General features: G+C 40.6%; 2 protein-coding genes and 1 long non-coding RNA gene across 5 annotated transcripts; 2 read left to right on the top strand and 1 right to left on the bottom strand.

Moving 5' to 3' along the window:
- Positions 1–1090: 1090 nt before the first annotated feature.
- On the top strand, positions 1091–15019 carry LOC131237848 (uncharacterized). Of its 2 annotated transcripts, none has more exons than XM_058235864.1 (9): positions 1091–1255; positions 2069–2423; positions 4033–4066; positions 5040–5267; positions 7756–7845; positions 12644–12709; positions 12803–12894; positions 12993–13040; positions 14607–15019. In XM_058235864.1, the coding sequence occupies exons 2-9, from the start codon at positions 2101–2103 to the stop codon at positions 14722–14724; spliced, it is 999 nt and encodes a 332-aa protein (XP_058091847.1). In that variant the 5' UTR covers positions 1091–1255; positions 2069–2100; the 3' UTR covers positions 14725–15019. The 2 variants fall into 2 exon arrangements, with proteins under 2 accessions (XP_058091847.1, XP_058091846.1); XM_058235863.1 differs by having other exon boundaries at positions 2072–2423.
- A 3554-nt stretch (positions 15020–18573) lies between these two features.
- Positions 18574–19263, top strand: LOC131237850 (uncharacterized). Its single transcript, XR_009167438.1, has 2 exons — positions 18574–18841; positions 18922–19263. It is a non-coding gene; the product is annotated as an uncharacterized LOC131237850 (long non-coding RNA).
- LOC131237849 (uncharacterized) lies at positions 18923–27738 on the bottom strand. 2 transcript variants are annotated; one of them, XM_058235866.1, is made up of 7 exons: positions 27720–27738; positions 27450–27622; positions 25938–26020; positions 21080–21166; positions 20440–20588; positions 20215–20346; positions 18923–19242 (listed from the first exon to the last, which is right to left on the bottom strand). In XM_058235866.1, the coding sequence occupies exons 2-7, from the start codon at positions 27610–27612 to the stop codon at positions 19053–19055; spliced, it is 804 nt and encodes a 267-aa protein (XP_058091849.1). In that variant the 5' UTR covers positions 27613–27622; positions 27720–27738; the 3' UTR covers positions 18923–19052. The 2 variants fall into 2 exon arrangements, with proteins under 2 accessions (XP_058091849.1, XP_058091848.1); XM_058235865.1 differs by lacking the exon at positions 27720–27738 and having other exon boundaries at positions 27450–27719.
- Between the last annotated feature and the right edge of the window lie 29005 nt (positions 27739–56743).

Consider the following 56743-nt stretch of genomic DNA (forward strand, 5'->3'; position numbering starts at 1 on the left):
GGGCACGTGTGGTTGCGTGTAACTGGGGGAATCGTATTGGCTTTCTCCCCCTGCCACCAGCCAATGGCTGATGGTCGGTGATTTTTGGGCTCCACCATGATGTATGTGTTTCATCCATTCCGTCCATCTATTTTTATAGATCAGTTTATGATAATAGACACAAATTTAGATATATACCAATCTCAAGTTGACCACATTACAGGAAATAGTGTTGAATGAGCACCGACCATTAAAAATTTTTGGGGGCCATAAAAGTTTTGGATCAAGATGATATTTATTTCGTCCCTTAATCTAGGTCTGTATGATCTAATCAACAGATTGGATGTCAAATAAACAGTACATTGTGCCTTAGGAGGATTTTAATGGTAGATATCTAATCACTATTATTTCCTGTGGTGTGGTCCACCTGATATTCATATACCTCTAATTCTTCAACCAATTCATTAAATGATCCGTAAAAATAGATGATACATCATGGTGGGGCCCACAGAGCACCGACCAGCAGCCACCGGGCTGGTGGCAGGGGAAGTAGCCAATCCGTTTCCGTAATTGGGGCGCGTGGGGAATTTATCGCAAAAGCTCGCGAAGTTGGACCATCAGTTACGGTCCAATCAGTTGATAACTTCCAACCTATCATATACACGAAAAATCCAACCCATCCAATATATTGGAATGACCATGAAAATCAAATTATAAAAATAATCCATCCATATCAACTCATCAAGTGACTAAAATTGTAATTTCCATTTATCAATGGTTATAATTTTTTGTCTATTGTGTGGCCCACATAAAATGTTTATAGGATTTAGTTTTGGAATATAATATATTAATGGTATTTAAAACCTATTTGAAGGTTTGGAGTTAAATAAAATTAATCATTTGGAAAGTATACACTATTTGGACTTTAGCCTGTGGTCCAACCGGTTCAACTGGCTAGCTTCTCACTCCACAGGACCACAGAGATGTATCTATCATCCTGTCTCAATGTAGAAGACAAAAGCAAAAGAAGAGAAGGCAACAAAATCTCCTTGTTTTTTCACTTTTTTCTTTGTGATGAATAAATGCAGAGAGAGAGAGAGAGGGAGAGAGAGAGAGAGAGAGAGAGAGAGGGAGAATTGAGAAATGAGAATATGGTCTTTGTCTCTCTCTCGTATCTTTCACACACTCTCTCCGTCTATCTAGCTATTTGGTCTTTTTAAAGAGAAGAAGCAAAGCATCTGATTTTTATTATTATTTGGTGCTTTTAACTACTGTTGTAAGTTTTCTCACCTTTCCTGTTCTTATAATAATTGTCTTCTTCTTTTTAAGCTTTATTATTATATTGATGATGATTTTATGTTTTTTTTTTGAGGAAAAAAAGAAGACCCAACATGAAGTATGGGATATTTCATCTCTATTTGGTGAAATTTGATTTTGATTGTTTCAAAGGCTTTGGGAGATGAAATAAACATTTGGGTTTTATTCTTTTTAAGAGTTTTTTATTAAAAAATTTAAATTATAGTGGGATTTTAGTTGGATAGTGATTTATGAATTCTATTTTTAGATATTGTTTTTGGATTGTCTTTGATGTTGGTGGAGTGTCTTTGAATTAGACTCAGATTTTTTATTTTTTAATGATCATCGTGGGGTTTTAGTAGCACATAGATTTCTGAATTTGATTGTTAGATTTTTGTTTTTTGGGTTTTTGTTTGTGGGTCTGTGTGTTTTTTTTAAAAAATTATTGGGTATGTGGTTGGTTTTGGAATTTTAATTTCTGTTGAGAGTTATTGGATTTGGAGATCTTCATCATGGGTTGCTATGAAATGTTGATGATTTGTTTTTAATTGGAATTTATGTATTTTTTTTCTCATTTTTTATTTTTTTCCTATTGAGAATGTTAGTTAAGAAGTTTGTGTAAATTAATTTATATTATTTCAGTCTGTTTCTTTTGAATGCTTTTTTTTAAAGAAATCTATATACTAGGTGGGGGTCCTAGTTCTTTTTTTCCGTTTGGAGATTTCATGAAGCATTTGAGTTGATAGAAAGAAAGAATTTTTTATATTTTAATAATAATCCATGAATTTCATAGCAGGTTCTTCAAAAAGTTCTTGGCAACCAGTCATGACTGCCGATACAACCACCTTGCATTATTGGTTAAATTGGAGAGTTTTGCTCTGTGCTATTTGGGTGTTTTCGCCAATGATTGCTGCGTCAATTTTGATACGTAAATATGAAGGCTCGGATGCTGAACAACACGACCGTGAAGAGACCCAGCAAAAAAGAGCTGGTACCTTATATGCAGATGAGTCTTGGAGGCCTTGTCTGAAAGAAATTCATCCCATTTGGCTGCTTGCCTTCCGCATTGTCGCATTTTTAGTACTCTTGACATTGCTTATTATCAATGTTGTTCTTGATGGAGGTGGCGTATTCTACTTCTATACTCAGTAAGCCGCTTTTTTTCTTGGTTTCATCTTGTGCTAAGTGACTATCTTTGGTTATAGTTCCAAATCATGTGCTTAGATTTCTTGAATTTGACTTTGAAGTGACTAATATGAGTTGGATATAATTACGAAAAATCACATACTTTAGGGCTAGTTGGATGCACAGCTGAATGGAAATTCAAGCATTCAATTCAATTAAGAGGCAATGATATAATTGTAATGGCTTTTCCTAGAATTACAAGTCAGTTTGAAATTAATATGAATACCGAGGCTTGCATTTTGGTTGTTTCACTTCAATTAACTATTAAAATTCAATTCAATTGCAAATCCAAATTCAGTCTTGTTTTTTTTTTTTTTTGAGAAGAAATGTGATGTTTTAGCATTTAGAGATCAGAGAACTCTCACTAGCTTGGGATTCAACTCATGTGATGTTTTCCTGAATCTTGCTTGTCTGAAACCTTCTCGTGCTTTTTCATGTTTTCTTGCCTCAGTATTCTAGAGGCATCCTTGTCTATGTAAGGCTTTTGGTAGTATTTTGAAAGGTTATGAATATTCCATGTAATTAGCTTGATTGGTGAATTAGAACCGCTGAAGGTGCCTCATGAAACTCACAAGTTTTTATTGCTGATTAGCTCTAGCTCCTCTATGTTACACCGCACACAACTGAAAGAGAAAATGAGTAAATGGGCATGATAGCAAGTTGGAGGAACTTATAAGGACGTATACTTCACGCCGATTTCTTGGAAGGTTGTGCATATTTTTTGTTGTGATCAAGATTTCCCATGCCTTTCATTTCTTGTGCGTAAAAATCACACAATTGTTGCAATTCGATTTTTTTGTTATTAGTTTCAACTATTAAAAAGTGAAAAGGAGGAGAAAATGAAATTAGGCTCCCCAAGAACCTAATGATGCATATTTAAATATGTTATATGATTAAAATGGAGTTTCATATCAAAATGTTGTCTTTTTCTATTTTATAAGGGCCCATTTGGATGAACTTCTGCAAAAGGGTGTTCTCCCAAAAGGGGTTTTCTTGCAACTTTGCCAATCAACTCGCCAAAAACCAATTAGATTAGTTTTTGGCAAGTGGCCTTTTTTCCACCTATTTTGTCAAGTGGGTCCAAGATGGGGTTTGCAAAAGTGCATCCAAATGCACAACATGAATTGGGGTTTGCCTCAAAATGGTGTTTAGGCGTCAAACGCCCCCTTTGAGGGCATCCAAATGTTTAGTCAGCCTCTGAATGTTTCTCTTGCATAAAACCACAACATGTTGGAAAATTAGCATAGTTTTTCTTCTGTAGCATGGAAGTAGCTCTAAATATATAATTTCTCTAGACCAGATGTAAGAATTTTCAGTTCTTTCGTCCCTTTTCATCGTTCCCATTTGCGGGTTCCTAAAATTTGCCTTGAACACAGAGATTTGTGGCAGATCATTTTCATCATTCTTTTTAACAGTAGAATGATTTATTTTTGTTTTTCTGTTTTTCTTTCTTTATAGCTGAGCAAGAAAATGCATATAACTTTGTAGAAAGACTACATTCCTGTTTAGCACTAAAATATGACCATATTCTTTCTTTTGACTCGTTTTATGATGTTTCTCGGTGCTTTGCAGGTGGACATTCGCATTGGTTACTATCTACTTTGGGGTATGTGCTGTGACTTCAAGGAGTTCCTTATTCAAATGTCTCCACTTTTATATCTTCACCTGGAAATGGTTATCGCAAAATCCGATCCATGTCTAAACCTTTTATCAAGAATATCAGTACCAGCCACCAGGAGCTTTGCTAAGCACACAAGCTTTTGCAATAATACTAATGTACATGCCACACATGTGCCAGCATGGCACATAGGTGAAAGATTGAATCCATCCATCAGGTTGGTCTGACCTTCTACATGTTTTCCCAAAAATAAATCATCCACTCAGCATGTGGGCCCCAATATTGAAAGCGGATGAGTTAGGAAACATCAGCCAAGTTTTTCATAGCTGCACATTTGTTTTGCAAACTATGGCCCACTCTGACCTATGGATCAACCTGATTCTTGGGCTAGGGCTTCAATATGGTGGTTCCTTTCTGATGAATGGATTGGATCTCGGACTTGTGTGATGCTGGCACATGCGTGGAGTGTACATGAGCTTTTAATTGCACCTGCGTATGCACTTAGCAAAGCTCCAACACCAATCATCTTCTTGAATACATGGAGATTCTTAGGCATGTTTCTAAGTTGCCACTCATGTAGGAAGCAGCCCATGTTCACACCACCACATGTGCAAATATGGCACACGGGCGCAAGATCCAAGTGTCCAACGAGTGGCTCCCTCTTTGGAGAGGCTATAACCTAAAAATAGGCTGTGCACTAATCAAGTGGATGGCAATTATGAAACAGATTGATGACTAGGAAAAGAAGGCCAAGTTTTTCTAAGCAATCTATTTGTTTTTGGTATTGCCATCCATGTGATGAGTGTACCGGTCTTATTTTTGGGCGTGACATCTACATGATGTGGTCCACCTGATGGACGGATTGGAGGTATGGGCGATGCCCATGGGCATAGGAAACCTCCTTGAAATTGTCTAAATTCTACTGATATATGTTGCTTACGGTTTGTACTTTCATTTGTAGCTTGGTTCTTTACTCTCCCTTTATGGATGCTATCAATTTCTCAATAAAGTTGGGGGTGATATGGTTGAGCAATTGAGGTTAGATGAAGAGCGAGGCACTTATGTTGCACCTATACATGAAGGAAACGCAAACGTATTCCGCCCTGCCAAAAGCCCATCTCACCATGAAGAGCGTTATGTTTGTAAAATTAGTGGGATTTGGGGCTACGTGTTCCAAATCATTTACCAGGTGATTCTCTTTCAATAATCAGTAATAGCAATGTTTACGTAGATTCCAGCTATAAATTCTAAAGACTAATTGAGAGAATGAGAAAGTATCTCACTAAGAAACCTGATTGCAATTTGAGCTCTTATATACTAGGGGTGTAAGTGCAACTTTGGTGGTTTGGGTTAGTTGAGGGTCGACCTAAGCCCAGCCTGACCTCAAGAGGACCCAACCCGCAACCTGAACTGACCCAAATTCGAGCCCAATGTGCCCAACCTAAAGTCGTCCATGCTCAACCCAACCCGACCCAGATACTGCAATTATTCCAAACCTAATCTACCAGACCGAAATTTGCTCAACCCAAATTCAAACCGGGTTGACGTTTTCCAACCCAAGGACCTTGACAGCCCATCCCAAACTCGTGTCAGGTCAATTGGGTTCAGTTGACCCAAACCCTACTTGCAGCCCTATTATATACATATAGAAGGATGAATCAGCCCTCGAGAACAGAATGGCCGCAAATACAAAGCGGGGGGGGGGGGGGGTTGTGGGGTTGTGGTTATGAGCCGGTTTGTGTATGCTAGTTTCCAGTGATGGGTATGTTTTGTATGTTTTGTGGTGTGCTTTGCAAGACTGATATCTTTTTCCTTTCAGTTTGGAATAGTAAGGGTGACAATGGGCCGATCGCCCCACCCAGCCCAACGATCTTGTCGCAGCTTCGGACCGGGCTTGGGCCTGGAATGCACGGGCTGATCAGTTTTTGGGCCGGTCTTTGGCTCAAGTCACTTGATCCAAAGTGACTTCATATGTACATGTATTTGTCCTACAAATGTGCCATTCCAATTCTCTATCAGGTAGCCCATGACCGTTGGTTGCATTCCTCTAAGTTTATGTTTCTTTGTGCATGTGTGGCTCATTTGATCGACTTATAAATTAGGAACATTCAAGTGAGTAATAGGGATTTTATCAATTTTTGGGCCAGTTTGGTCAGGCCCAGCCTCCCAACATTTTTTTAGCTCAGGCATGTACCTGCTGTGCCGGGCTCATGGCTCAGATGTTGGGTCCTAAGTGTTGGCCCAGCCCACTACCAACACCAAGGGGCCTGGCTCATTACCACCCTTGAGGAACATGCATTGATTTGGAGTGTAGAAAACGTGAGAAAGCAAAGTCCCATTTAATGTGGTTTCTATTTTATGTGCTGCCTCAAACACCAGGTGAATTATATAGAGGTTGGCATGTCAACCAATCAACCACACTACATGCATAGCCATTGCAAAACACCAAACCAACCCCAGTTTGGGCGTATATCCAAACGGGCCCAATACTAACAATACTGAAGCAAATGGAGTTTGGATGTAGCAAAAAACACCAAAATAACCAAAATTGGCATATGGGGTATGCTTCTGTATTTAAAATGGTAATATGATAAATGAGTGTTAAGGATGTTGTTATGATTGTGAATTGTGTGGAGAGAGTATAGCTTTTGCATTCTGCAGAATTGCATTTGCTTGAGTTTATCTGGGGTTTGTTTTTAAATGCCCCACAAAACAATCAGCCATTGAATGCAATTGAGCTTGTTGCTCAACTAAGCAGTGCTGTTTCTTAATGTTGCCAGGTTAATCCCATCTTGCCTGGGGCTGTTGATGGCTGGTTTTGGGATGGTTCTGGCTCAAGGGCCTGAATGGCCCATGGCAGACACATATGGGTCTTGATTCAGTTCATTCTGGGCCTTGGTAGAAATGTTGTTAAATCTAGGCCAAGATCCAGGCCAGTTATTTCTCGGTCCAGAGGACCCTCCCAGCTTGTGGGCCTGACAGTTAGGCCACAGTCCAGCCATTGGAGGGCCAGGCATGTGAGCCCGGAAGGCCAGCACAGCCCATTGACAGCCCTAATCTTTCCAAACAAAGAAAACAATGGCATTGAGACTCGAGAGGTAACAATATATGTTGCCACTGGTTGGGCCCAACTGCCTGACCGACTATCTCATTGACGGCCCTAGTGTTGCCTGCCAAACAGATAGAAAGAGGGAGAGAACTGATCACATACAGCAAAGCACCACGACTTGTGGTACTTACCATCTTCCTACTAGTGTGCCACTTCTGTAGGGCATCAATACCATGAAAATGGTAGGCCCCGCCATGAAGATCACCTGTGAGGCTGTCACAAAATAAGGCCCTTACACTCATCATGTTAGCCACACTGTTGGAATCAATGGACGAGATAGTCTGGTTCAACATACAGGCATGGCCTACCTATTAAGTGGACATGGATCACCCTGATTTTTGAGCAGGGGGATCTTAATGGTGGGGTGTGCCATTTTAATGGTACTGATGTTTGACACAATTGCCATGTCGGTGGGAGAGATTGTATGGTACCAAGAATTATGGCATCTTTCCTTGTATGTGATCAGTTCTTAAAAAATTGTAAGGGGTAGTTTTTATGTGGTTCACTTCCATTCATCACCATTCAAGGTTTCTGAAATCAAGAATTGTCTTTTATTTTTGTAAAACAGACTAGTGCAGGTGCTGCTACGCTCACCGATGTTGTCTTCTGGCTCATCATTTATCCATTTCTTACTGCCAAAGATTATAGGCTGAATTTTGTAAGTATCACATACTCTGAATAATCTTTCTATTATTTTCTGCTTTTTCTCCCTTTGTCTCAACTTCTGTACATTGTGATTTGTGAGGTAACATAAGGTAAAAACAGATTAATGGTGAGTTTCAATGAATAGTTTATAGGCCTGTCTCTAGTACAAAGGAGTTGCAATTCTCATGCGCCCAACATGTGCATCGAATACAAATTAATACAGTTATTGGTCAAACCTCAATCCAACTGCGTTCTTGGTTTTCTTGGCTGTAGGTGTATAACTTATAGATTGCTATGATTTTTTTTCTCTCTTTTTAAATATATTTTTCTATATCCCATACCATACTCATATGAAGTCATAACATATCCTTGATGGTCCCTTTGTTTGACATGAAGGCACGCGCTTGAGTTTCATGGCCTACTGGAGTTATAGAGACATTGTTGCAACCAGATAGGTCTGCAAACTTTTCAATCAAATATCAGGCCATCCAAGCATCCTGATCAAGGATTGGATTATCCAACCATCCAGATTGAAGATTTGCACCCTGAGGGTCTAGATTTATCTGGAGATTAAGATATCCTAATGGCTATTTTAGACCAGATCAACAGTCATTTAGCTAGCTATGAGAGTTGGGATAAGTTGAACCAGTTCCCATTTAGTATTTTTTGTCACTTTTTTAGTAGGACACTTTTTTTTTTTTTTTTGAAAAGCAACAAGATTTCATTAAAAGAGTGTTGAGATAGTGAACCAAACTACAAGCCAAACCAAAAACAAAAAGCGCCCTAAAAAGCAGAGCACAATATTCCATTTCCCTTGTGCAATCCTCGTTTCGGAAGCATCTTCCATCCCTCCCTCCCATATAGCTCAAAGACCAGCTAGTAAGCCAAGTCTCGAAAGACCCCTAACCTTCTTTTGCAGATTTATCCAATCTGAAGCTTATAAGGATTCCGTTCCACATGGTGAAAGCAAAGGAACAGTGAATAAAGAGATGATTCATCAACTCCTCATTTGCCATACATTGATACACATTATACAAACATTCGGGTTCGCCATAGATCACTTCTGAAGATTATCTATTGTAAGAACTTTTTCCATGCTAACCAACCATCCAAATGCAACGACTTTCTAAGGAGCCCCATAAGACCACACATACCTGGTTTTCCCTACCTCTTTTCATTTCAAGGATTCATATATGACAAAATAGAATCATCAGAAGATCAACTTATCCAAGTTAGAAATCCTCGGCATTCATGCTACTCAAGAAGATCTCCCCTCTTGCTAAAATCTTTGGTTGTTCGCCATGGGCCTTTCCATCTTATCTTGGTCTTCTTTTGTGTCTAGGCAAACCTGCGGGCTATCTTTGGGATAAAGTTGTGGAGAGAATGAAGCATAAGCTTAGCCCTTGGAAGAGTAAACTTCTATCTTTAAGGGGAGACTTACTGTTAGCAAATCTTGTCTTTCTAATATGCCTCTCTATTTTATGTCTCTTTTTAGATGCCCCGAGGTTGTGCTTGAGCGTATAGATAGTCTCAGAAGAGATCTCCTCTAGCAAGGTGGAGCCAAAAATGGTAAATTCCACCTCTTGAGCTAGAAAGATATATGTTGTTCATTTAAGGAAGCGGGTGTTGGTATCAAAAGGCTTACCCTTGTTAATTCTGCCATTTTGGGTAAATGGGCATGGAGATTCGGCACCAAGGAGTTTAGTCTGTGGCATATCATTATCGCTGCTAAATAAGGGTTGTCACCAATGGGATGGTGGATTAAAGATTCCTCTCTCTATTGTGCTTCTTTTGTCTAAAAACAATTTCTCGAATTTCTCCTAACATGTTTAATGGGGTTAGGTATTCAATTGGGGATGGTTCTAAGGTCAGCTTCTAGGAGGACACTGTGTGGGGATTTCCCACTCCGTTCTATTTTCCCAGACTTGATAGCCTTCTCCCACAACAAATATCTCCGTTGCTGATTACTTCTCTTTAGAGAATGGCTCTAGAGTCTGGGCTCCTCCTTGTCGTAGGAATCTCCATGACTCTGAATTCAGTAGCTTGGTAATTCTCCTTTCTCACCTGCAGGGTTTCTTTATCGTCTCTGGTGCTAGGGATTTGCTGGTTTGGACGACCTGGATGTCAAGGAAGTTTTCTTTTTGTTCTCTCTGCCTAGTCCTATCTTCTTCAGACGCGAAGAGTGAAAGTTATTGCTCCTCTCGTCTAGCCCCTTGGTGCTCTGCCAAAAGTTGCAGCCTTCACTTGGTTAGTAGGAAGAAAGAGGATTCTTATGGTTGATCATCTTCAAAAGAAGGGCACGGTGCTTCCTAATGCTTGTATTCTTTGCCTTGAAAAGGAGGAATCAATGGATCATCTTTTTATTTATTGTTCCTTCTCTAGGATTGTTTGGTCAAGCATTCTTCAATCTGTGGGAATCTCCTGAGTTATGCCTGCTTTGATCAACTCCCTTTTTTGGTCTTGGCACAGTGATTTGGGTGGTAGCTTCACTTCTTGGAAATGGAGGTTGGTGCTATTGGCTTATCTTTGGTCTCTATGGTTGGAGAGGCACAACTGTGTTTTTCGGAATCTTTATAGCTCTCTAGGTGGGGCCATCAATAGGGTTTTGGAGTCTTTGGATGAGTGGACTCATTGATTCCCTTGTGTTTGGGTTTGGGGCTTTGTATTTTTCCCTTATCCGTAGTTGTTGTCTTTCCCCTTGTTGTTTAGGTTTTCCTTTGGCCTCGATTTTCTACTATTTGTTGTATAAATTTTTTATTTTGGCCTTTGGCCCTAATAATATGCATCTTTCTCAGGAAAAAAATAAAATAAAAAATGAATGATTGAAAATGGACTGGATTTATCCTTTCGCCACATCAATTTATCCTCCTCTCCCAAAAATAGGTAAAATAATTGAATGCAATTAGTAAAGCCACACACTCCTCCACTTCGTCATCAAGAAGATCCCTTTGCCAAGGAGGAGACCAAACAATATGACCCCAATATTAGAAAAGCAACACTCCACCTTGATATTGGTCCCCCTAAGATAGACGAGCCATATGCGGGAACTCCCTCTTCAAAGAGCAGTCTCCTACCCAAATACATTCTTAAAATCGAATTTTCTCACCATTTCCAAGAGAGTACCTGATATTGTCATCGAACTTTGCCTTAAGAGAAAGCACACCTTTTCAAATAGACGAGGCTTTATACACAGAGGAGTTTCTAGTACACCATCCTCCATCCTAGCACCCGTACTTGTTTACCATAACCTCCCTCCATAATGCTTCCTCTTCTACTCTGAATCTCCATAGCCACTTACCTAAAAGAGCTATGTTCATTACTTTTGGTAGGACTCTTAATGCAAGGGCATTTTCACACAGGGCTCGACTAGGGTGGCCTGTGGGATACAGGGGCACACTCAAGGTGGGCGACCCATGTGAGGCGGGCCCCACCCGTGTGAAGCGGGTGGCTTGTGTGAAGTGGAACCCATGTGAAGTGGGGCCTACGAGGGGGCTTCGGCCGATGTCCTAACCCATGGGATGTGGGGCCTAGGCTATGAGATAAAGGGATTGATTCACCATACTCTATTAGTTCAAACTTTTAAAGCAAGTGGTTAATTGTCCTGCATCAACTCTCTATGGGCAGCTAAAGAAGTCAAAATGACAGGGAATCAATACGGTTTGATTGCCTATTAAGTTAGCTTTCAAATAAGCCCAATATAATATTACTTTTTTTTTTTTTGGGGTTAGCTTGTTAGTACACACCCATGTCAGTACACACACTCCATGTTAGCCACCCCTGCTAGGGATCGATACCAAGACCTCAAGTGTTGAAACGAGGTATCTCCAATATAATATTACTTCAATATGGCTTGAGTTACTGCTACTTTAGAGAAAGCCCGTAGCACTGTGGCGGAATTCATGGGCATTTTGGCCATTTCATGTTATATTGAGATTCTCTTTTAGTTGCCAAAGGTCCATATAGAGGCCTTCTACCTTGTAACAGCTTGTTGTGCCATCTTTGAACAAAACATCAGCTTCCAGAGTTTTCTTGTGTTATAGCATGTTTTGCTTCCCTTTGGACATGCCTGGCCTGTGGTAGAAGAGAGGGTGATGACTGATCACTAGTTTCAACTGGCAGACTCTTGTGAATCATTCTCACAGTCCTGCTTTCATCTATTTGTAGTTATTTTACAGCACTCTCGGACATAAGATCTGTACAAAATTTCTCCAAAATTAAAAAAGAAAAACATGGTGTGCCGTAACGCCCATTATACGACCATAAAGGCCGTTACGTAAAGGTAACAGTGGCAACCGCTACACGTTACATGCTTGTAACGGCCGTAATGGCCATTATGGAAAAAATGACCCGTAACTGTCGTTACGGTGCCCATAACGGCCCATTACACCCCCTGTAAAGGCTGTAACTGTCCGTCATGGGCATATACAGGTTTTTTGGTTTTTTTTTTCAAAAAAAAAAGAAGGAAAGGCCATTATGGGGGCCGTAACGACTGTTATGGCCTGTATCGTAAAGATAACGGCGGTGGCCGTTACTGCCACTGTTGGAATACCTTGAATCTAAGATCTCGCCCAAGAGCACTCTAGTTTAAAAAGGCGGAGGGATTGTTTGGTAGAATCAAAAGTCATGAGGAACTCTGCAGCCTAATAGATTGAAGAAGAAGAAAGGAAAATATTAGAGCTACACTCTGTATGGATAATATTATTCATTCTTCCAGTCATTTTTGGTTTCTATGTAGCAACTCTTTGTACTGTTTACCTGACCTTATTTCCATTTTATTTGAGCAAAGTATGTATATTTACCTTATGTGGCAGTTATTGGCTGGTATGCATTCGCTGAACGCCGTCTTTCTTCTTGGAGATGCTGCTTTGAATAGCTTGGTAAGCTGGCATTTGTCTTTTGTTGGTGAGCACTACCCAACTGCTGATTTGACTGCTCATTGACTTGGCCATTTGGATTTACTTTTGTTTCAGAGGTTCCCATGGTTCCGGATCTCCTACTTTGTTTTGTGGACAGCTATGTTTGTCATTTTCCAATGGGTCATCCATGCTTGTGTCTCACTTTGGTAAATAGACTGACTCTATTCTTCTTCTTTTTCTTTTTGCATTTCGTCACTTGAGGATGTTTGAGCTGAAGATTTTTACAATCCTATCTATGTTACAGGTGGCCATACCCTTTTCTTGACTTGTCATCGCCTTATGCTCCACTATGGTAAGTAATTGCCTTTAGGAAATTTATCTCTAATTTTTATGGATTTTTACAGCATAATTCCATAGGAATTCTGATTGTGCTAAATAATGCCTCCATGAATTGAAATACTCGGAAGGTTCTTTTCAACAGGAAGAATTACCAAAATGCCCTCATTTATTTATTTATTTTTCTTTGAAAAAACAATGAATATGAGAATTGTGCGGTCCACGTGGTATATGTATGACATCTAACCCCTCCAATATATGCACCTGAACATGATTATCGCTAAACCAGATTTATTTTTTTTCATTTGTTCATCATGGTTGGGTGCATTTGTTGGATGGGTAGGATGCCGTACACATACCAATTGGGCCCCACAATTCTCTACTAAGTCAATTTTTAAAGAAAAATATGCGGCATTTTGTGAAGTTCACCCTCCAAAATGCACCACTCAGGAATTCCAAATCGCGGAGGCATTGGTTGGTAAATCATAATTAGTGAGGAATTTTTAGTAAAAATCCCAACTTTTTGTTCATTCTAGTCTTTGCATGGAAACATGTCATAGGCAGCAGAACATAGGTTCTTATAAATGATTGAGGATGGGTTTCATGCATATTGATCAAAGAAGAAAACAGGGTTCAAAAAGCAGTAAACATGTACAGGAATTTCTGAAATATTTTGGGGCCCCTTTGGACCCACTTCTGAAAAATGGGTTTCCGCAAAGGGGGGTTGTAAGCCTGATTTTTCAGTCGACACGGCAAAACCAATATGAGTGGTTTTTGTGGAGTGGGATTTTTTCATGCCTATTTTGTCAAAGCAGGAGAGAACACGGGATTTCCCAAAGTGCATCTAAACGCACACCAGCAACTGCCGTTTGGATCAAAACATCTTTTAGCCCTTGATCACCATTTTCTTGTGCATCCAAATGGGCTCTTGTTGTCTTTTCATTTAGTTTAGTCGTTGGTAATATAAGAATGAACATTTTATTATATGGGTGGCGCCAATTAGATGCTCTTGCCCAAATATCAGGCCAATCCACTCTTTGAACAGGCCACGATGTTAGACAGGTTAGAAAAACCTCACTAGGTTTCTTTAACCTTTCCATAAACTGTCGCTCAACGGGCCTCTTGTTTCCTTTTTCTTTCTTTGGTCAAGGCCATCTGCATGGTGGGGACTCTTATCTGTTGGACGGCTTGGATCTCACAAACATGTGCCACTTTGGCACATGGGGTCTGGGTATGGTTGCTGGTGGGGTAAAGATGAATAGGATTGGGGGTTCTCTACACATGCTTATGTGACAAAGTGTGCGAGATCTGGGCCATTCATCAGGTAGGGCCATCATGAGCATGATCAGGCTGTGGACCACGTGTGCTGTCCATGAATCAATGGTTTTTTTTTTTCCTTCTCACTGCCCATTTCTCTCATACATGTGACAGTAGACCAGCCTGATCTTCTGGACAGGGCTGTTCTGGAGGACCCCACCTGACGAATGGCCCGAATCTTGAATTTGAATTCCTATAATTGTGTGTTTGTATTCCCTAAACCAGAAGAAACCAACCAACATGGCTGCAACACTTGAACTTGCAGGTATTTAATGGTGGCATTGTTGCATGTTCCATGCTATGTGGCCTTTCCTCTCATTATAAAGCTGAAGCACAACTTGCTGTCAAGATGGTTTCCTCACTCACACCAGTTCTTAAAGTAAACACCGACACCATCGAAAGGCACTGGCTGTAGCGGAACCAATCTGGTTCATATACGACTTGATTTATTTTTCCATGTGGCTCCTTGTGGGAACTGGGAAGTCCTTTTGCTGTTTGATCAAGAGTTCCTTCAATGGAGTTGCATGAGAATGGCACAGAAAGGAGGGGCTTTTTGTAGCATGCTTTTCTTTCATTTATCTTCCGCTTATGAAATTTGGGTTTAAGGAAAGATGTTGTTGGTTAATGGGAATGTAGGAATTTTATTTCGAAAATTCTATTTTCTTTGTTTATACTTTATAGGGGGGAATTTTCATGTCACAAATGCATTTGATGTGGGGGATGCATGGCCAAACGCCATATAGCAAGAGGAGGATAATGCCTATGTTTAATTCAGTTGAGATGTCCATCAAAGAAGCAAAACCATAGTTTAAAAGCACAACTTGATATCTAGTCAGGCTGGGTTGACTCAGAGACTCAATCTGACTCGATATTTAATAATTAAGCTAGGAAGTATATTGCCCATTTAAGCCTCATCCAACTACACTTGGAATGGTGCGAATATGAGAGTATGCGGTTTAAAACATGAAACTCAGTTCGTAGTCAGCTGGTAGATGCTGTTTGCTTAGCTTATTTGAGGTTGTGTGAGTTTGAATTAAAGAGTAGGTGAGCTGACTTGGCGAGTCAAGCTGAGTCTGAACTGAGTCAAACTCCTCATAGTGACTAGGCTCGATATCTGGTCGACTTGACTCAGTCATGCCCATCACCGCCATGCGTTGGCCATCTGCTCATTGTACTTGACCAATCACAGTGACTGTTGAGAAGCATGGTCTAGGTAGTTCCCACAAGATGGACAGTCATGATTGAGTTGGCTGGCACGACTCCTAAACTAGTGGGCTGCATGGTAATCAGAATGTCTATCCATGTAATCTGAAAATTGAATTGCATTTCATTTTTATTTTATTTTTTTGAGAATTAATGCAAAGGATTATATTGATAAAAAGAGAAAGAAAATACAAGAAAGGGAGAAAAACACAGCTCTGCTGAGATAGCAGAACTGCTACGCAGCTAGAAAATCAAAATTACAATCTATTGCCTTAATCGATTAAGTAGCCCATTCGACCAGAAATTGGATTGCCCTAGACATATTGGACTCCGTCAAGTTGGCTTTGTCGTTGAAGCACCGATCATTCCTTTCGACCCAAACAGCCCATTTGCCATAGAGGAGTCCGGTGTTTCCCACATTTAACCCCATGCCAGAAAGAAAGGAGACTGTTAGTTGAACCCGGAAAACAGCAGAGCACGTTGAAGTGGTGGAGAAAAACCGACCAAATCTTTTATGTGAAAGGACAGTGAATGAAAAGATGATTGACTGTCTCTTCATTGGCCATGCAACAGACGCAAATATTGGTAATTTTCATTCCCCGCTTCCGCAAATTATCAACAATGAGAACCCTCTGATTTCCCACCAACCAATCAAAGACCGCAATTTTGGGAGGGATTGAATATTTCCAGCCATGATACCGCAATAGACCAGTAGGAGGAGCAATTTTTTCAAGCAAGAATCTGTAGAGGGATTTAACAGAAAATCTGTCCTATTTATCCGGACGCTAGGACAGACTGTCAGGCACATTGCGATTATGTGATAGGCTGTAGATGCGATTGAGGAGGACAACGTATTCTTCTATCTCCCATTTCCTAAGGTTCCTTCTGCATTCGATGTTTCAAACGAGATTTCCTCCAACTGATGATAAGCAGTCAGCAACCTTGCGGTGGGGGAATTTGGCGATGCGAAATATGTTTGGGAAGGCTGTGTCAAGCATGTCATTCCTCGACCAGGGGTCCAACCAAAACTGAGTTCGGGATCCATTACCTGTCACCATGGATATACCGCTGAGAACTTCCGACTTGGTAGAAAGGATATCCCTCCATATAACAGACATCTTGTGGTTACAACTGCTATTAGTCCACCAACCCCTCTCGAACTTGCCGTATTTTCTCTTTATTAGCTCATTCCATAAGGCCCCATCTTCAATCCCGAGTCTCCATAGCCACTTCCCAAGAAGAGCGCTATTCATAAGCTTTAGATCCTTGATACCTGCCCCACTGTCTTCCGTCGAAAAAACGGACAACCTTCCAATTGACGAGATTAAATTTCTCCTTATCTGTCTTACCTTGCCAGAGAAAATCTCTTCTTAGCTTTTCCAAAGCATTAACAACCAACGTCGGATACTTAAACAACGACATATAGTAGATCAGAAGGTTTGACAGCACCGAGTTTATAAGAGTTAACCAACCTCCCAAAGATAAATACCTGTTCTTCCAGTTTGCTAGATAGGACCTGACTCTGTCAATGATCTTATCCCAAGATTTCTTAGGAGGCTTCCCGACACACAAAGGAAGGCCTACGAAAGATGTAGGGAGGGAATCTACCGCGCAGCAAAAGAAATCAGTGTGCTCCTTTAGTTCTGCTTCCTCTATATTCACCCCCAGCATAGTGGACTTGTACATATTTACTCGGAGGCCCGAAACGGCTTCAAAGCAGCGTATAATAGTGCGTAAATTGCTGACTTTCACTTGTTCAGCATCGCTGAAGAAAAGGATATCATCGGCAAACTGAATATGGGATATTGGAGCGGACATCCCCTACACTTTAAAGCCTCTGTTAAGGCCTACTTCCTGGCCCCTACAAAGCATGCGGGACAGGGCCTCACCCACAATCAGGAACAGAAAGGGAGAGAGTGGGTCGCCTTGGTGAAACCCTTTCGGAGATCCATTGACGAAAACGGAGAAGACAGCCGAGCCCACGCATTCTCTGATCCATTTGCACCACCTCCCACCGAAGCTCATTCTGTGAAGCATATACATGAGGAATTCCCATTCGACATGGTCGTACGCCTTCGAATATCTAATTTGCATATGAGGCCCCTACTTTTGGATATGAATCTGGAATGAAGACATTCATTAGCAATGAGGGCGCCTTCGAATATCTAATTTGCATATGAGGCCCCTGCTTTTGGATATGAATCTGGAATGATGACATTCATTAGCAATGAGGGCACAATCAGTGATCTGACGACCGAAAATGAAGGCGCTTTGATGATGAGAGATAACCGATCCAATGACCCCGACCAGACGGGAGGCCAGAACCTTTGCTAGTATCTTGTATGGGCCCCAATCAAACTTATCGGTCTGAACTCAGACAACAAATTGGTTCCCTGGCATTTGGGAATGAGGGCAATGAAAGAGGCCCCCATCCCTCTGGACAGTCTACCTCTAGTGTAGACCTTAGAAACGAAGTCCATTACGTCTCCTTTGATAAGCTCCCAGAAGCATTGGAAGAACGCAATTGGGAAGCCATCGGGACCTAAGGCCTGTCCCCTTCCAGATCATCAATGGCCTTCTTCACCTCAATGCTAGAGAAGAGAGGTTCCAGAAAGCAATTGCATTTCATTAATACACACGCACGCGCGTATAAATTGATAATAGAATCATGATAGAGTTCAACAAATTTCTAATCAGCTCTGGTCCATTTTTGGGGTTTGGGTGGGGCTGGGACTGGGACTGACCCTGTCCAGATCAGGCACAGCCAATGAAGAACTGAATTCAAATGATGGGTGATGAAGCTTCTTAAAAAGTGTCCTGGATCATCAGACTGTTTAAAGGCCTGTAGAAAGCAAGTTGCTATATGGATGGCATTGGATTATTCTGGGAGTGAAACTAGGTCCGCATTGGGTGCAGGCTGGGCGTAGTTGCTTGCTAGCAGACCTAGTTTTAACTCTTGGGCTGTACAGACTACCATTTCCTTTTCAAATATCACAGCACCAGGCAGTGCTTCTTTTTTTTTCCTCCTTTTCCCCTTGCATCTATTGATGTACAAACTAACTGGTTGGTGCAAAGAACAATCGGAATACATCCAGTGGAATTGAAGGTTTGCCTGCAACAAGCCATCAGTAGATACTCATCAACAGAAATGACAGATCACATAATCTGACAACTTCGCCAATGACAAACCATCGCACAATCACATCCCAACCATCCAGTTCAAACGGATTTTACCTTTCATACAAAAATCCAAGAATGAGATATTTGTTACAGGAGATTTGGGTTTTTTTTATAATTGTTAAAATTTATAAATTGAAAAAAAAAAAAAAAAAAAAAAAAAAGAAGAAGAAGAAGAAGAAGAAGAAGAGGAGGAAAAGAAAAAAAGAAATGCAAAACCTGAAATCCTTAGCTGATCAAGTACGGGGAAATGGTTGGGGATCTCTGCAATGGAAAATGCAAAAGCCAATTCTGAAAGGGGCTGCAAATGAGCTGCGTGAGGGTGCAAAGTCTAATATTTAACATGATCCCTAATGAACTGCTCCAACTGAGATATCTCGCCCGTCAAACCTGAGGCTTCTGCGACTGTCACCCTGTTAAGACACTGTGAGAATGCAAAGGGCTCTCCAGTCACACCGAGTGTGAATTCATCTGCTATATCAGCTTCTGACGCACCGGTTCTCGACACCCGAAGCTTGTCTCTACAACAACAACAACAACAAATCAAGATTTTTACAAACCATCTGAAAACATGCTTTTTCGGGCATCAAATGATGACAGGAGGGCTTCCCTTCAATAAGATAAACATCCTGTTTGTAATTCCTACATGCACCCTCTTTGCATGGCAACATCCAAGCCGCTCTTCATGTAGGGCCCACTGTATTGATGACCTAGTCAAAAAATCATTCTGGTCCACTTATCTGGTAATCCAAAGTGTATATTGATCATGGACCTTTAGTCCTTTTTTCTTTGACCATCCTTTTTCCAGCCCAACCCACCTGATGAGTGGAGCAAACTGACTTTTTGGACCAGGTCATCAACACAGTGTCACCTACCTTACATCCAACGAGGAGCTTGGATGTTAGAGGTATATTTGGGTGTACAACCACGAGAACACATAGGATTGAATCCCTCAATCCATCTAATCAAATGGGTAAAAATAGAAAGCATAGTTCTAAAACTCAGTGGGTCAACTCAGAAACTCAACTGAGTCGAATCGACTTGGCTAGAATTTGATCCGAGTCTCATGGAAATCGCTGACTCGAGTGACTCAATCAGAACTTGATAAGAATCATCAAATTGGCTCGAAAACTCACCCAATTTGATACGACTCAGCATACATGACCCAGTCGCTGGCCCGACCAGCCACTTTTGTTTCAAAAGTAAAATATTGTGGGACAAGAATCGAACAAGTGACCTTGTCCACCAAAGCAAGGAGGTGCCACCAGCACACTATACTGCAACTGTACATAGTTTTGGGTGTTTTAATTACTCTACTGTTTTCAATAGTTCTAAATGTACGGAATGGTAAAATTTTAATTATTAAAGTATCGAGTCAAGTTAATTAAAGACTCAGTCAAGTCTTTGAGTTGACCTGACCTGCCTAGACCTCGAGACGAGCGGAGTCGAGTTTCTGAGTTTTTGAATTTTGAATTGAAGAGTTTAAGCCTTACATTTCCTTTTCCAATTGCTTCCTGATGAAGTCCTTGGAGTGAGCACTCACTTTATCAGTCTTGTTGCATACAATGAGCAATGGGATTTTCCGCTTCACGACAGCTGCCTTTGTCAAAATATCATACAGATACCTTCCACATAAAAAACCAACAAGAGGTCACATAAATGAGTCTACTTGTCATATAAAAATGAGAAAAATGAGTACGCGGGGTAATGTTAGTTACTCCGCAACTGCTCGACAGTTTGGCAAGAAGTCTAAGGCATCCACAACAAAAACGAGGCCAGCTGCTTGCGGCAAGAACCCATCAAGCTTAGGTCGAAGCCGAGAGTGCCCAGGAACATCGACAACATGGACCGGCTTTATTTTTCCCTTCTGTGCAAATAGTGTGAAGAAAATTTTCAGCATTGTAACACATACATACACACATATATACATCCATGTTTGTCATTCGTTTTGAAGAGATCTTAAGTCAAGTCCAACCAGTTGGACTATAACTTACAGTCCACCTAGCAGAAAAATCCCAGCCTTTTATATCTGTGTGACATCCAACCCATCCACTAGGTTGGCCCCCTCATAAGGATCACCTTGTGCAAATATCAGCCAAATCCACTCGTCATGTGGACCACACTTGTATTTTTCTAATTATCAATGACCAGGAATTTTCTATGGTGTGGCCCACTGATGAGCAGATGGGGCTGATTTTTTAAACATGCATACACACTTAAATCTGTGTTCGTGATGTTTTTTAAAATATATCATGTCCATTATTTTGTGTAGCAGGACAATAATCCCAACACCATACAGTTGGTTGACTTAAATAGCAAGGATACAAGCTGAATGATTTAGTTATCATCATATTTTACCATTTCGGATTCAGAATGCAGCACAAAACTCCCCTCATTTGGATCCATTGACGTAACAGTACCCTGATGTGAGGAGCCATCTCGAAGCTAGCAAAGAAAGAAAGAAAGAAAAAAGGAAAAAAAGTGCAAAAGATCAGATTGTAGATTGAGCCATCATGTGGCTGAGAAGCAACTTATTAAAATAAAAAATAAAAAAGATATCAGACAAGCAATTCCTGATTAATGGCCTACGTGTACAAACAAATTAAAAGAGAGAGAGGGGGAGATTGAGACCTCCGTCCCTCTGCACGCGTGTCATAAATCATAACCATCAAAGCCTTATCCCAGCAAACTAGTGTCAGCTACACAAATCATGTTCCCCATTCCACACTGTCGAGGACCATATCCTCAGCTAAATCATATGTCATCAAGTATTTCCTTACTACCTCCACCCATATCTTTTTAGGCCTTCTCCTTGCGCTTTTGGAGCCTTCAACTTGAACCAACTCACTCCTTTTAAGGTCTTTGTTGCCCATGACCAAACCATCTAAGGTTTGCTTTCTCTCATCTTATTACCTGCTGGTGCTACTCCTAAGTTCCCTTGGGTACATTCATTTCTAACTCTATCCTCGACTTGCCACTCATCCATCCCAACATCCACATTTTAGCTATGCTCATACTCAATCTCTCTCTAGTCCCTTCTTTTTATTCTCTTTGTGTTCATCTTTTCTTTCTTTTCTTTTTTTTTTATAAAAGGCAAGTGCTTATCTCTATCTTATCCTATTAAAGATCCCCATGATGCTAATATATCTTATTATGGATCTTCTAAGACACAAACCTCTCAAAATTGAAAACCATTATTGACTTAATATCCCTATAAAAATCCCTCAAAGACACAATATCTCCTAAAATGAAAAACTATTAATCACCTAAGGCAATTTTGGCTTTGATAATGTTTTTTTTTCTTTTCTTTTCTTTTCTTTTCTATTTCTCTTACTCTCTCTCTTTTTCTTTTTTTTTGTGATTTCAAAATCAATTTTTTAAAAACTATTTAGTATGCTTGGTTAGCCACCAAATTAGTTGCTTTAAAAAATTATATTAAAAATAAAAAAAAAATTAAAAAAACATTTCTTAAGATTTGTGCTTTTCTCTGAAGCATCTAGCCCCCGTTTCAAAGAGGAATTTCCGTTTCTATGGACTCACAAAAATCACTCTCTATATCACTCGTTATTCGAAAATCACTTTCCTCCTTCAAAGGTTTCCTAATTCCACAAGAGTATAGAGCTGTACACATCCACAGATAGGCACAGGTGCAAATATGAAACACGTATATGAGATCTGAACTTTCCGCAAGGTAGAAAATAATGCTTGGACCTTTTGCCTGAAAATCAGAAAATTTCACTGGTAAGGTGGACCACAACGTACGAAGTAAATTGACGGTTAAAATTTTTCCTAATTGTTCACTTGTTTGATATGGTGTGGCTCACCTGAGAAAATGGCCTGATATTATGCTAAAAATATCTAAACAGTATAGATCACCTGATAGAAAGTTCAAATCACACATGTCAAATTGTGTCACATGCGACTGCATGTGGAGGTATTGCACTCAAGTAGAATTCACAGAACCCAATTCCTTCCTACTAGAAGAATGGCATGAGCATTACATGTTCCTTGGGCCAAGAGTTTGTATTTTGTAATCTTGCAACACTCAAGTCTCACACCTACAAACAAGGCCTATACCTGTAAGATCTATGCCACTCATCAAGTGAATCCTACCAGGAAGATGTTTTCTCTAGAGATCAGGTTGTTCTGATAGCCAGCTGGCACACACATGCCATTGAATTTAGACCATTGATCTCTTCTTATAAATTATGCAATCCTTATTGTTCCCTGTGGTGAGTCCTAACTCATTTGTAGATTGGGCAGTGTTCTATTCCCACCACCTTATATTGAGAGGCACGCCTGTTGTACAGAGTCAATGCCATACTAGTTACTACAACATGGTGGTCCCCATACCCCTCAGTGTTGCACATGCTGCATACAACATGCTCAGGTAGATTTCATCAAACCTAACTCCTTTCCAGCTGAAGAACCATATGAGTTCATTCTGCGTAAGAACTCAGGTTGACTAGATCAGATCTAATTCCATCTCCATGCTATTGTTGAGCAAGTGGAATGAATATAATATAATATATAAATATATATAACCAGTTCATTTGTTAAGCCAGATGGATAGGCCCCAGTCTAAAATCACACTCTTTGATCAATCCTAACACATTAACTGGTTGCACGCAAACATCCAATCATTTTATTTTAGCAAACAAGTGACCACAGATCAGAGACTAGGATTGTTCGATCAAAAGGATTTTGGGTCTGGGGCATAGTGCAGTTGTTCACACAATTTAGTTGGTTTGATCTGATTTAATGTGCACCACATGTAAAATTACAGAGTGGCATGCGTACCAAGATTCTCACGCACAGGAGTATCAAATACCCAACTACACATTGTTTCTTTCTTCGCTATCCTTACCCAGACTCCAACTCTTTCTACCCTCTCACCCTTTATTGCCCACCCATTCTCAAATCACTTTGATAGGATGATATTAACTATTGATCAATGGCTGTGGAAACCAATGATCCATATGAAAAAGATCCATTGACATGGACCATCCATCATGTGGGGCCCATCCCTCTCAAAGGATCCTATACGTCGTCTCTTTCCTCGCTCTCCTTACCCGGACCAGACTCCCAACTCTTTCTACCCTCTCAACCTTCATTGCCCACCCATTCTCAAATCACTTTGATTGGATGATATTAACTATTGATCAATGGCTGTGGAAACCAATGATCCATATGAAAAAGTCCTGATCATTGACATGGACCATCCATCGTGTGGGGCCCATCCCTCTCAAATTTCTTTGATCAAAAGATCCTAACCATCTAATCAGTGGATGAAAGTTGATGATCCATATTTATTATAATAAAAGGTATGATCATTGATATGGATCACCCATCATGTGTGGCGCATCCCTCTCAAATCACTTTGATCAGACAGCATCCACTAATCATGTACATGATGGACACACTTATGACCTTCTTCACACCCACTAATCACACTTATAGAAGCTCACAAGTATTTTGTGGGGACCACAAGTCATATGTGTTACCTAACTAACAAATTGTTTTACTTGTTAACCATACATGTTCTTTTACACCAAAAGCAAAGCAATTTCCTATGAGAAATTGTTTTTCTTATGTTAACCAAATGTGCAGCTTTTCACGTAAGCAATTCTTAATAAAATGTTCCAGAGAACTGTTTATTGAGAATCAATTCTTCACTTTCTAGAAGTGCCAAACAGGGCCTTAATGACACATAAGATTCCTTGAAAACTATTACTGAAAACAACCAAAAAATACCTAATTCGGACTCCTAATAAAACCCCTTAAATCTTTACAATGGAAAGTCCAAAGAATAAAACTACAACCACACAAAGAATCCATATCTCTTAAAAATCTCTAAGCACAACTCGATGAGGGGCCCGCCAGGTGAGCTGTGGGGCCCACAAATTAGGCTTTTGAGGCTCAAATCTTCATCGCATGCTTCTTGGTTAAAAAAGGACCATAATACATTTTTATTCTTACCATCTAAATTGGATGGCATTGAACATCCAATCGTCATGATTTTGAAGCCATGGGCAAGCCAAGGTGAACACTCCTATCCAACACTCACAAGTCACCATAAGTGGGCCCACTTGAACCCCACAAAGAAATTTGCACCAGAATATAAGGTAAGAAAAGTCCGTATTAGATTGTTGCTATTAGAATCAAAACCGGATGAAAGTGGCACTTAGTCATCTTTACTATGTCCTCTCTTTAATCTCTCTAAATATCCATGAAAAGTCACACTTCAAAAGTTTTAGATTCTTTAACTAGAATGTGACGATTGATTTGATAATATCAGTGGATCCTACCAGAGCAGTTATGCCTAAAATGCAATGTCGTATCCAGATTTAGTTGTCCCCAAGTTACGCAAGATTCAATCTCTTTGGAAGGTGGTAGCGTCTAGATCCTTCTCAGTCCAATCGTTTTACAGTGATCTAGCAAAGTTTGGGTCGTCCAATTGCTACTATCCTGCGACTGAAATTTGGAAGTATGGAGCTCCTCCCAAAGTCGCCTTTGCATGGTTGGCGGGCAGAAACAGAGTCCTTACCATTGACCATCTTCGGAAACGGGGGATGATTCTCTTGAATGTGTATCTTATATGCTATGCTCAGGCCGAGTCGATCAACCATTTATTTTTACATTGCTCTTTCTCATCGGGTGTATGGGTTGGGAGTTTAGCTCTTGCATTGGTCCAATGGGTCATGCCATGCTCCATTGAGGACCTTTTTCTTGCTTGGCATGTCATGGATGGTGGAAAGCTGGGGAGAAGGAAATGGAGAATTGCTTTGCTAGCATTGTTGTGGTCAATCTGGGCTAAAAGGAACGATCAATGCTTCCGTCATAAGAGAATCGTGGTGGTTGGGGTGTTCATGGGAGTTCTTTAGTTACTTTGCGATTAGGCTCCCTAGTGGATTTCTATTTGCGGGTTTTCTCAGCCGTGGGGCTGGTTGTTGTTGTATTTTTAGATCCCTAGGTTTTCGCTAGTTTCTTTTAGGGGTTTTTCCTTTTTCTGTTCTGCTTTGGCAGTTGGTTTTGTTTTTTCCTTGTTTTTCTTTTGGCTTTGGCTTGATAAAATTTCAGCTTTCAAAAATAAATAGGCGTGAGGTTTCTGGGACTGTAACCACTTGCAGAGCTTTCGGAAATACTGAAACATAACTAAATAGACTGATACAATCATAGGCACTTCAAGAGAAGAATCTTTAATTTAGAAACCTACCTGGTAGAAAAGAACTGTTTTTCCGCTGCCACTTAAACCAGCTAGCACTATGGTGTTTGACTTTGTGCGCTTGAGAACACGGACTGCAAATAGCAAAGCAACAGATGAAATGTTAGTAATTATTCAAAAGTGGACAAGGCTACAGCGATGGTTCCCCCTTCATGCGGCACATGCATGCCAATCCAGAAAGTTTGTAGGGCCTGAATGCAGGAGCATAGCCCTAATAGTTCACCCTACATGTTGCACACATGCATGTTAATCCAGGATAGAAATACTTGGATACTCTTACAGAGGGCGATGGATGATACGCAGGCAGTTACAAATTACTGAGAAATTGCATACGTACTACGCGAGTAATTCAGAATAAACCATCCAATTTACAGGCACCAGTTCAGATGTTTCATGGAAAAAAAAAATACTCTTATTTTGTTATCTAACCATTAGATTGCTAGAGATTTATTGGATGATTAAAAATGAAAAATATCCAATGGTCTTATTTCAAGAAACAAGTGTTCCATGAACCAATCTGATTTTTAGAGATAGTGTCTTCCAAAATTTAGTCGGTTTCATGCCAAAGTCCCTCGATGATGTGTTGTGGGCATGGCATGGGGGTGGAGTGAGTAAATCTGGAAAATCCAAGTGGAGGCTGACCTTAATGGCAGTGCTTTGGGCTATTTAGTCATGAATGGATGCTGTTTTCGGAACGAAAGGGTAGACGTAGATGTCACTATTAGGAAAATTAAACGGTTTATTTCTAGTTGGAACGTCTGTGCCACAGCCTCCTAGGCTGTCTTAGTTTCTGCTTTTCTTGTTCAGGTTTTTTATATTTTTTCCTCACTTTCGCAAGTTTTTAATAAAATTATTGTTAACTCTCCAACAAAAATAGTCGGTTTAATTTGAGATAATATATGCCACATGTACCATTTGTAAATGCCTGTGTATCAAGCATCATACACAACCGGAGTATCAAATAACTCCCCAATCCAAAATGTCCAAATCATAGGGCCATCGTGGATCGAGCATATGCCTAAAATCAATACCCATCGAATTATCCCAACCATACAATTGGTGGTTATCAATCAAACAGTTAAAAGTAAAATGGTGCAGACAACACCCAACCGATCCAAAAGGTTGGCTCCACCATGGGGAACACACGAAGAATAAAATCTCACTGATACACAGATCATTCGGGTCACAACATAGAAAACATCCAATTACTCACCATCAAACAGACAGTTTAAAAATAAATTGGTCAGTTGTCCAGATTTAGTGAGCAAAATCAGATGGTCATGATCGCCCCCATCAATCTGAATTTCAAGGTATGCTCCATCCACTATGGATCCTGCAATTTGGGCACTTCGGATTGCCATGTATGTATTTATCCCATGTGTATAAACTATGTTACGAAGTTTAGGGCCTCTTTGGAATGTCCGGAAAATGCAGACATGAGAGAATCAATGGCAGTGGCTCAGTCATTTCATCGAGCAGGATGAAGGAGATAAGGCAGCTTACCCAACAAGAAAAGGATGGATGAAAGGAACAAAACAGCAAAAGTAGCGTAGAGTTGCGCTGCTGGTTGCCGCTGAACCCATTCCATCAGTTGATCTGCCCATTGCTTCAACTGATGCACCCATGGCTCCACTCGTATCCATTGCTCTTGTATCAATTGCTCCATGTCTGCACAACTGTAGAGAGAGTGAGAGAGATCTAAGCCGTCAATCAGGTGGGTCCTCTCTCTCTTTTTTCTGAGAATTATCAAATGGGTCCTATGGTTTAGATCACCTGGCACAAAAACTAGGCCATTCCACTCATCAGATGGGACGCGAATTGCTAACTCCAAGCTCTGTGGGGCCCACAGTGATGTTTATGTCATATCCACTCTATCCATCCGCTTCACCGGCTCATTTTGGGACATGATCACAAAGATGAGGGAGATCCAAAACTCAATTGAGGCCACACAACAATGACGTTTGAACGCCCACCATTGAAAACTTCTTGTGGGGGAAGTTTAGGATCAGGCTGATATTCGTGTTTTCCTTATATCCAGGTGGGAATCACCTTATGAAGGTGCTAGATCGCATATAAACATCACGGTGGACCCTAGGAAGGTTCCAACGGTGGTACTTTCATCATCCCCACTGCTTCTTGTGGTGCGGCCCACTTGAGTTTTGGACCTCCCTCATGTTTTGGACCTCCCTCATGTTTTGGACTCATGCCCTAAAATAAGCTGGCGAAACGGATGGACGGAGTGGATCGAACAAAAACATCACGGTGGGCCCCACAGCTTTGGGTGATAGGGGATTCCTGATTAGCCAGAGAGAGAGAGAGAGAGAGAGAGAGAGAGAGAGAGAGATTGAAAATTTTCCACATTCAACAAATCCAAAATGAAATAAAATAAGAGAGAGAGAGAGAGAGAGAGAGAGAGAGAGAGAGAAGGTCGAAATCCTAAATCGAAACCCTAGAAAGAGAGAGAAAATAGGGGGGAACATTTTTAGAGAAATTAATAAGGAGAGAATAAGCGAAATTGAAGAAATTTCGCGATTTCTTACCTGTTTAAGAATCTTAAAAACCCTTTAAAATGGTGGGAAATTCAAGCCAAATTTCTGCAGAAAAAAATAAAAAATGGAGATTGGTGAGGAGACAGAGCTCGAATTGAAGCGCGAGATAGCGAGGATGAGAATCCAAGAAGAAAACTCGGGAATCGATCTTCGCCGTAGAACAGATGGAGGAAGCGAGTCACAGAAAAGTATAGAATTATATGATGCTCTTTCTGTGTATGGTGCTTCATACGCAGGCACTAAGAAATTTCACACGTGGAATATATTAACTAAAATCAAACCGTCTAGATTGTGTGTCCCACTGTATTTCGAGGATTTAGAAGTCTAAAATCAGATTGGTGGAATGATCGTAGCCTCTGTGGAAACTTTTCAATAGGCGACCTGCACAACCGTTCCAATCCAACCAAGAAAAGGGTAGATCTTCAAATATGGAGGGTATTTGGTGCAATTCGAGGCCCATCGTACCAATGGTATGGATCACTGACTAATGGGTCCCACTCTTACAAACTCAGCACGTCCGTGCGATGTCTCCGTCTATCCATCGTGACACGGATTTCCTGCCAAACGCTTTCCAAGGAACGTAGGTGGGGCCCACCGTGATGTTTGAAATGCATTTGGGATTTCCAAGGATTTTGAAATCCACCCACATTGATGCATGCGTTTATCTATGTCGTCCACGGTACTATAGAATTTTCAAACATGTAATTATTGTGCAATAATGATGCTAATCCTATCTAATATAATTCAATATCATTTAATTCCACGGACCAAACACGCTAGTGTCATTCAAAACTTTCATAGATACAAGTGTTAAAATGTGGACATTCAATCTTGACTCTTTCTTGGCGTACAACCCACCATGATACATGTATTTTATCCATGTCCTTTATTCATTTTTTAAGATCATTTTATAGTATGAATAAAGAACATGGATGTGGTAGGAAACAGTGGTGAATGAAAGCCCACGATTAAAAACTTCACATGGCCATAAAAAATTTATATCAAGCTTCTATTTTTGTTTTCCTTTCATACATTCATATCAAGCTTATATTACTTTTGTTTTCCTTTCATACATCTCCGTGTGACATGATCAACAAGCTAGATGATAAATAAACATCACAATGAGCTCTAAGAAGTTTTTTAATAGTGGACATTCAATCATCATTGTTTCTTGTGATGTGGTTTACCTAAGATTTGGATCTACCTCATTTTTTAACTCTGTTCTAAAATGTATTTTAAAAAATTAAATAAATGCATGAATAAGACATACATTAAAGTGGGCCTATAAAGCTTTTCCAGCATAGACAATTATCTAGCTCAATAATAAACGAGTCACTACCTACCACCAACAATTATCTAGCTCAATAATAGAGGAGTCACTACTTAAGCACAATCTGAAATTTGAATGGTTCTAATACTAAGATCTACTACAATGGTCAATGAATAATCCATGGACAATTTTAAGCAATAAAGCATCCAAAGATTTCATCATAGAAGAAAATTTGATGTGTCTGACCCTTCAAATAGAGATACTTTCATCATTTCTATTTTCATATGATTGGCTGGTATTGATGCAACGCCTATCACATCCATGATGCAACGCCTATCACATCCACTGATTGCAACAACTCATTTTAGGATGTGAGACCAAAACAAAGGTGCATTTAAGACTTAGTGGACCAAATCATCTAAGGGTGGTACTTAGGCTCAAGTCAAGTTCGGAGATTCCCACACCTTCCAGTGGGTAATATGCACTCATGCCTGAACTCATATCTACGTCGGCCTTAAAATGGCCACCCATACCCTACCCTTTGGGATGGAGAGTGCTCATTAAAATATCATGTACTATTTACATTTCGATATTTAAAAAAAAATGTTGGATGTCAATCACATCACGCAAACTAACACTACGTATTAATAACCATCCACTGCATATTATCTAGAGCTGAGCATCGGACCGAGTCGGATTGGATTGGGTCCAACTCGACTCTGTCTGGATTCTACATGGCCCAACCTAAACTCGGACTGATCTAGGACCGAGTTCAGGTCATCTGACTCGGACTGACTCGAACCCCTGCTGGCCTGAACCGATCCGAGTCCGACTTAGTCAGGAAAACCGAGTCGGATTGGATTAGGCAAGGTTCGGATCGATCCTTTTTTCTTCTTTTTTTTGAAAAATTTAAGAAGATTGCGAATTCCACACATAATATATTAACCATGTAATTGTAAGTTTAAAGAAGATAGAGAGAGAGAGAGAGAGAGAGAGAGAGAGAGAGGGAGGACATGAATATTGTTCTGCTGTGCTGTTTCTACAGACAGGACCCATGGTTTGGGAATCTTGACTGTTGATTTGGACTAATCAACAAAAGATGACTGTAACCCATATATCAGTGGCCTACTGTTATAAACAGTTGGGAAAAAACATATTAAAAACCCAAAATAACAGTCAGATTTACAATGGATAGAATCACCCAAATCTGGAGATTTTTAACACACGTGAAGAGCGAGAAACATGAGTCCAATAATGTATGACCTCTATAATTAAATGGGCCCACGAGATTATCAGTTTATATCACATTATTAGAACACTATGATTGAGTATACCAGTAGGAGGCCCCACTATGTTGGGGTCTTTAGAGATGGGCCTAGAGTGGGGTGGTATATATTTAACTATGTTTCAGATAGATGTGAAACTCTATCCTGCGTAAAGACTCTGAGGAGAGAAGAAGTTGTGAAGCACTCAACTCATTCAGGCCCTTTTCTGTGGTAATGAAAGGGTTTCTTAACAGCTGTAAAAGATCCAAGCTTTGGGGAAGTTAGCTAATGACACCGGGGAAGGTGGGATAGTGGCAAAACCCTTCAAAAAATAAAAACATTTCACTGCTTGTACCTATATGAAATTTTAAAAAAGAAAAAGAAAAAGAAAAGGAAAAGAAAACACTACTGGAAAATGAAAAGATGAAATGCACACTTCTATATTATAAATACTCTACCTTGGAAAATTTTGACCAGCAAGGTCTTCCATCTTGCAAGTCATGACAATTTTGACCAACATGCACATGCTGACATATAAATTAGGTAAAACTTTCATACATTCAATACCCTTTATATGATGAATGCCTTTGTGGCATGTAACTAGATGAATATTGTCCATAATAGTAACTCCCTCCTCCACCTCCACCTTCGTCTCTAAATTCATCCATCGGTTCTCTTCTTACTGATTCAACTACAAGAGAACTCTTGGCCGACTCCGAGCTGGATGTGTTAAAAAAACGGTCGTTCACCTCTGCTGAATCGGATGGTGGGAATCCCTTCCCATCGTCCTCATTCACAGATGCAAGAAGTTTTTTTAGAACTTTTTTATGATCCAATTTGTACGGGATTCCCAACCGCCTATAAAATGCTGCAAGACTTTTAAGAAACTTTGATGGTTTACTTGTGACTGCTTCAGCATTATGTTGTCTCAGAGGTGGATGTTGTTATCTAGTACTTCTTGATCTGGATGTCATTTGCAAGCTTTCTTTGACGACCTCTTTATAATCTCGTTCTTCTTGTTCCCTTAAAATTCTCTTTTGTTATTCTTCTCTACTAATTGTGGAAGGCCTGGAACCAGAGCCAGAGGCAGTTCCTCTACTTAACTCTTCTTCATTTATAATAGGCCTACTTCTATATATTTTTTAGTTAGTTGTATTGATTGTAGTTGCAGGGTGAGGGGTGTAGGAAGTCTTCGTATTTGAGTCAAGAATGACTCTAAATAAATTTCAGACTTCCTAAGGAGCTTTGCTACACGGTGCGGCGTCTCCTCCCCGACAAGCTAAATGTAATTTGAGCTGATTTGTTTTGTTGACAAACTGTTTTCCACACAACTTACATTTCAACTTTATCTTTCCATCTTAAGAGTAAACTTTGACTCCATAATCCTAAATATCCGCTGATGCATCATCTTCCGATGACATATCTAGTGTATATCCGGTTAGCTTAGGACAAGATTTTAAAAAAAGTTAAAATTATGAATGAATGCAATTACTCAATAATATAATAAGATATTTAAATAACATTATCTAATTGAATAATACTAACGAAAAAAGTGAAATATTCATCCACCCACAAAATTACAAAAACATGATATAATAGAAATATAAGGCATCAAAATCATATTGCAGCTGCAGGTACTGTCTCATCAATCTTGTCACTCTTCTCTTTATCGAACTCCTCATCAATAGAGTTCTCTTTCCCCCACATCGGACGCAGCCAATCCCGAGTACAGAGGAGCGCTTTAACCGATTCAGGTGTAAGTGAGATTCTATACTTGCTTACGACCCTACTCCCCGTAATAAAAGTAGATTCTGAAGCCACAGTTGAAATTAGAATTGATAATACGTTGCGTGCCATTAACGAGAGCACAGGGTGCTGTAAATTACCAGATCTCGTCCTCCATCACTCCAAAATATCAAAATCATCGCCTTTGGATTTTAGAACTAGAAGATCCTCCTTGAGATAGTCTTCAAGTTCTGATCTAGGCGTCTGTAATTGAGTCCTTTTCCGTTGTGCATAGTAAGACATGAAATCATCTATCGTGTCTTCTTGCGATTCATTAACTGCATAACTAGAACCCACATGAGGAGATTGTTCTTTTGCGGCACACACATACAAATTATGCAATTCACTGACTACATCAGAAATCTTTTCGGCTTCAGCAACACTCATCACACCATACAACTTACTACATATGAAGTCAACCATAATTAGAGCTGGGCATCGGACCGAGTCGGATAGGATTCGGTCCAACTCAGTTCGGTCTAAAAGCTACCTGGGCTGATCCGAACCCGATCCGATCCGGGACACCTGACTCGAACCGATTCATTACATGTTTGGCCTGACCCGAACCGAGTCCGACTCGATCAGGGAAACCGAGTCGGATCGGATTGGGTACAAATCGAAATTTTTAACGATGAAAATCATTATCTTCACTGCTATTTTTGATATGGTTCATTTGAACTTTAGATATGATTCATTTTTTTCCAAATGCTTTAAAATGATCACAAAAAATGCATAAACGGTATGGATATAATAAATACATCATTGTGGGGCCCATGTAATGTGGATCTCATTTAAGTCGTTTGTACAACTCGGAGCTCAAGAGTACAGCTATATTGACGTGCACAGCACGCTAGCAACTGTTACCTGCTGTGCACGAAAGTGTCGTGCATGGTGTAATGTTAGCAAGTTCTGTCAGTCTGATTATCGGGTATGTGTTATATCCAAACCGTTCATCCATTTGGCGAGCTCGTTTTAAGGTTTGAGACGAAAAATAAGACAAATCTAACTATCAAGTGGACCACACTAAAAAAAGCAGTGGTGATTGAACGTCTACCATTGAAACCCTTTTTGGATCAATTTGAAATTTGTTTTTCCTCTTAATTCAGATTTCTGTTACCTTATGAATAGATTGGATGGAAAATAAACATTATGGTGGGCCCTACAAATTGTTTAACGGTGAAAACCATTCTCTACTGCTATTTGTGGTGTGGTCCAGATGATCTTTGGATATGATTCATTTTTTGCATAATGCTGTATTATGATCTCTAAAAATATCTGAACGGTGTAGATATAATAAATACATCACCGTGGGGCCATATAACTTTGATCTCACCGTTCGTATAACTTGGAGCTCGAGGAGCGTCAGTGCTCGTCTTCACACGACACGTACCTACAGCTAGCTACTACCTACTGCTATATAGCTTTGTGTGGTACACCAAAAAATCCTCTTATTGTACTGAGTAAACTCTGTTGGGGCCCACCTTGAATGCACGTGATTTATCCACGCCGTCCATTCGTTTTTCCATATCATTTTAGTAGTTGAACTCAAATTGATGCATATCCAAAGCTCAAGTGGACCATACCACTGGAAAAAGTAAAAGTATCGATATGAATCACTCCAAATCGAGCCGGATCGAATCGGTCCGGTTCCATTCAGATCGGGTTTTCGAATCGGATCGGTCCGGATTAACCACGACTCGATCTCGATCCGAAAACGGTCGGATTTGAAAGGCCCCTACTCAATCCTCACCGATCTAGACCGTCGATTCGGTTCGGAACGAATCGGATAGGGTCCGATATGCCCAACTCTAACCATAATCATCTTGTATCGGAGATCAAGAACGACCACAATACCCATTACCAGATTACACTTAGATTAATACTTATCAAACTTTACCTGCATACCCATGGTCATGAAGTGTAAAAAGTCTTATCGACTACTGCTTTTGCGCATGACATCTTTTACCTTCCAAAGTTCAGGCAGAAATATATTTGCTATTGGATACTTGCTGCCCGAAAATTTCTTCGTGCTGTTGTAAAAAACAGAAATGAACTTACGAACTAATTCAGCCATTGACCAATCATCTTCAGAAGGCAGCCAAACATACGCACTATCATACTCCGCATAGTGAGAGAATGTAGGTCTCAAATCTATCTTTAAATCTAACATTTCAAAAGTTGAATTCTAACGTATCGTGACGTCCAACTTCATCATTCTCTGAGTTGACAAATTCAACCGCTTCACGATCTCATTCCATGCATATAATCGTGAAGGTGACCCCCATATGTACTTCACACTCTCTCTTATGTTCTCGATCGTGGGATCAATTGTTTTAAGGCCATCTTGTACAATCAAGTTTAGGATGTAGGCACAACACCTAATATGAAATATCTTTCCACCAAAATACAAGTCACCGATGGCCCTAAATTGGTTACGCAAATTCGTTATCAAGTTATCATTTGCAGAGGCATTGTCTAGACTAATTGTAGAGATTTTCTCAATTTTCCACTCCATAAGACATCTGTGTATGCAGTCTGAAATCATCAAACCACTATAAGGAGGTGCAAGATAACGAAAGTTTATTATTCGCTTACAAAGCCTCCATTTGGCATCAACATAGTGAGCAGTTAGGGATATATACCCCTTTCGTTAATTAGATGTCATCCACAAATCTGATGTCAAGCTAATTCGGAAAATCGTTTCCAACTCTCCTTTAAACTTGACCTTCTCACTTTCATACATCTTCATACACACCCTCTTGATTGTTGTACGAGAGACCTTCTCGTATCTGGGGTCAAGGCATTTGCCTAGTCCAATAAAAGCAGGACTATCTACCATCTGAAATGGTCTTTCATCTATAATAATTAACTTGGCCATCAACTCATTCACCAACTCTTTATCATACTTGTAGATGGACACCGACGGACCCACTGGAGATTAAGAAAATGAAAGTGCTTGTTGCCTTACCGCACTTCTCACTTTTTTATAACACTTTGAAATATGTTTCTTCAACGTTGTGATCGAACTATCCGATTGCTTAACGTACTGACTCTTGCAGTGCTTACATTGTATCTTCACTTGGTCGTTCTTCGGGGTTACTTCTTCAAAATCCTCCCACACTGCCGACCTCTTTTTCATTTTTCCCTTAACACGTGACTATGTGGTACTAGTATCAACGATGTCGACGGGTACCTCTTCAGGTTCAAGACTTAATCCTTCATCTTCAAGGATCATCGGTGATGTAATTGACCGACCACCCAAGGCCGAGGTATTGAAAAGACCCTCACTTTCCATCTAATAGTTGAAATATACTAAATAATATTAGCATTGGTAATCTAATGCTAATAGAGTTATACTAAATCGTAAATTAGTTACTCATCCAAGGTTGAATAGATTATAATACTTTCATATTCCCATTTAAACGTCCGTGTTGAAAATCCAGCAGCATCTTCCCATGCTTCTCCAGATAAATTGATTTTACGTTACATTCCAATGTCAAATATTTAAAGCAATATGAAGTTATTGGCATTAGATACGAAATGGAAAAAACATATCCAGAGAGAAATGAGGAGATGGACTGCAGATCAGGCATGAACATTTAAATAGATTATATGAACGCGTACTATCCATCTAACCTTGAACTGTCTAAAATGGGACAATTTGAGCGATTTCTATGTCACCAAAAACACATCATATCTATGTATGGCCACATAGAAATCCTCAAACGGGTAACTAATTATCTAACTTACAAGTAACAATTAAATCTTAAATTAGTTAATCATCCAAGGTTGGATAGATTGTAATACTTTCATATTCTTATTTAAACGTCCATATCGAAAATTCAACAACATCTCTCCATACCTCTCCAGATAAGTTAATCTTACGTTACATTCTGATACCAAATATCTAAAGTAAAGTTAAGATATTTGACATTGGATACGGAACAGAAAAAATATATCCAGAGAGAAATGAGGAGATGGACCGTGGATCAGGCATGAACATTTAAATAGATTATATGAAAGCATACTATCCATCTAACCTTGAACTGTCCAAAATGGGACAATTTGAGCGATTGCTATGCCACTAAAAACACACCATATCTATGTATGACCACATAAAAATCTTCAAACGAGTAACTAATTATCTAACTTACAAATCACAATCACAAGTCACAACTAGAAACTAACAAGTCACAATAATAATTTAAGAAAAAAATGTAATACATATTAAGCTAACTATATACAATGCACAATAATGAGAAAAGCGAAGAAGCGATGTAATACAATTAATTAATTATACAATAAAAATTGCCTTAACTTAAGCAATGTGATACAATAATGAAAATCACTTAGAAATGAAGTAACAAGATTCAACTAACCAACTCCAATTATTTAGCATAAAGCTTATAGGATGGTGATGATAGAACTTCTAAACTCATGAATTGACCAATGTTATGCATCCAAACAAGTTTATAAAATTTTAAAAAAGAGAATAGAGAGAAAGGAGGTTCTTTGAGAATTGACCAATGTTATGCATCCAAACAAGATTCAACTATGTACATTTGTTGGGCTGGCTAATAATAATATACATTTGGCTATCCAAGCCGTCTATCCAATTTTACCGATATTTATAGTCATGTATGGGGTTCTTTGGATCAGCCAAATATTTATGTTTCATTTTTCACTTTATACATGCCCACATGACCTTGTGAATAGTTGGATGGCAAATAAATATTATGGGTGGGGATGTCCCAAAATAAGTGATGGGTCGGTTGGGTGTCATGAAAACATCACAGTGGACCACATGCATCCGTTTATATATTAAGGTTAACATAAAATAGGGTTGGGATCTTGGGAGTAAATCATGCATTGCATAACTAATACATTTGAAAAGTTTGAATTCTTTTAGAACTTGAGAACCTCCTGGATAGCTAGTGTGCAATCTGGACAATTTTAAAAAGCCATGGGTTCAACCAACCATGAAATTTCTCTAAAGTGGGCCCCACATTTTTTTCTTCTTATTAAGAGGTGGTAGGATCAAACCAAACACATACATGTAGATCAAGCTATCACCATTCTCATGTAATTCCCCCTCAATATCTTACAAGACAACTGCATGGAATGAATTCTCATCCCTTCACTTAATTAATTATTATAATTATCTATAATCCCTAGCAAATAAACATTGCGGTGGGCCCCAGGAAGTTTTCAAGGGTAGAAATTCAATCCCCACCCACAGGTGGTCCACTTGAGCCTTCAATCTAACTCCTTTTTAGGATCATTCCTTAAAATGATCTATCAAAATGGATAGACTACGTGGACAAAACATATGCATCATAGACTCATAATAGGCCCCATATATCTGTTGTCCCTTCATTTAAGTCTATGTGACCTTATAAATAGATTAGATGACAAATAAATATCACAGTAGGCCCTAAAAACAGGTTTCAATGGTGGATGCCATTATCAGATAATCAGATAATCACATTCACATAACATAGCGTGGCATATCATAATCATAACAATCCTAATAATAGGATAATCAACTATCAAATTAATTTTAGTAAAATCCACCCGACCAGCGGGCAGCGAGCCAGGGCTGGACCCTGACCCACATGTAATTGTAGAACAAGCTTATTCTACTGACAACATAGAGGAACCGGCTTGCATGACTAATCTACATTGCAGTTAGTGTATTAATCATCTCTATGGTCCATACCATTTAGTATACATGCTTTGATCAAGACCGTCCAATCAAGGGATTGCATCTAGGGAGGATAACAACACTGAAGTTAATCAAATATAGTGATCTTAAAACCTAACCTGGTGGGACAGACAATGCAGACAGGGATGGATCGAGCAGACAGGGACAGACGGCCGGACGAGCGAGCGTCGGGCAGGCAACAGCTGGTGCCTAGTGGGTTTAGATCGAGCATCAAAGAAGAAGAGGAGATGAAGGAGATTGGGCACGAGCAAGTAGGGCAGCGCTTGTTCGTTCGGGCGGGAGAGGGTAGGGTAAGAAAAGAGGGGTAAAAAGTAAAAACGATTTGGGTGGGTTAGGGTTTAGGGTAAAAATAGTATTTATACCACCCAACTACCTACTCTGGGTTGGGTTGGGTCGGATCGATCCGGATACTTTTGGTTCGGGTTTTCAGATCGGTTCTGTCCGGATAGACCACTATCCGAACCCAACCTGAAAAAATAATCGGATCTGGATGGACAAACTCGATCAGGCCCGATCTAGGCTATCGGTTAGGTTCGGAATGGGTCGGATCGGGTCTGATCGGGTCAGATATGCCCAGCTCTAATATTATCATAATTCATAATATCAAATATGTAACGTCTTAGAAAAATCGGTACAAAGACCCGAGTACCACCTCAGGCAGAAATCACTAAGGACCAAATCCTTTAAAAATTAGACGAAAATTGATTGAGTACTAAACTAAGTAATCAATGAAATTAGCTCGAACCACTTTCTATACGAATTGAAAGACCCAAAACCATTAGAATCGTTAACCCAACATTTCATAGAAACCTAGGATCAGTCTCAAAACCCAGTTGCTCCCGGGAGCACGTTGAAACTTCGTATCGGACCTGGACCGCACGTCGAAAGTCCGATAACCACAAAACTACACGGTTATGACCACCTTACTAGGCTTGACAACCATCGTGGGAATCGAGTCCAAATAGTATCCAGAACCGCACAACTTAAGTCGGGGGCAAAGTGTGTGAGAAACACGAATATCTTTAGAAAATGAACTCAGACTTAAGTGAATTGGGTCGTTCGCTTGTATGCCAAATTTAAGGTTTCAGACCGTCAGATTCTGACCCAACTATACCCTTGGATCAAAAAAATTTCCCTACACATGTCAGTATACTTGTGGCCCTGATTGAGTGACGATGACCGTTGAACTGAAACGGGTCCTCCACGATCGATCCACTAATTCGATAGGACCGAAACCTTAACCTAGCATAGATCCATTGTTAGGGAACTTCCTTCAGACTCTATGCGAGCAATGGACCTCCAGATGAGCTCCGTTAGCCCGAAACAGACGCCTTTTGGCTGTAACCCAATTATACCATGGCCCTGGGGCCATTAACGTCAGTTCTGGGCCTATATAAGGACCTTAACCCACCCCTCTCTCATTCCATACGAATTCTCTAACCTTAGGAGAGAGAAGAGAGAAAAGAGGAGAAAAGAGTGAGGAGAAGAGAGAGAGATAGGGAGATCGTTGCTGGGATTCACTCCCATGACTTCACACGCCGAATCGCCACACCACCATCGCTACACTGTCGATTCTGACTTCGATTTGGGTAAGAAATTCCAACCCTAATATTAATTTAGGAATCCAAATAGAGTAATCGATGAAATAGCTAACCTATTTCGTGATCCAGGTAGCAGTCGTGCCGTAAACAAGGACGTAGTGTTTAAACTGAGTTTGATACGAGTTTAAGAATGGAACGTGCGGACTATAAATGCTTAGGTTATGGTTTTCAAGGCTTTCAATATCAGCTAATGATTTATGTCTGACTTGATTACTGTCATATGATCTTAGTTACGACGTTTTCGATGAATTATACATGTGTAAACTATGTTGAATATATTATGTATTCCACGTGTTTGTTGAAATGTTTGAATGGATATGAAATCATGATGTGAGCTTGCCATGACTATTAATCTAGGATTCATGTTGTTGGATGTATGGAAATTCCCTTGCGACAGGACTTGCCATAATATATGCCATAACTACCTTAGTCTATGTATAATACGAAATGCATTCCATGTGTTTGTTGAAATGATTGAATGAAATTGAATTTATGATTTGTACTTGCCATGACTAAATAACATATAATATATGTTCGTTGTATGCATGACAACTCATTTATGAAAGGATTTGCCATAATATATGCTATAACTAATTTATGTCATGTATGTAGTAATGTGTAGTTTAAGTGTTTGATAAAATGCTCAAATGAGATTTATTTTTGAATTGTTTGTTACATGTTGTTATGCTTAACATATATGACTACCCATTACAATTGAGTATGATTGGGACTAAAATGTAGTCTAGGCAATCGGTAACGGTTCCCGATTGAGTAGCCGAACTAGTTTCGCCACATTGGATACGTTCGATGAATCCAAGCCGTACGGTGATTGTCGACAGTGGTTAGGCCACGTAAAGGGCTTACGCGCTCCATGTCGATTAATTCAGTATGCGCTCGTGCCAATCAAACTTGTCAAATAACCCTACTGGCCTATTGTGTGTTTACCATGTATGGACGCTACTGCTTAAACTTAAGGTACCGCTTACCAATGTAAAATCTGTTTCAACCATGGTACCACAATCCGCTAAGACTCATGAGTCAGGCATGGTGGTATAAGACACCGTGGTCGAACTGTCGGCCTACGTTGGGGTGACGAGCCTCCCCATAGTGACCAGTGAACAACCCAAACTCGTGAGCTGAATACGGTGATATGGGACACTGTATTCGAGCTGTCGGCCTATCCCGGTGCAGCTTGGCTGTGGTCCCAAGCCGGGTTGGTGATGAGCCTTCAAAAATAGACTGTCAGTTGGTAGGGCGTTGGTGGTGTGACCTCAAGTACAAAATAGACCTACGCTGACGATGATGGGCATCTCGTAGCAACCTAGAGTGTACACTCTCGAACTTGCCTATCGTATGTGATTAACTAGGATTGACGACCTTAGATGGATCATTGTTTGGGTAAATGATATAAAGGGATGTACCTTAGCTTTCCAAACCTGCTGTTCAAATAGGTCTAATTAAAAACTTAGCTAACACGCACATGCACCGCATTGCATGTGCCTTTGGCGATGGAGTTGAGCACAACGGGAGTGTTGCATGCGCGACCGTGAGATGATGTCGCTGAGGGAGTGCAGGTGAGGGCATGCATCATTATAGCATATCATCCCTGCATTAACAAGAGTATTTAGGACATGATTATTGTACTGCTTTATTATTACTGCTTGACTGAATTGATAACATGTTAACCTTTACTTTATAGCCACTGAATTAGCTACTCATTCCCACCTGGGATGGTGTTTTAAAACACCAACCAGACTCTGTTGTAGATGCAGGTGGCGACGATGTCTACACTACTAATTTAGATTTCATAGACGAGGAGTTCTCCTATGTTCAGCTATCAGGCTGGTCTATGCAGACCATGTACTAATCGACGAGATTATAAGGACTATAAGGATTAGTTGGACATTTACATTTTCGTATTTTGTAAATTTTGGGACAATACATGTATATATTCAGCCTGGAATCATACTCATACTCTGGGGATTGAGAAACACCTCTATACATTATATACCTATCTCAGTCTTCCGCTTGCTTAACTTAATTATCTCTAGAGTATGATATGTTGTTTTAGTATAATCTCACTCATATTTAATGCTCTAATATGGACAACATTTAAACATCATTATCTATGTTGCATAAGTGATGCGTTGGAACTCGAGAGTTGAGCTTCTGCTCGACCCCCGATTTTCAAGGCGTTACAAAATATTTGCTCTTCTACTTTCCATTTCCTTTTTTAGTTACATCATGTCCAAAAAATCAAGATTAGCTAAATATCAGATGAGCAACCACCCAAAAATCTCTAAGTCCATTTGATAGCCCATATGATGGTTGGATCAACTTGAAATTTAGAAGCCTCACTTTTATGGTGGGGCAACTAGGGTGGCATGCAGTGATCCCACACACCGTCTTGTAGAGTAAGCTTAACATTGTAGAGGAACCAAAAACAAAAGTTACATGACTTTGTGAATTACAAAAAATGTTAATTGATTAAGATTTAGTAATAAATTATTATATATTAGAGTGTCGATTATATATAAATCTATCATATATATTATAATGGAGTGTGGGCCACCAAATAGGGAAAGGCATACAATCACACCCAACCCAATTATTAATTGGGCTTAAATTACTACCCTAATCTGCACCCACACTCATTTAGCTACAAAAGCACCCACCTAGGCTCGACTATCCATTGGGCCTACTTGGCCTACTACCGTTAAAAGAGATAAAAATAAGCTTCATATATAGTAAAAAGAGATTAAATAAGATATATTTTCATTCAAATTAGGCATTTTTAACTTTTGACTTACACAATGAGCAATATGTCTAGCATGGGTGTAAATTATTTTTAATTCATGCATGCATGTGGGTGGACAAAAATGTAGGTCCCATGTATGATACATTTAGATACATGCACACATGCAGCTGATACACAATTATCTATGTATGATTGATGAGTGGGTCCCATTATTTTACAATTCAATTGCCTTAGCATGTAATAGTATTGACGTGACATGGTAGGATTTGATTTTAAGCAAAGTTATAAAAAGTGGCTTAAAGTTCTCTGATCGTGACCTACCCATAGTCTAATCAAATCCTCCACAGTCTAATCAAACGGAGGATTGGCTAGCATAGTACCATACACCACCATATGGCTAGTATGGTATGTGTAGTACTAAGGGAAACGGATTGTTTAAGACCCTACCTGAGAGTGTGCATTTCGTTCCTCTAGGTCTCGCGGTCCTACCAGTCGAATCCCTACGACCCGCGACCTACGGATAGTGTTTGCAGTCATCCTCAAGTCCAGTCACATAGACCCGACCCGGATCGACCTGAAGTTAGTGCCATTGCGATCGCATCGTCGTTGCGGTTCCAATGCCACGTCTCGTGTGTTCATCCGAGTTCTAGATCATGAGATATGGGGCATACACCATGATGAACCATTTAGTATGATTGTGGGGCCCACCTAGGGTGGTGTGCACATTCCCTAAGGTGGCCCACTCTATTGCACGTTTTTCCTAGCCTACACCACCTACACTACCTACACCACCTACACCTAGCTAACAAGTAATCATGAGTTCTCTTATCAAGAGAGCTCATTTTTCACTCTCCCATGCTAAAGTTACTTTTTCCTCTTCCTTAAATCTGATTTTTCTGAAATTTCTCTTCTTTAGGGAGAGAGAGAGCACCTGTTTTCTAGAACTTAATTATTACATTGAATAAAACCTTTAATTGCTAGCAATTTCACTTTATTTCTCTCTTTTCCTCTCTTCTCATTATCTCTCCTTCTCCCTCTCTACCCTTGGGACGTTCCACCCTTCTCCCCATATCCAACCCCTTACACCCTCTAAAACCCTCTCATCTAACCCTCCATCTCCAAGCTTAGCCATTGATTCTTAGAGCTTTAAGCCTAGAGAGCCTATTAGAATAAGTTTGGTGTATAACTATTGAGGTGGGTGTTTTAGTTAGGAATTTTTTTCTACCTTCTTAGATCTTTCATTGCACCTTAAGGAGCTTGTAGGGCCCACCAAATGATGGTGGAGGTCCCCAAGTATTGATGAATGGGGCTTATGGCCAACCATCTTGCATGCATGTTCCATTGATGGGGTCATTCTCCATGGACCCCATCATGGTTTTTTTTCCTTTTGATCCATGATCTTGAGGGGTCATCTAGACCCTAGACCTTGGTGGGGATGGCTTCCCCGCCTTAGATCTGAAATCTTATTGCATGTATGGCTATGATGTAACTTGTACATGAACATAGTGGAAGGTGTAATGTTTGTGATGAAGGGAGGACCTCAATGGTGGTGGAGACCCTCTCTTGTGGCCGGATCTTCCTTTCTTTCTCCTTTTTCTTTATTTTCTCTTACCTCACTATCTGATCTCTGAGTGTGTGGCCCACTTAGAGGCCTTGTAATATCTAGCTCATCCAAACATTGTGGACGCCCCTTGCTATACTTGGGACGTTGGTGCCCCTTTTCCCCTATATGTGATCCCCCATATGTGACGCATGTAATGTATTTTTAGGAGGGGATATGGCCTGGATATTTGTGGGGCCCACTAAGGTGGACCATAGCACAAAGTTTGTAAGGTAATCTCCTTTTTATTTGACTCATATACTCAGATCATTCCATGTATATGTTGTTGTCCATAAATTTTCTGGACAGGTTTTGGTTGTTTTTGGACTAGATTTTGGGACTGATTGGGGGACATTTCCTACTCATCAAATATATTTTTATGGAATGTGTGGATCCCACCTAGATGTCCCCCAAATTTTAGCCCCATCTAACCTTGATTGAGGTCCCAAAGGTGTGGCCCAAGTGGGGTAGACAGTCCAAAAATTTTTGGACTGTCCAGCAACATTACAGTTTGGAAAACTTAAAATATAAAATAGTTTTTGAATAGGTGGGCCACCTTGGTAGACCCTACCTTATACTATACATATGTGGAGATGTTAAAATCAAAATTTTTCAATTTTTGAAAACTTGGGCCCACCCCATTGGGTGCTCAAAACAGGGTCAGTCATAATTCTGCACTAACCAGATTTTTGGACAACCTGTTTTCTTTTAATTCATAAAAATACTTTCGGGCACCCAATGGGGTGGGCCCAAGTTTTGCCAGAAGGTGGCCCACCCATGATAGGACCCACCTACATATTTTCAGGCCCAACAGACCTCTGTGTGATTTATGGCGAGGGATGGACCGGCCCACTAGGTTGGACGCCCAAGGCTGGGACGTCCAGCATGGGCTAGCCATCTACCCCTTTTTGTCGCCCACCATGATTTGTGTTTTCTCTCCCCTGGCCTTCCTTTGTATGGCCCACTTGTGTATGGTTCATCTGAATGTGGAGTACATGTCACGCCCCAAACCCGGAGATCGGATTCACAGGAATCCCAAATGCCGAATCCGGTGCGAACAGTCTCCGTAGTACCCCATTCTCGGCTCCTAGCATCCATACGCCATATTCCGATCCTAGGATCCTACAAGAAGGATTTTTTTTTTGTACATTTATCTCGTAATAAGCATAACCACAAGTATACCCAAATCATAAAGGCAACATCATCATCACATATCCACTAATTTAATCATTTGAATACAATGTTGAAAGGGAAATACATATATCGAAAGTTAAAGCTTCAGAAGACCACTGAACGCTCCGAGCTCAACACTGCTGCAACCTAACATCACCTGCACGCATCTATCGTGCATAAGCTTATAGAAAGCTTAAAGGGTGGTGTAAGTGTGTGCACAAGGTAAGTGTCAAGTATTCAATACAATGCCTTAGTCATACAATACCGAAAATACTGGTAATCCATAAATTGTACAATGTCGGAATAAGGAGGAATACTGACAAGATCAGGAATTATCAGAGCATACAGAAATACTGTCAAGATAACCAATCATAAGATGACAGAGTAAGCAGAAATACTGACAAGTCCATAAGTCATACAATATTAGAATACGCAATACGAATCAACTATGCATTTGAGGAGTCATAGAGCGCCAAATATCAGATTCAGAGGATGCAATGCAATATACATTCCTGATGAGTAACACAAATAGCGTCAGCCGTACCTAGACCATATAAATGCAGAAACACAATAACCCAAATTGCCATATGTTGCAGATATAATGCAGTATGCAACGCGAATGGAGTGACCATGCTAGAGTGTGAAGTTGGGATGATAGTACGTAGTATCGCAAGCTATGGGGCCCATCACAAGGGACTTCTATTCAAACTAGTCTCATACCTAATTTGGATAGTCAATCTCAATGTGGTAAACTCTTGATCTCAGGTTAGTCGCGCGCCCCAACCGAAATCCTGCCCATTGCGAATGTACACGCAACAAATAGTTGCGCACTACCAGCCCGAGTGGATAGTGAATGAATGAATGAATGAGTATGCAACTCCTGCTCAATAAGTCCACGTATCAGTACAATTTATCTCTGGGATCATCACCGAGGTTTAGTACACTCCAAATGGCACCGCCGCTCTCCCAGCCGCACAGTCCAAGTGAGCGTAAGAAATCTCACTATTCGCCTGGCCAATAGTCTGCCAATACCTATCCGGCACGTCGATAGCAGATCCATTCACGAGCTAGTCAAACTTAGCCTAGTATTGCCCCCTATGTTCGGGCGGGTAAGGCCACACCCCCTCCCAACCTACCACGACACAGTGGGAGACGCAGCCTCCTGGTATTCAGCATTCGGGCGCTCATGTATCCACTCGGTCTCGATGATGGGGCCTCTCCTGACCTCGGAGGTTTAGAAATTTTCACCCAGGGACATCTATGGCGCCCGTATGTTAGAACCAAACATTTTCGGTGTCCCGTCTGGCCATCCACGATATGCCTGTGGAGGTTACGGCCTTAAAGTTGCTGGGGCGTACGGTAATCATAATGCGAGATGCATGAGTCATACAATCTAATCATGCATCAATCCTGTGCATACCGTACGCATACCGTGCGCTCATGTGAGATAACTTCCGCCTATCAGGGAGTCTCATAACCACATGCTCAATGACATATGCAATGATCAACCACATCTCATAACAAACATGCAGATGATGCGTATGGGCATGTATCATGATGCTATGCTGTCACATACTCATAATCGGTATCAACAACCGGCATCGACAATCGACCTCGACAATGTGGACATATAACCAACATTGCCCCCAAGGAATGACCCCCATGGATCCTAACATATAGTGGACCCATGACCTCACACAAGGGCCAAATATAGAACACCATGGGCCTTACTCAAGAGCTTAATACATATCACGATAGGCTTCTCACATGGGCTTCATATACATCATAATGGACTCCATCGCCTGACCCTCCAATACATCACAATGGGCCTCAACTACAGATTGCATATGTATCATATAGGTCTCGACAATCGGCCTCGCAATCAAAATCAGCCTCGACAATCGAAATTGGTAATCGACCTCGATCGATAATCAGCCTCGATTGATATTCGGCAATTGGCCAAGATAGATCAAAATCAATAATCGGCCTCGATCGATAATCAGCATCGATCGATAATCAACAATCGGCCACGACAAATCATAATCGGTAATCGGCCTCGATCACTAATCAACAATCGGTCGCGACAAATCAGAATCGATAATAGGCCTCGATCGATAATCAGCCTCGATCGGTATTCGACAATCGGCCAAGACAAATCAGAGTCGATAATCGGCCTCGATCGATAATCAACAATCGACCATGATAAATCAGAATCAGAAATCAGCCTTGATCGATAATCAACCTCGATCGGTATTCAGCAATCGGCCAAGACAAATCAGAATCGATAATCGGCCTCGATCGATAATCAGCCTCGATTAGTATTCGGCAATCAGCCAAGACAAATCAGAATCGGTAATCGACCTTGATCGACAATCAGCCTCGATCGGTATTCGGCAATCAGCCAAGACAAATCAGCATATAAACAAGGCGGGGTCCATTGATGAACAGCCGATCAACCATAATGTAAAGATTGGCCCTCGGCCGTGGTTATATCAAATCCAATAGCACGGAGCCATCCGCCTATGTGAATGGGGCCCACTGATTAGAGTTAACCCACTAAGAGAATGATAAGAATGGGCCTAACAAGGCCTAAGGAAATGTCACAATGTGGACATCTAACCAACATTACTTTCAAGCAGTGGCCCACATAGAGCCAAATATAAAGTGGGCCCATGGCCTCACACAAAGGCCTAATATACATCACATGGGCTGCACCAGTGGGCCTCATATACATTAAGTGGACCGCGTCCATGGGCCGCACCAATGGGCCTCATATATATCAACTGCGCTACATCAATGGCCGCACTAATGGGCCTTATATTCATCAAGTGGACCGTGTCCATGGGCCTCTCCAATGGGCTTCATATATGTCAACTGGACTACATCAATGGCCGCACTAATGGGCCTAATACATGTCACAACAGGCCTTGGCCATAGGCCACGAATACATCATAATGGGCCTCAATATCCATCAAGTGGACCGCATTAATGTGTCTCATATACACAACAGGTGGGTCCTTCACATGGGTCTCAAATACGTAACATGTGGGCCCCATACATGGGTCTCATATGCATCAAATGGGCCACACCAAAGGGCCTAATACATTTCACAATGGGCCGCACGATATGGGCCTAATACACATCAAGTGGGTTGCATCAATGAGCCGCATTACTGGGCCTCAAATTCAAGCAGGTGGGCCCTATCATATGGGTCTTAAATACAAGGCAGGTGGGCCTATCCCATGGGCCTCGAAATACAAGGCAAGTGAGCCCTGTCACATGTGTCAAAATACAACCAAATGGGCCCGCGCATGGGCCATAAATATATCATGATGGGCCTCATAGATAGGCCGCAACAATGGGCCTCAAGTGGGTTTAGACTACACCAAAATTCATTTCAATAGTTGTAGGTGTATCATGTGTATTACTGTACACTATTATAGGGGTACATGGTTCACCAATGTGATCAGCACTGTCTAAACATTTCCCAAGTAAATTAGCACCACCAAACACTATATAGTACTGTCCAGTACAATCTGGACGGTGTGGATGAAATGAATACATCGTGGTGGTCCCATGCTGGCAAAACAGATGGATGGCTTGTATAAAAGAAATCAAAGATGGGTCCACCAAATGAATCGTCCAGATGGACGGTTGAACACATAACTCAAGGTGGGGTCCACGTCCCCTGGACTGGACGACGTGGATGAAACACATGTAGCGTGGTGGTCCACGCACCACCGTCCAAACATTGTCCAGCACCGTCCAGACAGTCTGGACGGTGTGGATGAAACAAATATATCAGTGGTGGTGTCCATCGTCAAATAATGGACGGTGTGGAATATCACATATATCATGGTGGTGTCCATGGAACTTGCTGACGTCCCACACCAGCAAATACACCACCAATCCGTCCCACAAGTGGGTCCCACCAGATGTAGTATAACATAATATTGTTTTTTATAATAATAATAATTATTATTATTATTATTATTATCAAAAGAGAACTGCAACGTCCAGCGTCCAAATGGACGGCTGGACAGAAATACATACATCAAGGCGGCCTGCCGTTCCAGCTCTGCTGGACAGACTGCTTGATATAAGGCACATACGACTGGTGGGTCCCACGTGGGGCCCACCATAATGTCTGTTTTCCATCCAATCTGTTGGTAGGGTCACATGGACCTGGATGAAAATGAAAAAAATACAATTTCAACATGATCCAAAACTGCTAGACGCCCAAAAGGGGTTTCAATAGCATACGTTCAATCAACACTGTTCCCTGCGATGTGGGCCACCTGAACACCATATACGGCTGATTTTTGGGGCAGCCCGCTACCCTGAGTGGGGCCCACGAAATGCAAGGTGTTGATGTTCCACATACATCATGGTGGGGCCATGGCTGGGACCCACGTCCCAGCGTCAGTGTTGCAGGACGCCGCTGGCGTCCTCTAACTATTGGCAGCGGCAGCAGGCGCTGCCTTGTTTGTTGTTTTTTTTTTGTTTTTTATGTTTTCCTAAGGATTTTCTTAGGTGGGGCCCACATCAGGTGAATCCACTCCATCCACTCTCTCCTATGGCTCAAGACAAGCCAAACAAGCCCAATATCCGCGACATTTTGGTGTATAAGAACATCAAGTGGATTTTTAACGATAAAGACCTCCATCTTTCCAGGATTCAGCCCACCAGATACTTGGATTATCTTCATTTTTTTACTCAACGCCTAAAATGTGCTGAGAAATGGAATGGACGATGTGGATTAGTCTCATACATCAAGGTGGGGTCCATTCGAGTGGGCCAAACAGCCACATCATGACATGAAAAAAATGAAAGAGGGAGAGAGAGAGAGAGAGAGAGAGAGAGAGAGAGAGAGAGAAGCACCCACTTATGATCTTCTCCTCCTTCCTTCACCAAAGTATCCTAGAGCATCAATGGATGAACTTCAACGGTCGAGATTAAATCATGGACTGTGAAGACGAGAGTAAGGAAGGTGGGCCACACTAGCTTCTCCTCTTAGAAGCCATGGACGTGGGTTGCTTGGAGAGAGGAGCTTGAAAAATGAGAGAGAGAGAGAGAGGTGTAAGAGAAGTGATGGGAGAGAGGATGGTGAGGTGATGGGAAAGTTGACTTTTGGGATTGCCTTTTGTACTTGGGAATGGGGAGAGTAATGGGTATACTTTTGACAAATGAGGTGATTGATGTGATGGATTCTCTCAAAATTTCAACGTGTGGCATTTTCCTCGAACTGAATGCGGGCCCACATCTCCTGGTCAGGGTACCGTATCGGCGTGCAAGACGCGACATCAGAACAGCGGTAACAGCGCGGTCGCACTGGTACAAGTCTCAGGTCGAGCCAACTCAGATATACGGGACACATCTTAGGATCGCGCGCAAACGCCGATAACCAATCGCGGGTCGCCGAAATTCGACCTGAATGACCGCGAAAGCCTATGGAACAGTACGGGATAGGATACGGGTCTTATAGTACATGTGGTGGGGCCCACCTTTTGCTAGCACATGGGCTGGGAGTCCAGCCCATTGGGACGCCCAGGCCCACGTGGGACGCCCCTTGTGGACTACATGCTGGATTTTGGTCCAGCAGTGTGGCCCACCTAATTTTCGGTATAATGTAATATAATCCCATGTGGTGGGGCCCTCTGACTTGATGACTGGACTACTTGGATTAATGTCCTAACCAAATGGATCATCTTCTGGGCTCCAACAGGCCTATAAACCTGTTGGGTTAAAAATCCAGCAATATATTATTAAAATGCTTGGCCTTTAGGTTGATATTTTGAGGAATGGAGCCCACCACATTGTGGCTACTTAAAAGGAATAAATCATACTTTAAATCACCTAATTCTTGGGCTTAAGTAATGCATTTCTCAGGCCCACCATAGTTAGATGTTAATGGACCCATGTATGTAACTAGTTGTTAGATTCTTTAGGCCCATAAATGGCTGGAACTTTCTAGATAGGCCCCTTGGACCCTTGGGCCATTTTTACCATATCATTGTGATGGGTTTATGGGTCGGATTACACAAATGGTTGGGTCCTTGGTTGCCCACCAAATCAACTCTATGCTTGGGCCGGGTTGTAGGTCCAACTCACTTGACTTATACATGTGAATTGCCTATGTGGTCGGAGTGATGGGCTGCCCACCAGGCCCACCACAATATATGGATTGATGACCCTTATGATTGGGCCCAAACCTTGCTTATGGGCCCACAATATTACATATGGGTTGGGCTATGTGTGTTGCCTACTAGGCCTATGCATTGGTATAGGCCTTGGGCCTTGATCTGCGATTAATTAGAAATGAGTTACCTCTTGGGGACCAGTTGTGGTTAGATGTCCACATCGGTGGCCCCAAGGTAGGCCCATGGGTTTCTATGCGTAGTTAAAGGCCCATTATAGACCCTTGCTAGAACCGTTCATCTATTTAGGCCCATGTTATTGTTCTCCTTAGCCATGTGAGCTACCCTAAACTATTAGGCCCCCATTAGAGGATGATTCCTTAGAGAATTTGTCTAAGTGTCTAAATTTAGTCCCTCCTTGGAAAGGAGGCGTATACTACGACATCATCGCCATATGGCGCACCTAGTTCATCCTCATGACCCATGTGCATTATGACGTGATTTGATTGCATTGTGTGTGGTCATTGGGCAAATGTGATAGTTTCCCAGAGGGATGGAGTTTCCCCTCTTGTGCACGTTGAGTGCTTTAAGCTTATGCATGATTGGTATGCGTGACTCACGCATCCGGCATTGCATTTCATGGATATTATTTGTCTTTGCTTCATCAGGGTCGATGCCTCCACTGATATATCGTGGGTGGCCGTTTATGGATACCGAAAATACTATTCAAGCATTTGGGGTGCATAGGATGCCCCTGGGTGAAAGCCCCTAAACCTTCAAGGTACCTAAAAGACACCTCAACGCCGAGACCGAGTGGAAAACATGAGCGCTCGAGGGCCTTATACCGTTAGGTCGCGACTCCCACTGTTGCGAGGTCGATTGAGATGAGGTGTGGCCTTACCCGCCTAAGAGAGAGTGCAATAGCTAGGCTGAGTCTGACTAGCTCGTGAATGAGTCCGCTACCGTCGAGCCTCATTAGTGATTGGCTGTCCACATGAGGGTAGTGAGGTCTCCTATGCTCGTTTGACTGTGCGAGTCTGTAAAGCGGCAGTCATCCTGCAGTGTACTTGACCCCGGTGGATTCCTTATTATGGAACTGTACTTGATATGTGGATTGGATTTGAGGACTGACATTATTTCGCATTGCATTGGCATTGGCTCTATAAGTCTCATGTTGCATCACCTTGGCATGGCGTCTAGTACTCATGTATTACATTGCATAACCTCGATATGGATTACTGCATTCATAGCTTAGCCTTGGTACAACTAGTGGCATTGGTATCATTCTTGTTCCCTTCTGCATTCTCCCCTATCTTCTTCTAAGCACCGTTATCACACACCTTCACCGCCCTATAAGCTTTCTATAAGCTTATGCACGATTGATGCGTGCGGGAGATCCTAGGTCGACGCAGTAGCAGATGAGCTGTGGATTGGATTGGCGCGAGCTGAGGACCTGTTGCAAACCTTTCCTTTCCCTTCTTTATATATTATGTATTTCCTTTTGAGCCTTGTACCTGTAAAGTTTAAATTCTTAGCAGATTTTGCAGTGTGTTCCTTGATTTATTTCTGAGATTTACTTGTTATGATCTTGGGTATGCTTTATTGGATTGGAATTGAGATATGAAAATCCTCCTTGTAGGATCCCAGGATCGAATCCTGCCTCAGGAGCCAAGAATGGAGTGCTACGGAGGCTGTTGTGGCCGGAACCGGCTATCAGGTTCCTTGTGAGTACGATCACCTGGTCTGGGGCGTGACAGATTGGCTACTCCCCTGGCCATGGCCAATGGCTAATGGTCTGTGGTCTGTGGGCCCCACCATGATGTATGTGTTTCATCCATGCTGTCCATCTATTTTTCTAGATCATTTTAAGGTATGAGACAAAAAAAATGAGGTATATCCCAATCTCAAGGAGACCACATCACAAGAAATATTGTTAATAAATGATTTGTACGACATAATCAACATATTGGATGTCAAATAAGTAGTACAGTGGGCCTTAGGAGGATTTTAATGGTGGATATCCAATCAATATTATTTTCCTGTGGTGTGGTCCACTTGAGATTTATATCCCTCTCAATTTTTAGATTAAAACCTAAAATGATCCGTAAAAATGGATGAACGGAATGGATGAAACACATACATCATAGTGGGCCCACGGAGCACCGACCACTAGCCACCAGGCTGGTGGCAAGGGGTAGCCAATCCATCTCCGGTGCGAAGACAAGCGCAGCTGAGCCTTGAGCTTCGGATTGTATGGACAATTCAAAGGATATCGAAGTTACATGCCCCGAAATGATGTATTTATTACATTTATACTGTTCATCCATTTTGCGAGAGCATTTTAGAGCATGAATCTAAAAATGATTCATATCCAAATCTCAAGTGGACCACACTTCAAATATGAGTGAGGGACAATGATTCTCACCATTAAAACATTCGTAGGCTCCATTATAATGTTTATTTTTCATCTAACCTATTCATAAGGTCACACAATCCCGCAAGAGTAGCCCCAAAAGGGTTTCAATGGTAGACATTCAATCCCCACTACCTTTTGCAGTGTGGTCCACTTGATTTATAAATCTGTCTTATATTTCTGCTAAAGCCCTACAATGAGTTCACCAAATGGATGAAAGGTTTGGATATAACACATACCTCATGATGGGACCCACAGAACCAGGGGCGGCTCTAAGGGGTAGGCCGGTGAGGCAATTGCCTAAGGCCCTCAAATTATAAAGGCCCTATATTATAGCAAAATTAAAATTTCTTAATTATGAAGGTCCTATTTTATAGTAAAATTAAAATTAAGAAGAAAAAAAAAAGCCTAAATTTTTTGAAATAAAACTTATTGAAATGCTTATAAAATAGGAACATCTAAAATTTAATCTATAAATTTGAAATTGAAAATAAAAAACAAATCCTAGAAACTAGCACTATCAATAGTAACAGTCTAACTCTATCATCTCTTTTCAAAATAATAACATCATTCCCAATAAATTCTTCTCCTAAAACCTAGGACCACAACTACCTACTTTATTGCTAATTAAGTTATCAAAAAATTAAATTCTAACATCATTTTTCTAAATTAAATTTTAACTTCATTTTTCTAACGGTACAGTGGCACACCAATGTCTAATTAGATTATAAGTAGTGGATTGTTCTTTTTGCTAAAAAGTAAAATAATTGCACAACACAACCGACTTTTTTGTTAAGCAAAATAGCTTTTCAGTCTCAAAGCCATTAGATTGTTTTCCAAATTATTTTATTGCATATAAAATACTACTTACCATACATGTTACAGTTGCATCTGTAAAAAGAAGTTTTTCAAAACTAAAGATTATAAAAAATTATTTACAAACAATTATGTCTCACGATGTGTTAAACGGTTTAGCAATTTTATCTATTGAAACTGATTTATTATGCAAACTTGAATACAAAAGTTTAATCAGTAATCTTGAGTCTAAAAAGAAAAAGGCAAGAAACAAATTTATAATTTAATTTTAAATTTATTACTTTTTTATTTTTTAAACTAAAAAGCCACGTTTTTACGACTTGCGTAAAGGCCCCAAAAATGTTGAGCCGCCCCAGCACATAACTTGGTGACGTGAATACACCAGCTAGCTAGATGGGGTTGCGTGGAACACAAGCGAATCCGCTTCCGTATCCATGTGCAATTGATGAGTGGTTCCCATTGCTTTACAATTCATTACTTACCTGGCATGATAGGATATGATTTTTCAGCGAGCTGCCGTGAAAAATGGCCCTAGTTCTCTGATAGCGACGTACCCGCAGTTGCGCGGAACTTCAGCACTATGCTTCGAGGAGAATTGATAGTATACAGCGACGCACTGCCTATGATGCCACTCCATTTTCTCCTAAACATTCATCCAGAAAATCAGTACCATGAAAACGCTAGGTCCCACCATGAAGATCAACTAGGACAAAAATCAATCCCTTTCGTCAGTCAGGAATGCCACACCGTTGGAATCAATGAAAACTGGCGGTCTGATGCAACATACATTTGTGGTCAACTTAAAGAGCGGACCAGCCTTATTTTTCAAAATATTTCATCTTCATTCGGAGGCATACCATTTTCACAGTACCGATATCTAGCATGTGGCATACCTAGGAAAGATGGCACACCATTCACAAGTCGTGCCGTCTTGGTAGCTGTTCCTGCACGTGATCTGTTCTCAATTTCAAACTCGAGTTATTTAATACTCTGGCTATGAGTGACAGTTGCTATGCAGACATATATTCTTAAATTAACTCAAACTAAAACCGACTAAATAGTGATATTCTTTTTGGTCTGTTTGGTTTTTCAATTACCACCTTAAATAGCTGTATTAAATTTATAATTGTGTGGTGACATCATTTATATTTTTAATTTTGATGCATTATTTATTTTATTTAGACAAATACATCATTGTGATAGTTTTATAAAATAAAAATGTAATGATTATAATTTATTTTAATAGATCTTTATGAGTATATTTGACTCTTGTTTTACTAGCCATGATTCTTGCTTAAACAAGTATCTAAAATTAATAACAATAACCCATTTACTCTGCATTTCATAGGAAATTAGAAAAGTATATAAGCCCTTGACTAAGATACATTCGAATATTTAGATTGATTAGGTGAGTGTTTGATTTTTTTATTTTTATTTTTAATACTATTGTAAATGGAGGTAAATAAATTATTATTATTTACAAATTGAATTACAACCCGCCCTTACGAAGTACACATTTGATTGGCTTGACCCGCTATTAAGGAAGAGTAACTTCTAAAATACGTGGGGCGCACTATGATATATGCGTTTGATTCATGCTATCGATAAAATTTTAACAACTCATTTTAGGGCATGAGTTGAAAATTAATGCAGATCCAAAACTTAAATGGGCCACGTCACAGAAGCATGGAAATAAAACACCTAC

Source organism: Magnolia sinica, chromosome 2 (assembly GCF_029962835.1).
Source record: "Magnolia sinica isolate HGM2019 chromosome 2, MsV1, whole genome shotgun sequence".
In the NCBI taxonomy this organism is placed as follows: Eukaryota; Viridiplantae; Streptophyta; class Magnoliopsida; order Magnoliales; family Magnoliaceae; genus Magnolia; species Magnolia sinica.

What these genes read in the sequence shown, in the direction of transcription:
- LOC131237848 (XM_058235864.1), top strand. Translation starts at nt 2,101, where the DNA reads ATGACTGCCGATACAACCACCTTGCATTATTGGTTAAATTGGAGAGTT. An exon ending in GTATTCTACTTCTATACTCA is followed by an intron (nt 2,424 to 4,032) that starts GTAAGCCGCTTT and finishes GGTGCTTTGCAG; the next exon opens with GTGGACATTCGCATTGGTTA. An exon ending in TGGTTACTATCTACTTTGGG is followed by an intron (nt 4,067 to 5,039) that starts GTATGTGCTGTG and finishes TTTCATTTGTAG; the next exon opens with CTTGGTTCTTTACTCTCCCT.
- LOC131237849 (XM_058235866.1), bottom strand. Translation starts at nt 27,612, where the DNA reads ATGGAGCAATTGATACAAGAGCAATGGATACGAGTGGAGCCATGGGTG. An exon ending in TGCATTCTGAATCCGAAATG is followed by an intron (nt 20,589 to 21,079) that starts GTAAAATATGAT and finishes CTATTTGCACAG; the next exon opens with AAGGGAAAAATAAAGCCGGT. An exon ending in AACTGTCGAGCAGTTGCGGA is followed by an intron (nt 20,347 to 20,439) that starts GTAACTAACATT and finishes TTTATGTGGAAG; the next exon opens with GTATCTGTATGATATTTTGA.